The sequence below is a fragment of the Rattus norvegicus genome, chromosome 13, assembly GCF_021556685.1.
Source record: "Rattus norvegicus strain SHRSP/BbbUtx chromosome 13, alternate assembly SHRSP_T2T, whole genome shotgun sequence".
Taxonomy (NCBI): domain Eukaryota; kingdom Metazoa; phylum Chordata; class Mammalia; order Rodentia; family Muridae; genus Rattus; species Rattus norvegicus.
In genome coordinates this window covers 27997624-28069712 of record NC_141546.1, presented here as the reverse complement: position 1 = coordinate 28069712, position 72089 = coordinate 27997624, and positions in this window count along the sequence as shown.

The window sequence follows — 72089 nt, the reverse complement described above, 5'->3', positions numbered from 1 at the left end:
TATTGTGATATTGTGTGTTTTGTTCTTTCATGTCATAACTTAATTGAGTTCAAGAGAGTGTGAGGTAGAAGGACACAGTGGGTCTGTCACAGAATAGGGATGTGTATGCCCGGCAAGGTGGAAACCAGACAAGAGAGCTGTGAGAGCCAGGTAGCCTGACGTAGTGCCCTGTTGGAATGGCTCTTGGACTGCAGATCAGAAAGTACTTCAGGGCATCATGAAGCCTCTGACACAAATTAATGCTAGTTCAAATGAACCACTGGAGCCAGGTCTAGCAGGAACAAGACCTTAAGAAGCAGTTCCACCAATTTTTATTTTTACTTCCACAGACCCATATTTGTCACCTTTCCGGAAGCTCAAGTCCAAATAGATCAAGGCCCTCATCATAAAACCAGAGGCACACAATCTAATAGAAGAGAAAGTGAAAAGGGCTTTAAACTCATTGGTGTATTGGATTATTATAGAAATAAAGGAATTCACATCTGTAATCTTACCCAAAGATATGTGAAATTCTGCAGGTGGAGTTCAAACACTTCTAGAAAACTTGAGAGAATGAGAAGCTCTCCCAATGAAGGGAGTCCTCAAGCATATACAGTTTTCCTACAATAGTATAGTACTAACACAATGGATATATTTGTCCTTAAGTAGCAAAGTTTTCTCACAACAGTACTGTACTGACTCATAATGATGAGGACAAAAGAACAAAATTAAAGATCTAAAGAAGAGTAAGTGAAACTTCAGTAAGTCATCATTTGACAAAGATGTCTAGAACATATGCTAGAGAGAATAAATCCAGTTCAACAAATGTTGCTGTGATTTCAACATTCAGAAGAAAAATATTAAACCTAACACCTTGTAAAAAAATAGGATAGTGAAGTAATTCCTAAACAGAATGCCAATGGCTCAAGGATCAACAATTGACAAATCAGACCTTGTGAAACTGAAAATCTTGTGCAAGTTAAAACACGTGATCAGTAAGCACCCACACATTGGGAAAAAAATCACTAACCACACATCTGATAAAGGTATAATATCCAAAATATATTAAGAGTGCAAGAAGTTGATCTCTAAGAAGCAAAGAAACACAATCAAATATGGGATAAAGAAGTAAACAATTCACAACAGAGAAATCCTGAATGGCTGAGAACTACTTAAAGAAATGTTCAAAGTCCTTAGTTATCAGAGATATGAAAACGAACAAAACCCTGAGGTTCTATCTTACAACAATCAGAATGACTAAGTTCAAAATCTCAGGTGCTGCATATGTTGGCTAGAATGTGGAGGAGGAAGAGTTCTCCATTGATTGTGGGATTGCAAACTGGTACAGAAACTCGGTAGATCAATCTGGAGGTTCCAGTGAAAATTGGATATGTGTTTACCTGAAGATATATTTCTACCACTCAGGGGCATAAATCCTAAAGATGCCCTACCATACCACAAGTACCCAGGATCCTCTATTTCCATAACAACCTTATTTTTTCTATTATTTTTGACATTTTTTCTTTTATTGGATAATTTTTACTTACATTTCAAATGTTATCACCTTTCCTGGTCTCCTCTCATGAAGCCCCATATCTCCCCTTGTTTCTATGAGGGTGCCCCCCACTATTCCACCCACTCTGTCTTACCTCCATGGCCTGACATCCCCCCCACACTGGGGCATTGAGCCTTGACAGGATGAAGAGCTTCTCCTTCCATAGATGCCTGACAAGGCCATCCTCTTCTACATATGCTGCTAGAGCCTTAGGTTCATGCCTGTGTACTCTTGGGATGATGGTTTAATCTCTGTGAGTTCTGGGTTGTCTGGTTGATTAATATTGCTCCTGATATTGAACTACCTGAGGAACCAGCTATAGCTCTCTTGGGCATATACCCAAAAGATTCCCCAACATATAACAAAGACATGTGCTCCACTATGTTCATAGCAGCCTTATTTATAATAGCCAGAAGCTGGAAAGAACCCATATGCCCTGCAACAGAGGAATGAATACAGAAAATGTGGTACATCTACACAATGGAATATTGCTCAGCTATCAAAAACAATGACTTTAGGAAATTTATAGGCAAATGGATGGAACTGGAAAATATCATCCTAAGAGAGGTAACTCAAAACATAGAAAAACACACATGGTATGCATTCATTGTAAAGTGGCTATTAGCCCAAATGCTTGAATTACCCTAGATGCACAGAACACATGAAACTCAAGACGGATGACCAAAATGTGAATGCTTCATTCCTTCTTTAAAAGGGGAAGAAGAATACCCTTGGCAGGCAATAGGGAGGCAAAGTTTTGAACGGAGACAGAAGGAACACCCATTCAGAACCTGCCACACATGTGGCCCATAAATATACAGCCACCAAACTAGATAAGATGGATGAAGCAAAGAAGTGCAGGCCATAAGGAACCGGATATAGATCTCTCCTGACAGACACACCCAGAATACATCAAATACATAGGCGAATGCCAGCAGCAATCCACTGAACTGAGAACGGGACCCCCGCTGAAGAAATCAGAGAAAGGTCTTGAAGAGCTTGAAGGGGCTCGAGACCTCATATGAACAACAATGCCAACCAACCAGAGCTTCCAGGGACAAAGCCACTACCCAAAGACTATACATGGACTGACCCTGGACTCCAACCTCATAGGTAGCAATGAAAAGCCTAGTAAGAGCACCAGTGGAAGGGAATGCCCTTTGTCTTGCCAAGACTGAACCCCCGTGAACGTGACTGTTGCGGGGAGGGTGGTAATGGGGCGAGGATTGGGAGGGGAAGCCCATATATAAGGGGAAGGGTTGGGGTAAGGGGGATGTTTGCCCGGAAATCGGGAAGGGGAATAACAATTGAAATGTAAATAAGAAATACTCAATTTAATAAAGATAAAAAAAATGTTGTTCCTGATCTTATGGAATTGCATATCCCTTCAGCTCTTTCAGTCCTTTCTCTCACTATTCCATTGGAGACTCTGTTCTCAGTTCAGAAACTGGAAATAACCCAGATGTCCCAGAAAGGAAGACTAGTTACAGAAAATAGCATTTATTTACAGGATGGAATTCTGTTCAGGTACTAAGAACAAGAAAATTATGAGTTTTGCAGACAAATAGATGGAAATAGAAAATTTTGTCCAGAGTGAGTTAACTCAAACCTAAAAAGACATGCATGCTATTAGCCCCAAAAGTACAGAATCACAGGATAAAGTCCACAGAACTCAAGAAGGTTACCAAGCAAAAGGTTCCATGTGAGGGTGCTTCAATTCCATTTGAGAGGGATAAGTAAATAAACATAGAGGGAGAGAGGTATCTGAGTGGGTATGCAGAGTCAGAAGGAAAAGGGGAACAAGATCAGGTATGTGGGGGCAGGTGTAAGAGACATGAGAAAAGCTCTGACTGCCAGGAGTCCCTTTGTGAGGGAAGGTGCCGGAGCTCTCAAGAAAGTACCAGAAGTCTGGTAGGTGAGAGATTCGCAGGACTCACAGAAAGGGACCTCACCTGAAATGTTGAGTCCACCTCCAGTAGACAAAAAGGGCACCAAGTAGGGGGATGGGATTGTCATCCCAAAGTCAAAACTTCAGAACTAGTATTGTTCTTGTCTAAGAATTTTAGGGACAAAAATGGAGAAGTGATAGAGGGAAAGTGGTCCACTGACTGGTCCAACCTGGGATCCATCTCAAGGGAGACTCCAAGGCCTGAGAGTATTACTGTTGCTACAGTGTGCCTACAGATTGGAACTTGTTTTAAAGAGAAAAGTGTAATGGCTAGAGAAGCTTAGTAAGGTGAAATTGATTAAAAATAACTTTTATAGGTTCCCTTTTTTCAGTTATTATAAAATCAGCTTACAGCCAACATCAATATATTGTTAGAGATAGACTCTGTTTTTTAGTTCAGTCTGTTTTTTTAATTTCTTCCAAGTACTAACTTTAAGGACATATACAGAAAATTATATACTGTATCACCTCATAATTTTGAGTTTCCTTAGGAATATTGAGCAATGCAGACCTCTCAATATTTAAGTAAATAAAGTGAATGTCAGCTAATATGTTTTTCTTCGATAATGTTGACATATCCGTAGTTTTAATTTTTATTATGAAATTACAGGTAAAGACATAATTCTTCTTTATATCAAGTTTTGATTAATATCTCATTTTTTACTGGATCTCAGACATTCTATGAGTTAGCACATGACACGCTGTTGTGTCAAGCACATTTTATTACTGCTGCCTAATTTTGCAAATGCAAGTAGCTGAGATAAGTGTTCCATTAAAAATGTGAATGCTCAGTGCTAGCTATATTTATTTTATGAGTGCTTTGGGGCAAAATTGTAAGATTCCTTCAAACATAGGTGCTTGTATTAGATGTTGGTATATTACAGTAATAGATCAAAAATATATTTACATACATATGCGATTTCATCTAAGCCAGCTTTCCATGTTTTAAAACTCATTATGCTTTCATTATAAAAGTTTATATCCTTTTAAAAATCTTAAAAATACGTTTTTTAATATTATTTCCTTTTTGTTTAAAGATACATTGTTTTGAGGTAATAAAATAATTTCATTTAATATTTTGAAGATTCCTTGAGGACACAAATCAAATATGTATTTGTTTTTCTCATTACTTCTGTGTTACAAGTCTAAATAAATAGAAATATAAATGAAAAGTAAAAGCAAAGCAAAACAGAACAAAAATAACAATAAATGAATAAGAGGAAGGATAGCAGGAAGAGGGGAAAGAGGTGGTGGAGGAGGATGAGGATAAGAAATAAATGAAGAAAGAGACAAAGAAGCAGTAGCAGCAACTTAATGAATATTATTCAAATTGGTCAAGCCTCTAGCAATTTGGGAAATGCAAATCAAAACAACACCAAGATTTTATTTTACCCCAGTGAGAATGGCAAATAAAGGTTGTTAAACAGCATCCCTTATGTGAAAATTTAACTTCTAAGATTCAAATATTCTTAGTTTTATTTTGGTTTTTCAGTTCTGGTAGCCAATATAAGAATAGAGTTTGGAAGTTTTATATACTGTTAATGTTGTCATCCTACATGATATACTATATAAAGTTTACACAAAGAATTTTAAATAAAGCTGGATATAATTTTGCCTGGAAAAATAATCAACACATCACTTGACCAAAAACCTATTAAAACTGGTGCATCCATTGTGGAAAATCATTATAAAAAATTCCCAACCAGGAAAAATAAATCTCATATGTTTAATATCTACCACTTCTTGGTCTATGACCAAATATTTTGGACTTCTACTCTACAGATTATATATATCATATTTATTGCCAAATTGAAAGTTTAATGTGAGAATCCTCATTCACTAAAAACCACCAAATCACCTCATAATATCTCCTTTTTTATGGATTACTTTTAAATAGGCTCCTCAACAGATTAGTATATGTTCTCAAGTGAACAAAATGCCTGATACTAAGTGGGAAATTATGAAGAATCTTGGCTTCGTCTGCAGTTCGATTTTGTGACTTTATGATTTGAGGCCCAACATTTCTTTTGATAGTTGTAGAATTCATTTTATTTACAGATCAGTTGCTACATTTTCAAACGTACCTGTCCCTCTCAGTTATTACTCTGAGTAAAATAATATGCTACAAGGCAAAAATATTGAGAATAAAACATAATGCTGAGGAAAAACACTTAAGTCATCTCCTCATTCTGGTGAAGTAAGGAACATTTCTAGCCAGAGTCCTGACTACTCTACAGAGTCTTGCTCAGCCATCTTCATTGTCATTCTACTCGCAATATCTAGATCATAGAGAAACAATCTGGTATACCACTGAAAAATAGATTTGAAAAATGCAGAAGACAGTTACTATGAATAATACTGAAACACTATGAATAATATTGAGCTATAAAGAAGAATAAAATCATGAACTTTGCAGGTGAATAGATAGAACTAGAAGAGATCATAACAAGTTAGGTGCCATAAGACCTTACAAATACATACAAACATCACATCACATTACATCACATCTTTTCTCTTTCTGGAGGATTCTAGCCCCAAATCTTTAGATGCCAGGAGTATAAAAAAAATGTACTAGATCACCACCTACAACGGTCTGTACTAAATACAAAAGCCAGGGATGTAAACCAGAACTATTTCTAGTAGAAGAATTTAGGAGGAACGGAGAGAGGAACAGCAGAAGATTATATATTATATATTTAAATAGCTTTAAAGATGTAGGTAGCCAAGTGTATGAAAAGAACAATTAGGACTATGGAGTCAAAGGAAGGAGGGGGAAAACATAATTATAATATAATTTGTACAGTCTACTTTTTATGAGAGATATTTTTGTTTTTTTTATTTTAATTGGTTATTTTATTTATTTACATTTCAAATGTTATCCCGCTTCCCAGTTTCCCCTGCACAAAACCCCTATGCTCTCCCCCCTCATCCCCCCTCTATGAATGTGCTCCCCTACCTGCCCACCCACTCCTGCCTCAGTTACTTAGCAATTATCTACCCTGGGAGCCCCCACATGGCCAAGGTCCTCCCGTTCCAGTGATACCTCATAACGAAATCCTCTGCTATACATCCAGCTGGATCCAACCACCCACATGTGTACTCTTTGGCTGGTGGATTAGTTCTTAGGTGCTTTGGCGGGTCTGGTTGGTTGATATTGCTCTTTCTATGGGGTTGCAAACCCCTTCAACTTCTTTAGCCTTTGCCCTAACTTCTTCATTTTGGTCCCAATGCTTAGTCTTATATTTGGCAGTGTGATATATATCAGGCTCTGGAAGAGTCTTTCAGGGGACAGCTTTACCAAACTCCTGTCAAAAAATTCTTCTGGTCATCAGCGATAAAATATGGTTTGGTATCTGAAGATGGGATGAATCACTATGTGGGACAGTCTCTGGATGGCCTTTCCTTTAGTCTCTAGTCCACTCTCAGTCCTTACATTTCATGTATCCTGTAATCCTGGGTGTGTTAGAGCACCTGGGAGTTGAGCTTCAGCTGGGTGTTGTAAGAGTGGGTAGTAAGCCAGTGCTCCAGGTCTATCTTGGGCACCAGTTCAAACCAGAAGGAAACTGTGAAGAATAAGAATTATTTAAAGATCACTATTTAAAAAAAACATATAAGTAGCTTACTATCCAATTAAACATCCCTTTGCCTTGATATGTCAATGTATTAACTGAATTTTTGAAAAAGTGTCAGACTTGCCACCACTCTGCCAGCTTACACCAGATCTGCAGTCCCAAGAACATGTAGCTAAGACTGATAACCTTCCCCTTTCTTTGCATACTAAGTCTCCTGGGGCACAGCCAGCCGCTTTAAGAGGTTATTCTATCCCCCCACTCAACTGTACAGGAAAATACACTTAAACGGGTAAAGGAAATACGTGAAAATGAAACCATGTAAGACCTGAAAGTGGAAATAGAAGGAAAAAAGAAAATACAAACTGAGGAAAATCTGGAGATGGAAAACCTGTAGAAGAAAATAGGAACCACAGAGACAAGCATCACCAGCTGACTAAAGGAGATGGAAGACAGGATTTCAGGTGTAGAAAATATAATAGAAGACACTGATACACCAGTCAAAGAAAAGATTAAATCTAAAAAATTCCAAACATAAAACATTCAGGAAATCTAGCGTACCGTGAAAAGACCTAATCTAAGAATAATAGAAGAAGGTGAAGGGATTTTGCTCCAAATACCAGAAAATATTATCAACAACATAATACAAGAAAACCTTCACAACCTAAAGAAAAAGTAGCATATAAAAATACAGAAGTTTCTATAGAAGATCAATTACACTGGATTAAAAAAATAAAATTCTCCCACACCGTAGTCATCACAACACAAAACCTACAGAACAAAGAAAAATAGTAAAATAGCAAGGGAAAAATTCCAAGTAACATAAAAAGGCAATCCTATCATAATTATACCCAACTTCTCAAAGAAAATCTAATAGTAATAAGAGCCTGGACAGATATATTGCAATCTATTATAAGAAAGAGAGAGAGAAAGAGAGAGAGAGAGAGAGAGAGAGAGAGAGAGAGAGCGATTACTAGACTCAACAAAACTTGCACCAGAAAAAAAAATCAAACAAACAAACAAACAAACAAAAAAAGAACAATTCAAAGAATCTAGGAAATCAAGAGGCTTTTATTTGAGAAAATAAACAAGATATAAAAACCCTTAGTCAAACTAACCCAAAAACAGAAATTCAATATCCAAATTAACAAAATAAGAAATGAAAGGGAAGCATAACTAGAGAAAATTAAAAAAAATTCAAAGAAAAATTATATCTTAGATGCAAACCCTCTAATCCACAAAATTTGAAAAATCTTAATGAAGTAGATGCGTTTCTATACAAATAGAAATAACCACAGTTAATGAAGAATGGGCAAATTATTTAAACAACCCTATAACACATAAAGAGTTAGAAGCAGTCAATAAAATTCCCCTGGATAAGATACACAGGATCACATGGATTTTGTGCAGAATTCTACCAGACCATTAAAGAGGAATTCACACCAATATTCCTCAACTTATTGCAAAAATAGAAAGAACCCTTTTAAACACATTCTCTGTATTCACTGTCACCCTCACACCTAAAACCACAAACACTCAACAAAGAAAGAGAATTACAGATTGAGTTTTCTTATGATCATTGAAATAAAAACAATAAAATACCCCAACAGAATCCAGTAGCACATCAAACACATCATCCTGATCAAGTTGCTTTTTTGTTTTTTTTTTTTCATCTTTATTAAATTGGGTATTTCTTATTTACATTTCAATTGTTATTCCCTTTCCCAGTTTCCAGGCCAATGTTCCCCTAACTCCACCAACTCCCCTTCTCGGCTGGTGTTCCCCTCCCCATCCTCCCCCCATTACCACCCTCCCCCCAACAATCACGTTCACTGGGGGTTGAGGTTTAGAAGGAACAAGGGCTTCCCCTTCCACTGGTGCCCTTACTAGGCTATTCATTGCTACCTATGAGGTTGGAGTCCAGGGTCAGTCCATGTATAGACTTTGGGGAGTGGCTTAATCCCTGGAAGCTCTGGTTGGTTGGCATTGTTGTTCATATAGGGTCTCAAGCCCCTTCATGTCTTTCTGGCCTTTCTCTGATTCCTTCAACAGGGGTCCCATTCTCAGTTCAGTGGTTTGCTGCTGGCATTCACCTATGTATTTGCCATATTCTGGCTGTGTCTCTCAGGAAAGATCTATATCCGGGCCTGTCAGCCTACACTTCTTTGCTTCATCCATCTTATCTAGTTTGGTGGCTGTATACATATAGGTCACATGTGGGGCACATTCTGAATGGGTGTTCGTTCTGCCTCTGTTCTAAACTTTGCCTCCATATTCCCTCCTAAAGACATACTTGTTCCCCTTTAAAAAAGGAGTGAAACATTCACATTTCTGTCATCCTTCTTGAGTTTCATTTGTTCTGTGCATCTAGGGCAATTCAAGCATTTGGGCTAATAGCCACTTATCAATGAGTGAATACCATGTGTGTTTTTCTGGGATTGGGTTACCTCACTCAGGATCATGTTTTCCAGTTCCATCCATTTACCTATGAATTTCATAAAGTCATTGTTTTTGACAGATGAGTAATATTCAATTGTATAGATGTACCATATTTTCTATATCCATTCCTCTGTTGAAGGGCATCTGGGTTATTTCCAGCTTCTGGCTATTATAAATAAGGCTACTATGAACATAGTGGAACATGTTTCTTTGTCATATGTTGGGGCATCTTTTGGGTATATGCCCAAGAGAGCTATAGCTGGGTCCTCAGGTAGTTCAATGTCCAATTTTCTGAAGAACCTCCAGACTGATTTCCAGAATGGTTGTACCAGTCTGCAATCCCACTAACAATGGAGGAGTGTTCCTCTTTCTCCACATCCTCGCCAGCATCTGCTGTCACCTGAGTTTTTGATCTTAGTCATTCGGACTGGTGTGAGGTGGAATCTCAGGTTGGTTTAATTTGCATTTCCCTTATGACTAAAGATGTTTAACATTTCTTGAGGTGTTTCTCAGCCATTCATCATTACTCAGGTCTGAATTCTTTGTTTAGCTGTTAAACCCATTTTTAATAGAGTTATTTGTCTCCCTGCAGTCTAACTTTATGAGTTCTTTGTATATTATTGATATTAGCCCTCTATGAGTTGCAAGATTGATAAAGATCTTTTCCCAGTCCATTGGTTGCCTTTTTGTCCTAACAACAGTGTCCTTTGCCTTACAGAAGCTTTGCAGTTTTTTGAGATCCCATTTGTCTTTGGTGTTTTGCTCAGGAAATTTTCTCCAGTGCCCATGTGTTCGAGATTCTTACCCACTTTTTCTACTATTAGTTTGAGTGTATCTGGTTTGATATGGAGGTCCTTGATCCACTTGGACTTAAGTTTTGTACAGGGTGATAAGAATGGATTGATCTGCATTCTTCTACATGCTGACCTCCAGTTGAACCAGCATCATTTGCTGAAAAAGCTATCTTTTTTCCATTGGATGGTTTTGGCTCCTTTGTCAACATTCAAGTGACCATAGCTGTTTGAGTTTATTTCTGGATCTTTAATTCTATTCAACTGGTCTGTCGTTCTTTGGACCAATACCATACAGTTTTTATCACTATCGCTCTGTAATATGGCTTGAGTTCAGGGATAGTGATTCCCCCAGAAGTCTTTTTACTGTTGAGGATAGTTTTAGCTCTCTGGGGTTTTTTGTTATTCCAGATGAATTTGCAAATATTTGTGTGTAACTCTATGAAGAATTGGGTTGGAATTCTGATGAGGATTCATTGAACCTGTAGATTGCTTTTGGTAAAATGCCCATTTTTACGATATTAACCCTGTCAGTCCATGAGCATAGGAAATCTTTCCATCTTCTGATATCTTCTTCAATTTCTTTCTTCAGAAGCTTGAAGTTCTTGTCATACAGACATTTCACTTGCTTGGTTAAAGTCATGCCGAGGTATTGTATATTATTTGGGAATAGTATGAAGGGTGTCGTTTCCCTAATGTCTTTCTTGGCTTGTTTCTCTTTTGTGTAGAGGAAGGCAACTGATATATTTGAGTTAATTTTATACCCAGCCACTTTGCTGAAGGTATTTATCAGGTTTAGTAGTTCTCTGGTGGAAATTTGGGATCACTTAAGTATATAAACATAATGTCTGCAAATAGTCATATTTTGACTTCTTCCTTTCCAATCTGTATCCCTTTGATCTCCTTTTGTTGTCTGATTGCTCTGGCTAGTACTTTGATAACTATATTGAATAAGTAGGAGTAGAGTGCGCAGCTTTTTCTAGTTCCTGATTTTAGTGGGATTGCTTCAAGTTTCTCTCCATTTAGTTTAATAATAGCTACTGGTTTGCTGTTTGTGGCTTTTACTATGTTTAAGTATGTGTCTTCAATTCCTGTTCTTTCCAGGACTTTTATCATGAAGGGGTGTTGAATTTAGTCAAATGCTTCCTCAGCATCTAATGAAATAATCATGTTATTTTATCTTTCATTTTGTTTATATAGTGGATTACATTGATGGTTTTTCTTTTATTAAACCATCCCTGCATCTTGGAGTGAAGCCTACTTGATTGATCGTGATGGATGATTGTTTTGATGTGCTCTTGGATTTGGTTTGCAAGAATTTTATTGAGTATCTTTTCATCGATATTCATAAGGGAAATAGTTCTGAAGTTTTCTTTCTTTGGTGGGTCTTTGTGTGGTTTAGGTATGAGAGTAATTGTGGGTTCAAAGAAGGAATTTGGTAGTGCTCCATCTATTACAATTTTGTGGAATAGTTTGGATAGTATTGGTATGAGGTCTTCTGTGAAGGTCTGATAGAATTCTGCACTGAACCCATATGAAACTGGGCTCTTTTTGATTGATAGACTTTTAATAACTGCTTCTATTTCTTTAGGAGTTATGCGGTTGTTTAAATGGGTTTATGTTCCTGATTTAACTTCCGTACCTGGTATCTGTCTAGGAAATTGTCCATTTCCTCCAGGTTTTCATGTTTTGTTGTATATAGGCTTTTGTAGTAGGAGCTGATGATTTTTAGAATTTCCTCTGATTCTTGTGTTAGGTCTCACTTTTCATTTATGATTTTGTTAATTTGAACACACTATCTGTGTTCTCTGGTTAGTCTGGTTAGAGTTTTATCTATCTTGTTAATCTTCTCAATGAACCATCTTTTGGTTGTGTTGATTCTTTGTGTAGTCCTTTTTGTTTCTATTTGGTTGATTTCAGCTCTGAGTTTGATTATTTCCTGCCTTTTACTCCTCCTGGGTGTATTTACTTCTTTTTGTTCTAGCGCTTTAGGTATGCTGTCAAGCTGCTAATTTATGCTCCCTCATGTTTCTTTGTGCAGGTACTCATAGCTATGAGTTTTCCTCTTAGCACAGCTTTCATTGTGCCCCATAGGTTTGGTTATGTTGTACCTTCATTTCCATTAAATTCTAAGAAGCTTTAATTTCTTTATTTCTTTCTTTACCAGGTTATCATTGAGTAGTGCATTGTTCAACTGTTTTGTATCCCTGTGCGTTCTTTCCTTATTGTTATTGAAGAGAAGCTTTAGTGTGTTTTGTTCTGATAGGACACACCGGATTATTTCTATCTTTCTGTATGTGTTGAGGCCTGTTTTGTGCCCAATTATATGGTCAATTTTGGAGAAAGCACCATGAGGTGGTGAGAAGAAGGTATATCCTTTTGTTTTAGGATAGAATGTTCTATAAATATTTGTTAAGTCCATTTGTTTCAAAACTTCCGTTAGTCTGTCTATGTCTCTGTTTAATTTCTGTATTCCTGATCTATTCATTGATGAAAGTGCAGTGTGGAAATCTCCTACTATCATTGTTTGAGGTGTAATGTGTGCTTTGAGTTTTAGTAAGGTTTCTTTTATGTATGTGTGTGACCTTGCATTTGGAACATAGACATTTAGGATTGAGAGTTCATTTTTGTTGAATTTTTTCCTTTGAAGAATATGAAGGGTTCTTCCTTATCTTTTTTGATGACTTTTGGTTGAAAATCGATTTTGTTCAATGTTAGAATTGCTCCTCTAGCTTTCTTCTTCAGACCATTTGCTTGGAAATTTGTTTTCCAGCCTTTCATTCTGAGGTAGTGTCTGTCTTTGTCTCTGTCTTTGTGTTTCTTATAGGCAGCAAAATGCTGGGTCCTCATTATATATCCAGTTTGTTAATCTGTGTCTTTACATTGGGGAATTGAGTCCATTGATGTTGAGTGATATTAAGCAATAGTAATTGATGCTTCCTGTTATCTTCGTATTTGGAGGTGAGATTATGTTTGTGTGATTGTCTTCTCTTTGTTTTGTTGCAAAATGATTAGTTTCTTACTTTTTCTAGGGTGTTGCTTGCCTCCTTGTATTGGGATTTACCATTTATTATCCTTTGCAGGGTTGTATTTGTAGAAAGATATTGGGTAAATTTGATTTTGTCATGGCATATCTTGGTTTCTCCATCTATGTTAATTGAGAGTTTTGCTGGATACAGTAACCTGAGCTGCCATTTGTGTTCTCTTCGAGTCTGTATGACACCTGTCCAAGATCTTATGGCTTTCATAATCTCTGATGAGAAGTCTGGTGTAATTGTGATAGCTCTGCCTTTATATGTTACTTGACTTTTTTCCCTTACTGCTTTCAACATTCTTTCTTCATTTTGTGCATTTGGTGTTTTGACTATTATGTGATGGGAGGAGTTTCTTGTCTGTTCCAATCTATTTGGAATTCTGTAGGCTTCTTGTATGTTTATGGGCTTCTCTTTCTTTAGGTTAGGTAAGTTTTCTTCTATGATTTTGTTGACGATATTTACTGGTCCTTTGGTTTGAGAGACTTTACTCTCTTTTACACCTATTGTCCTCAGGTTTGATCTTCTAATTGTGTTCTGGATTTCCTGTATGTTTTGGGCCAATAGCTTTTCCCATTTTACATTATCTTTGACAGTTGTGTCAATGATTTCTATGGAATCTTCTGCTTCTTAGGTTCTCTTTCTATTTCTTGTATTCTGTTGTTGGTGCTTGTATCCACGACTCCTTGTCTCTTCCTTTGGTTTTCTATATCCAAGGTTGTCTCCCTTTGTGCTTTCTTTATTGCTTATATTTCCATTTTTAATTCCTTCACTTGTTTGATTCTGTTTTCCCGGAATTCTTTCAGGGAGTTTTGTGTTTCCTCTCTAAGGGCTTCTACATGTTTACTTGTGCTTTCCTGCATTTCTCTAAGCAAGTTCTTTATGTCTTTCATGAAGTCCTCCATCATCATGATAAAATGTAATTTTAAATCTAGATCTTGCTTTTCTGTTGTGTTTGGATATTCAGTGTTTGCTTTTGTGTTTGAATTGGGCTCTGATGATGCTGTGTACTTTTGATTTCTGTTGTTGGGGTTTCCTTTGCTTGCCTCTCACAATCAGGTTGTCTCTGGTGACACTTTTTTTGCTATTTCTGACAGTGGCTTGACCTTCCTATGGGTCTGTGTGTCAGTAGGACTGTAGACCTGTTTTCCTATTTTCTTTCATCCAGTTATGGGAACAGAGTCTTCTGCTTTCAGACATGTAGTCATTCCTGTCCACTGGCTTTCAGCTGTCCCTGTAGGTGGGAACCAGAAGGTTCTGCCCCTACTTCTCCTGTGACCCTGTTGCCATGGGACCCATATAGCGCTAGGACTTTTCCTCTCAAGTCAGAAATGTGGGCAGAAAGGAGTCTCATCTGTTTTCCCTGGCATGCATGCCCCTTTGAAGGACTAGCACTCCCTCCCATGGGATTTGTGTGCAGGGAGCTGTTTGACCAGGTCCTTTCAAATCTGGGCACAGTCTGGACCACATGGATCCTGCAGCTTGACTGCTGCAATCTTCCTGTGTTCATAAGCACTATACAGTTTCCTCTTCAGCCAAGGATGTGGGCAAATGTGGGCAGAAGTGGCTGTCTCTCCTGCCCTGCAGTCTCAGGAAACAGGTTGCTGTGGGTCAGGATCAGCAAGGTTCGGGTGCCAGCTTGATCAAGTTTCTTTTATCCTATGGATGCAGGGTTGGTTTAATATATGAAAATTTACCAATGCAATATTCCAGATAAACAGTCTCAGATAAAAAAAAATCATATGATTATTTCATTAGATGTTAAAAAAATGTTGGGTAAAATCCAACATCCCTTCATGTTGAAGGCAGTAGAGAAATCAAAGATACAGAGTATATTACTAAACATAATAATAGGAAGATACCTTAAACCAATAGCCTACAACAAATTAAATGGAGAGAGTTATAAAGCAATTCTACTAAAATTAGGGACAAGGATGCCAATTCTCTCCCCATCTATTTAACATAATACTTGAAGTTATAGCCAGAACAAACAATAAACAATTAAAGAAGACCAAGCATATTAATAATTGGAAAGAAGTAAAAGTCTTGCTATTTGAAGATTATATGATCAATAGATAGATAGATAGATAGATAGAAAGATACATAGATAGTAGATAGATAGATAGAAAGATAGATAGATAGATTTATTGATTGATAGATAGATAGTTATCCAAAAGATTATACCAGAGAACTCCAACAATTATTGAGCAAAGTGGATGAATGAAAATTAACTCAAAGTAATCAGTTTCCCTCCCTTATACATATGATTAACAGGCTGAGAAAGAAATTGGGAAATCAATAGCCTTTACAATAGCCATTGAATAATAAAAAAAAAATATCTTGACTTAACTCTAACCATGCAAATAAATGATTTATATGGCAAGAATTTAAAGTACCTGAAAAAACTAACAGTTTAGAAGATATCAGAATATGGAAAGCTCTCCAATACTCATGGAAAGTTAGTATTAAAATAGTTAATTGAACACCTTACGAAAAGCAATCTACAGATTCAAATAACTTATCATTAAAAATTCCATATCAATGTTTATAGAGATTGAGAGAGCAATTATCAACGTAATATGGAAAAGAAAAATTCAGGATAGCCAAAACAATCCTGAATATGTCTTCTTTCTGAAAAAAATCACCATCCCTGACCTCAAACTGTATACAGAATAATGATGATAAAAACTACATGCTATTGGTACAGAAACAGACACTGTTATCAATGGAATCAGATGAAAGACCCAGAAGAAAACCCAACCACCTAGGGATACTTGCTGTTTGATAAAGAATTCAAAATCAAGCAATGAAAAATGAAAGCATCTGCAACAAATGGTGTTGAATCTAACTGAATGTGTATATGCAGAGTAATGAAAATAGAACCTTATTCATCACACTGCACAAAACTCAATTTCAAGTAGATCAACGACCTTAAAATAAAACTGGATACATTAAATGTAATAGAGAAATTAGGAAATATCCTTGAACACACAGGTACAGAAGAAAATTTGCTAAACAGAACACCAATAGCTCAGGTTCTAAAAATTGATAAATGGGACCTCATGAAACTGTAAAATTCTCTAAGACATAGGAAACCATCAATAGAGCAAAATGGCAGCCTTCAGATTAGGAAAGATTCATTGACACCTGATCCTTGACAGAGGACTAATATGGAAATTTTATAATGAACTCAAGAAGTTAGACAGTAACAACACAATTATCTCAATTTAAAAACAAATACAGAGCTAAGTAAAAAACGAAGAAGAAAAAGAATTCTTCACAAATGAATCTCAAATGGCTGAGAAGTACTTAAAGATATGTTCGAATTACTTAGTAATTAGGGAAATGTAAATCAAAACAACACTGCGGTTCTATTTTAAACCCATCAAAATGGCTGAGAAAAAAAAAAAAAAACCTCAAGATATGGCACATTCACAAGGATTTCGATCAAGAACACTCCTTTATTGCTGATGAGTGTCTAAACTTGTACAACCTCTTTGGAACTACTTAGACGATTTCTCAGAAAACTTGAAATAGTTCTACCTCAAGAGCTATGGAATCCTAGGCATATACCCCAAAATGCTCCAATATCCCACAAAGACACTTGCTCAGCTATGTTCAAAGTAGATTTACTTGTAATAGTCAGCAGCAGGAAACAATCTAAATGTCTCTCAGTTGGTGAATGGAAAAAGGAAATTGCTACATCTACTCAATTAAATACTATTCAGCTATTAAAAACAAAAATATGAATTGTTCATGCAAATGGACGGAACTTGAGAATATCTTTCTGGGAAAAGGGTGGTCATACATAAATCAATGGGCTTGACATTAATTGTGGCTCACAATATTAGGGATATGGAACCTGAAGGGGCTACTTCTTATAGCCAGAAAAGAATTCTAGTAGCATGATAGAGACAGTAACCCACCCAGAAAAGTTTAACCCCAAATCTATCCTGTCTACAAGAAATACATGCATGCAGGATAGGTTTTAAAAAGGAAAGATTGAAAGCTCTATTGAAATACTAGCATAGGTTAACAATATAGGAATACTGTGTATAGGCCAGTCTTTAGTTTAAATTGTAAGAACTCTTTAATTTTGCTTGAAAATTTGACTGAATCATTTAAAACCTATCCCATGTCCTATTTTCTATATATAGAATCCCCAGCATATTATAGATTTCACAGATGTCAAATCAATATTGTCACTAATTTGTACATAATCTACCTAAGGAATATAATTAAAAATCCTTTCCTGTATGGACATACATTTGGGGATTAGTCCACACAGACCGTGTTCTAATAATTGCATGACTGAGGGAGAAAATAAAACAACTAAGGACAAATGAAAAAATTTCAAGTTATTTTATGTAGTGGAATTATCAAGAAATTGTTGCTCTTTTGTTCAATAATAGATGGTAGATGATTAGCAACATCCAGATTTTTTATGTTGTAGAAATTAAATATCTAGTTAAATTGTACATTGCTTCTGTTTACATAAGTTATCCATAATGTAAATCCATTTAGATAACAATAATCTATCAATGGCAATGATAAGAAAAGAGAGGAATGTATGTCAAAATGTTTAGGAAATAAAACACTATACCTGGACCAGATGAACTGTCACCAATGAATAAACCAAATAGAAACTTGAACTGACTTCCAAAGACTCCTAAAAATGCTTTCAGAAGAAGAAAAGTAATTACTAGATGATATAATATACAAATTTTTTAATGCAGTTTTATTTGCCACTGGTCAGCCCTCCTGGGTTTTCTTTCTTGTTTGTTCCTCTTGAGGCAGTGTTGGGTAAAGGGAGAGAACATGTGTGGTGGTGGTGGGGTAAGACTAAGTCTTAGGAGAAATGTTGAGTTGCTGTATAAAAATAAAACATTTTCCTATCTCAACTCTGAATCACTTTTCAAGAGTAGCTGACCTTAAGGCAAGAAACTCTTCAGTACTTCATTCTAAAACAGCAGGAGATTAAGTAAAGTAGCTTTTGTTCTATCCCTGTAGGAAGAGAACAGTTCTAACTTTCAGCCTGCTAGTTGAAGTTGAAGGAAAAAAAAGAGGCAATTTGAAAGCGATTTTAGAATTTATTTGTAAGTTGTAAAAAGTTTCTTATTGAATCTCTCTAAGAAAAAGGGGGAAAGGGGCATGTAAAGAAAAGGGGATATTAGATCTAGGAAAAAGAGCATAAGCAGAATATTGAAAAGCAGAACAAAAAGTGCTAGGAGGGGACAAGGAGAATAATGTTAAGAAAAAATTAAACAACTTCCAGCTTTTAGCATGATTCTCTACCTCACGGATCCCTACCCGCAGCCCACTGTGGGAGAGATAGCTCACCACCCAGACAGGTGGGCACTCCTGAAACTGCAGAGCGGAAAAGACCACCAACACTGGCCACCCCTGCCCACATCCCTGACCCAAGAGGAAACTATATATGGCCTCTGGGTTCCTGTAGATAAGGACACAGGAGTAGCAGGTCCCCTGCATCTGAGACACCGCCAGGAACCTGAAGGGATTGACTGGATAAACAGTTCTCTGCACCCAAATCCCATGGGAGGGAGAGCTAAACCTTCAGAGAGTCAGACAGGCCAGGAAAACCAGAAGAGACTACACTCTTCCCACATCTCTGTCTCCAGAGGAAATCACCAAACGCCATCTGGGACCCTGGCGCATGGGGGATCCCAGAAAGGGTGGCGCAGGTCCTCCTGGTGGCTGCCCTCGTGGAGGGCTCATAAGCAACACCCCATGAGCAAACTTGAGCCTCAGGACCACAGGTAAGACCAACTTTTCTGCTCCAAGTGACCTGCCTGGTGAACTCAGGACACAGGCCCACAGGAACAGCTGAAGACCTGTAGATAGGAAAAACTACACGCCCGAAAGCAGAACACTCTGTTCCCATAACTGGCTGAAAGAAAACAGGAAAAAAGGTCTACAGCACTCCTGACACACAGGCTTATAGGACAGTCTAGCCACTGTCAGAAATAGCAGAACAAAGTAACACTAGAGATAATCTGATGGCGAGAGGCAAGCACAGGAACCCAAGCATCAGAAACCAAGACAACATGGCATCATTGGAGCCCAATTCTCCCACGAAAGCAAATACAGAATATCCAAACACACCAGAAAAGCAAGATCTAGATTGAAAATCATATTTGATCATGATGCTGGAGGACTTCAAGAAAGACATGAAGAACTCCCTTAGAGAAACGCAAGAAAAAATGTAACAAGGATAATTACTAAGAAATTTGGAAAAAGGAGATGTTTTCATCTCTTTGTCTTCAGTACTTAAAATGTTTTTTAGAATACATGATTACAGAGAAAATATCCATTACAGGTTTCCACATAAATTTTCATCATAAATAAGAATTTACAACAGACAATGTGAACATGCATATCTATGATGAGTAATTATGTGCCTAAGCATTCATCACCTGTCACTACTTCACAGGTTCCTGGAGGTTTGTCTTAATCAGGGTTTGTATTCCTGCACAAAACATCGTGATCAAGGAGCAAGTTGGGGAAGAAAGGGTTTACTACACTTTTTCATTGCTATTCATCAGGAAAGGAAATCAGGATTGGAAATCAATACTGTCGGGAAGCAGGAGTTGATGCAGAAGTCATGGAGGGATGTTACATACTGGCATGCTTCCCCTGAATTTTTCAGCCTCCTTTCTTAAAGAAGCCAAGACTACCAGCTCAGGGATAGCACCACCCAAAATGGGCAGGGCCTTCCCTGCTTGATCACCAGTTGAGAAATGTCTTATAGCTGGATTTCATGGAGGCATTATGTTTACTGAGGTTCCTTTCTCTGTGATGTTTCCAGTTTGTGTCAAGTTGAAACACATAACATCCAGTACAAGGGTTAAAATACATACCTAAGTTATTAATGAAATTGTGTATATGTAAATCCAGCCAATGTTTTATCCTCTGTCCTAGAACCCATAATAAATCATTAATTTCCTTTCTATAACCTAAAAGGATTTACAACCTTTTGTTTTATGCTATGAGTAGCAGAATATCCATTTACTATCTCAAAATCAATTTATTGGTGATAGGAGACATGCAGAGTTCTTGATGCAGTGCTCATGATCAGAGAGAACCCCATAGCAAGTCCACTATAAAAGACCTTAATAAATATTGATAGCATTTTAGGAATTATTATGCATCATCATCAAAAATTAAGAAGTCATCCTTTTGTCCATATAACATCAATACAAAACAATAAATTTTTATTGTCCTGCAGTAATGTCCTCAAAAGGGTGGGCAATACCTATTGATTATTATATATTTAATAATAACAGGAAAGACATTCATAGCAGGTATCTTTTCTAAAATAATTTTCTCCTGGACCTTACCTATTGTAGCAAATCTCTCACTTTTTAATCCAAGGCAGGGCATCTCAGGAGTATCACCTGCTGGTTATTACCTTGTCCTATGTCAGCTCCTGACATTTAGTTTTATGTAATTGCCTGTTAGAATCACCTTCACTGTGTCCAATAGATTGTGGTATGTTATGTTTCATTACCCATCAATACAATATAACATTAAATTTTATTCTTGATTTCCATCTTGACTCAATTTTTACTTAACAGTGCGTTGCTTACCTTCTATTATCTCATGGATATTTGGTATTTTCTTCCTGTAAATATCCAGCTTTTATGACAGATGGTCAGATAGGATTAGGAAGGATGTTATTTCCTTTTCCTATATCTGTTGAGACTTGCTGTGGGCATAGTTTATTTTCAAAACCAACTTTAGCTCTCTTAAGTTCTTCAACCTCCCTTCTGCTCCACCAAACAGAGGTAGAGGAAAAAGAAGGTTCATCCAAAAAGGGTTTTATAATCCTGTTTAGAAGTAGTTGCTTGAGGCATCTCTACTATTCTTGACAGGATACCAGCAGTTCAGATCAAGAGCAAATATCAAACATGAAGCAGAAAGGATGGCACATTCCAGGAGTTAAGCAACAGTGGCCAGAATCATCTCTAATACCATAAAAATATCTTTTGTCTTTCTACAAATCGAAGACTAACAAAGACTAGTGAATGCCAATGAAGAGCAGTAAACCATTGTACTATGTAACAAAGCAAGAGAATCTTCTCACTGTTTATTGGTTTCCAAATATATTCAACTAAACCACACATGACCTCTCAAGTGTATATTTTCAGCAAAACATCACATATCTTCTCAAAAGACCACTTCCAAAAAAACATCATGTACCCAACTGATATGTTAAATAAACCAGAAATTTCCACTCTCCTATTCCCCTTTCTGTTTTTTCTGTCTCTAACATTAGCAATCTACACACAATAGAATTATCTATGGGAGCCAGAAAATCCGAACTTTAGATCACATTTTAAATAGGTTGCTTAAGTATACCATATTAAATAATAGTCAAAGTAAGCAACCTTAAATTTGGATCAAGATATGATAAACAAAACAACCTTAAATTTCGACAATAAAAGAACAAGCAAACAAAACAATGTTAAATTTTTGTCAAGATATATTATATCTATCCAATCTACAATATGTAGGTCTAGTTTTTGTTTTGTTATTATTATTTCCTTTATTTTTCCCCCAATATTGCATAGGGGAGAGAGATCCATGATTTAAAATTTCTTTTATTTTCTCCCTGACCATCTATTTTAAATAACAACCAACTACTCTAGATGATAACAAACATGACACATCAAAAGACCAAAAATATCAATCCTACCTTTTGGGAATAGAGGAGTCATGCTTTTAAAATTGATTATCTGGAAACAAAGATATCTTTTAGGTAAACTATGAAAATTCAGATACTGATAAATATCTGAAACTTGCTGTATCTTTATTTTCTGTCCAGTCTCTGTTGTTTTTGTGCAGTCTCTATATTTTTCAGTCTCTGTGTTGTCTCTCCAGTCTCTGTGTTGTCCAGTCTCTGGGTGATTAATCTTTTGGGTTGTCCCTTTTGCAATTGATTTGCATGCCCATTTTGGAAAAATCAGTAAGTGAGGCAGTCTGTGACAGTGAATCACCTAGGTCATTTCTTTGAAGAAGACATTTATGTCTAGCTGATACAATTTCCCTGGTCAGATCTATTCCTTATCCACTTTTTTGGCATCCATATTTTTTCATTCCCTGTAGATACATAAACATATCTATGCCTCCATTTCAAAGCCAGTATAGGTTTTATGTCAACACATCCTTATAGTATATTTGTTGGCCTAAGGTCTCAGTTGTTGGTCAAATGTGCCACAGTAGAACAACAAGATCAACAAGATGCCAAACCTTCATTTATTCAAGAAGTAGAGGGGTACAGCCTCTCACAGAAAACTGACACCCAACTAACATACTTCACTTAATCTTTAATAGCATATGTTCCATAAGTTAATTGGTGCTGGAAAAGGTTCTAGCTACCCAAGTTATATTGCCTTTGCTGCTTATGTAAAGAGACAACCCATACAAATCTCAGTTCCTTTTGACTATGGCAATAATCAAAAGTAAGAACTACCGTTTTCCCAGGAATGTCTAAGGACTAAGATTAATGTAGCTTCAAGCTGTCATGTAGTACCAAGTGCAGACCTTCCAGACAGACATTTCTTCAAGGTATAAACAGTCTAAGAACAATTACTCAGTCTCTATTGATTGACATAAATATAGCATAGGCTTTGGAGAAACATTTCACTCAAAGCAAGACATATTTATTTTAATGCCAAACATGAAGGTTTTTCTGTACATATTACTACAGTGTCTTTCAGCTGCTGTTTTTACTTTTTCACCAATATTAAGAAACATAGAGACAACAAAGGATTATTTAGTTTGTTCCCTTTTTCCCTCTTTTTTTGTTTTGTTTAATAAGCATCTATATTAACATATAATTGCCTCTTTCTTCAATTTTTTGACTGGTGGGGTTTTGTAATACACAAGTAATATGTATTGTATTGTAATATACAAGAATTGCCTTATCTTACTGGATACATATATTGAAACAGGATCAGTCTTATTTTGGACAATTATCCCCATAATTGCCATTATTTTTAATGAGTGTGCATTTGCACAATCATCATTTCAGAAATTATAGCCATTACCTATTGAATCTCAGAGTATGTGTCAATATTATGTTGTTATACATTTTCCCCTAAATTCTGAAAAATAATAAGCATCTATCTACTTGATATGTCTTTTGGTGTCCTTAGAATTACTCTTAACAGGTAGTTAACAGTAAGGAGTTTGGTTGTATAGACAACACATAGGAAAAAAATTAGATACTTGCCAAGTGATAGGAAATATTTTACTTCAAATGATTCTGATTAACATGATATTTCTCATGAATTTTGATGTTTCTAACACATTTCCTATTACTAATTGGTCAATTTATTCATTTTTTATGCAATTGGACCTGAAAAAACAGTATGGGACCAAACAAGAATATTATATAATGGATAATTACTACCTCTGTTGGTGTGTTGAAACAGCATAAATAGCAAACTTAATTCAGATTTATCAGGAAATATTTAGCAGTGTCTATATGCAAAACAACTTTCAGCTTATGAAGTATCAGTAATTATATTAAAGAATTCAGTATAAGCTAATAGTAGTATAAAGATTGCATACAATTCTTATTTTTAACTCATGTACATGGACTTTTATTCATTTGACTAGGTGTGCTCTATGTGTGTTCAGTGATCTGATTACTCTTACATTTAGTATGTTCATTTTCAAATTCAAGATCTGATATTGCTTTTATTACAATGAACCCAATCTCTGTACAAAATCAGTAAAGGCTTCTGCAGGAACCTCTATTACTTTAGTAAATGCAGTAGATTTTACCCCTGGTTTCTCAATCATATACTAAATTCTTAAAGCTGCAACAAATCATTGTTCAATTATAAAACCATCTGTTTAGTTTTGTTATTGTAGGTCAGCATAATCCCTTTCACCAAGCATTTAGTCTTTTTCCACTTACTATATTATGCTGTTCTATTTTGTGACTTTGTACCTCTAATATGGAAAGCAGTGTAATTGTTGACCAGTTTTTAGTACAGCTGACACAAATCCCTTGTAATCTTTCTAACACAAGAGAATTTAGTAAATGTTCCAAATGTTCAGCTTTCCCCCAAATCCTTTTCAAAATGGTGTATGTGAAAATTATGAAGCAAAACCAGAAAACTTTTGGGAGCAAGGCAGGTTACCCTGAAGTAGTACCTGCTATATTGTTGACCTCCTTAAACAGTATTGCCAACCCATCAATACTTACAGATTTCTCTAACTGGAGTTATCTGGTATGCCTAGGATACATTGGGAGCCACTTGTATAGTTACATTTTTTTAAACTAGCTTTATTTAGTTTTCTTAAAAACTTCCCTTCTGATCCAACAACCAGAGGTTGGGGGGAAAGAACGATAATAGGAAAAGAGATTGTGAACCTGCTTAGAAATAGTTCATTGAGGGCAATTCCAATCTTCACTGTTAGAATACTTGCACTCCAGTTCAGTTGCAGACACTAACATGAACATGGATAAGTAGTAGTGTATAACCAAGCAGGAACAGCAAGGCCAACCAAATCAGAACAAGTGGCCAGAATCAGTCAGTATATCACGAAGAATTCCTTGTGAAGATCAATGAAGAACAACAAAGAAAATAGTAAACTAGTCAAGAATTGCATAGGAAAACAATGCAAGACTGTCATCCTACTGCTTCTGGTGTTTCCATTATAGTCTTTCAAAATATCATGCACACTCTCAAGTATCTGTATTTGGGAAAATGTCACATGCCCTCTGAAAATACAGCTTTCAGGAAAAAAAAAATGACACACAGATGAGTGTTAAAGAAACCAGAATTTTCAACATTGACTTGCTTTGTGTCCCAATATGTATTCAATTTTGACAAAAAGAATGTTCTTTTATAAAGGAAAGCTGTAGATAACTTTTAGATCCCTTTTTTATTATCTTATTTAATTGTAAAATTTTGTTAATTTTTGGCTATATGACCTATTTATTGGCAATAGTGGGTTCTGGAGCTTATACATGGTAACTGTGCTAAAAAATTAATATTAAGTTTAATAGTTTTCTTTTTATAAAATGGGGTGTTCCCAAATTTACTGCATGTTTGTTTAGAATTGTAATATTACCTTGGTGGAATTTTAGAATCAAATTTTGTGACTTACATTAAGACTATATGTTCTCCATGTATTCTTGTATGTAATTAACCTTTGTTTCAGCCTTATTTTTTTTATCTGCCTCCTGTAAATTTGGATTAATGTATAGAAATTACTTTAATTAACTTGTTTTTAATCATTTTTTACTTTCGTCTTAAAATGTGATGGATAGTTTTTTATGGATATGGTTTTTCATGCTGCTATCTGAGATATTTTGGGATATGTTAGGGCTTATATAACCTCCTTTAATTTTCTTGAGCTGTTAGAATGAATTTTGGAATGTCAAATGCTATTCTTTTTTTTAATTGCATTTTTTTTTAAATTTTCATTTCAAATATATCCCTTTTCTGATTATGAGTTCATAAAAACCCTATCTCATCATCCTCTCCTATTTCTATGAGGGTGTTCCCCCATCAACACAAGCATTCCTTCCCGCCTCCCTGATTGTAAATTCCCTAGTGGGCATCAAAACTTGAAAGGACCAAGGGTTTCTCATCCTTTTTGTGCCCATCAAAGCCATCCTGTGCTACAGATGCATCTGGAGTCACGGCTTTGTCCATGTGTAGTATTTGGATGGTGGTTTAGTTACTGGGTTCTGGTTGGTTGATATTGTTCTTCTTATGGGGTTGCAAACACCTTCAGGTCCTTCATTCCTTTCCTTAACTCTTCCAAGATGGACCCAATTCTCAGTTCAATGGTTGAGTGTGATCATCTGCCTCTGTATTTGTCATGGCTGTCAGAGCCTCTCAGGTGACAGCTATATCCGTCTCCTGTCAGCATGCACTTCTTGTCATCAAAAATAATGTCTACGTTTGGTGGCTGTATGTCTATGAATTCCCGGGTGTAGTAGCCTCTGTCTCCATATTTCTACTAGTGAAAATTTTTGTTCCCCCTCCTAAGGACTGAACCATGCACACTCTGGTCGTCCTTCTTGAGATTCATGTAGTCTGTGGATTGTATCTTGGGTAATACAGGCTTTTGGGTTAACATCCATTTATCAGTGAGGTCACAACATGTGTGGATCTTTTGTGATAGGGTTACTTCACTCAGGATATTTTCTATTTCCATCAGTTTACCTATGAATTTCATGAAGTCATTGTTTTTGACAGCTGAGTATTACTGCATTATATAACTGTACCAATTTTTTATATCAATTCCTCTGTTGATGAACATCAAGATTTTTCATGCTTCAAGTTTTTATAAATAAGGCTGCTATGAATATAGTGGTGCATGTGTCCTTCTTCTATGTTGGAGCATTTTTTGGATATATGTCCAGGAGTGGTATAGCTAGGCCCTGAAATAGCACTATATCCAATTATCTAAAGAACATCCATACTGATTACCAGAGTGGTTGTACCAGCTGACAATATCACCTACAATTAAGGAGTTTCTCCACATCCTCTCCAGCACCTGTTGTCTCCTGAGTATTTTATCTTAGCCATTCTGACAGTGTGAGGTGGAATCTCAGGGTTATTTTGATTTGCATTTCCCTGATGACTAAGTCTGTTGAACTTTTTTAGTAGCTTTCCAGCCATTCAAAATTCCTCAGTTGACAATATTTTCTTTAGCTCTATACTCCATTTCCTGTTTCAATTTAACTATTTATTAGCACTTTTGTTTTCTTTTTTTCTTTCTTTCTTTATTTTAATGGATATTTTAAATTTACATTTCAAATGTTAACCCATATCCCATCTCCCTCCCCTTCTTGTATGAGGTTGTTCCTGCATACCTCAACACATGCCTTCCTAAAACCCCAACCTGATATTCTCCTACATTGGGGGTTCAGTTTTAGCAGGACCAAGGGCTTATTCTACACTTGGTTCCCAAGAAGGCCATCCTCTACTACATATGCAGCTGAATCCATGGGTATGTCCATGTGTAGGTTTTGGGTAGTGGTTTAGTACTTGGGAGCTTTGGTTGGTTGGTATTGTTGTTCTTATGGGGTTGCAAACCCCTTCAGTTCTTTTAATCCTTTCTCTAATTCCTTCAGTGAGGACCCCATTCTCAGTTCAATTGTTTCCTCCTAGCATTTGCCTCTATATTCGTCATGCTCTAGCTGAATCTCATTTTATTGGAAAATTGGGTCTATTGATGTTGCGAGATATTAGGGATCAATGACTGTTTATTGTTACAGGTGGAATTATTTTTGTGTGTCTATCTTCTTTTGAATTAGTTGAAAAATGATTTCCTTCTTGCTTTTTCTAGGATGTAGTTTTCTTTCTTGTGTTAAAATTTTCCATCTATTATCTTTTTTAGGGCTGGATTTGTGGAAAGATATTTTACAAATATGGTTTTGTCATGAAATATCTTGTTTGTCCATTTACGTTAATTGACAGTTTTGCTGGATACAGGACTCTGGGCTGGCATTTGTCTTCTCTTAAGCTCTGTATGGCATCCATCCAAGGTCTTCTAGCTTTCAAGTCTCTGTTAAGAACTCTGGTATTATTCTGATATGTCTAACATTATATTTTGCTTGATGATTTACCTTTATTGCTTTTAATATTTCTTTTTGTGCATTTAGTGTTTTTTATTATTATTTGAAAGGAAGAATTTCTTTTATGGTCCAATCTATTGGAGTTCTGTTGTCTTCTTGTATATATATATGGGCATCTCTTTCTTTAGGTTAGGGAATTTTTTGTTGTTGCTCTTTTGTTTGTTTTTTGACTAATTTTGTTGAAGATATTTACTAGCACTTTAATTTGGAAATCTTTGCTCTCCTATACACTTACTATCCTTTGCTTTGAACTGTTCATTTTGCCCTGCATTTCCTGAATGTTTTGGGTTAGGAGTTTTTAATGTTTTACATTTTCTTTAACAGTTGGGTCAATATTTTCTATGGTGCTTTCTGTCCCTGAGTTCCTCTCTTCTTTATCTTGTATTCTGTTGGTGACATTTGTGTCTAGGACTCCTGATCTCTTTCCTATGTTTTCTATTTCCAGGTTTATGTTCCTTTGTCATAACTTTACTGGTTCTATTTCCAGTTTTAGATCTTAGATGACTTTGTTCAATTACTGCACCTGTTTGCTTAATTTTTGTGTGTCCTTTTAAAGGGTTTCTACATTTTTAATTGTGTTCTCCTGTCTTTATTTTCTTTTCTTTTTTTATTGAATATATTTCTTTATTTACATTTCAAATATTATTCCATTTCCTGCTTTCCTGTCCATAAGCCACCTATCTCTTCCCCTCCCCCAAGAGAGTGTCCAAATGATCTACTCCGCCCTACTGCGCACAGACATTCCCCTGCACTTGGGGACAAACCCTGGCATGACTAAGGGCTTCCCCTTTCAACCAGGCGAGTCTCTGTTACATGTGCGGTTGGAGCCCTGGGTCAGTTCATGTAGTCTTTGGATAGCGGTTTAGTCCCTGGAAGACCTGTTTGCTTGGCATTGTTGTTCTTGTAGGGTTGCATGCCAGTTTACCTCTTTCAATACTTCCTCAAATTCTCCTAAAGGTGGTCCCAATTTCAATTCAGTGGTTTGTTGCTAGCATTAACCTCTGTATTTGACATATTCTGGTTGTGCTTCTCAGGAAAGATCTATATCCGGTCCCTTTCAAAATGTACTTTTTAGTTTCATCAATCTTTTTTTTTTTTTTGCAAGATGTTCTAGCAAATATTCTTTTTTTTTTCTTTTTTTTTATTAACTTGAATATTTCTTATATACATTTCGAGTGTTATTCCCTTTCCTGGTATCCGGGCAAACATCCCCCTCCCCCCTCCCCTTCCTTATGGGTGTTCCCCTCCCAACCCTCCCCCCATTGCCGCCCTCCCCCCATAGTCTAGTTCACTGGGGGTTCAGTCTTAGCAGGACCCAGGGCATCCCCTTCCACTGGTGCTCTTACTAGGATATTCATTGCTACCTATGGGGTCAGAATCCAGGGTCAGTCCATGTATAGTCTTTAGGTAGTGGCTTAGTCCCTGGAAGCTCTGGTTGCTTGGCATTGTTGTACATATGGGGTCTCGAGCCCCTTCAGGCTCTTCCAGTTCTTTCTCTGATTCCTTCAATGGGGGTCCTATTCTCAGTTCTGTGGTTTGCTGCTGGCATTCGCCTCTTTATTTGCTATATTCTGGCTGTGGCTCTCAGGAGCGATCTACATCCGGCTCCTGTCGGTCTGCACTTCTTTGCTTCATCCATCTTGTCGAATTGGGTGGCTGTATATGTATGGGCCACATGTGGGGCAGGCTCTGAATGGGTATTCCTTCAGTTTCTGTTTTAATCTTTGCCTCTCTCTTCCCTGCCAAGGGTATTCTTGTTCCCCTTTTAAAGAAGGAGTGAAGCATTCACATTTTGAGCATCCATCTTGAGTTTCCTTTGTTCTAGGCATCTAGGGTTATTCAAGCATTTGGGCTAATAGCCACTTATCAATGAGTGCATACCATGTATGTCTTTCTGTGATTGCGTTAGCTCACTCAAGATGATGTTTTCCAGTTCCAACCATTTGCCTATGAATTTCATAAAGTCATTGTTTTTGATAGCTGAGTAATATTCCATTGTGTCGATCTACCACATTTTCTGTATCTATTCCTCTGTTGAAGGGCATCTGGGTTCTTTCAAGCTTCTGGCTATTATAAATAAGGCTGCAATGAACATAGTGGAGCACGTGTCTCTTTTATATGTTGGGGAATCTTTTGGGTATATGCCCAAGAGAGGTATAGCTGGATCCTCAGGCAGTTCAATGTCCAATTTTCTGAGGATCCTCCAGACTGATTTCCAGAATGGTTGTACCAGTTTGCAATCCCACCAAAAATGGAGGAGTGTTCCTCTTTCTCCACATCCTCGCCAGCATGTGCTGTCACCTGAGTTTTTGATCTTAGCCATTCTCACTGGAGTGAGGTGAAATCTCAGGGTTGCTTTGATTTGCATTTCCCTTATGACTAAAGATGTTGAACATTTCTTTAGGTGTTTCTCAGCCATTCGGCATTCCTCAGCTGTGAATTCTTTGTTTAGCTCTGAACCCCATTTTTTAATAGGTTTATTTGTTTCCCTGCGGTCTAACTTCTTGAGTTCTTTGTATATTTTGGATATAAGGCCTCTATCTGTTGTAGGATTGGTAAAGATCTTTTCCCAATCTGTTGGTTGCCGTTTTGTCCTAACCACAGTGTCCTTTGCCTTACAGAAGCTTTGCAGTTTTATGAGATCCCATTTGTCGATTCTTGATCTTAGAGCGTAAGCCATTGGTGTTTTGTTTAGGAAATTTTTTCCAGTGCCCATGTGTTCCAGATGCTTCCCTAGTTTTTCTTCTATTAAATTGAGTGGGTCTGGTTTGATGTGGAGGTCCTTGATCCACTTGGACTTAAGCTTTGTACAGGGTGATAAGCATGGATCGATCTGCATTCTTCTACATGTTGCCCTCCAGTTGAACCACCACCATTTGCTGAAAATGCTATCTTTTTTCCATTTGATGGTTTTGGCTCCTTTGTCAAAAATCAAGTGACCATAGGTGTGTGGGTTCATTTCTGGGTCTTCAATTCTATTCCATTGGTAAATCTGTCTGTCTCTGTACCAATACCATGCAGTTTTTATCACTACTGCTCTGTAATACTGCTTGAGTTCAGGGAGAGTGATTCCCCCTGAAGTCCTTTTATTGTTGAGTATAGCTTTAGCTATCCTGGGTTTTTTGTTATTCCAGATGAATTTGCAAATTGTTCTGTCTAACTCTTTGAAGAATTGGATTGGTGTTTTGATTGGGATTGCATTGAATCTGTAAATTGCTTTTGGTAAAATGGCCATTTTTACTATATTAATCCTGCCAATCCATGAGCATGGGAGATCTTTCCATCTTCTGAGGTCTCCTTCAATTTCCTTCTTCAATATCTTGAAGTTCTTATTGTACAGATCTTTTACTTGCTTGGTTAAAGTCACAATGAGGTACTTTATATTATTTGGGTCTATTATGAAGGGTGTCGTTTCCCTAATTTCTTTCTCGGCTTGTTTCTCTTTTGTATAGAGGAAGGCAACTGATTTATTTGAGTTAATTTTATACCCAGCCACTTTGCTGAAGTTGTTTATCAGCTTTAGTAGTTCTCTGGTGGAACTTTTGGGATCACTTAAGTACACTATCTTATAATCTGCAAATAGTGATATTCTGAATTCTTCTTTTCAGATCTGTATCCTCTTGACCTCCTTTTGTTGTCTGACTGCTCTGGCTAGAACTTCAAGAACTATATTGAATAAGTAGGGAGAGAGAGGGCAGCCTTGTCTAGTCCCTGATTTTAGTGGGATTGCTTCAAGTTTCTCTCCATTGAGTTTAATGTTAGCAACTGGTTTGCTGTATATGGCTTTTACTATGGTCAGGTATGGGCCTTGAATTCCTATTCTTTCCAGGACTTTTATCATGAAGGGGTGTTGAATTTTGTCAAATGCTTTCTCATCGTCTAATGAAATGATCATGTGGTTTTGTTCTTTCAATTTGTTTATATAATGGATCACGTTGATAGTTTTCCGTATATTAAACCATCCCTGCATGCCTGGGTTGACGCCTACTTGGTCATGGTGGATGATTGTTTTGATGTGCTCTTGGATTCGGTTTGCCAGAATTTTGTTGATTATTTTTGCGTCGATATTCATAAGGGAAATTGGTCTGGAGTTCTCTTTCTTTGTTGTGTCTTTGTGTGGTTTAGGTATAAGTGTAATTATGGCTTCGTAGAAGTTATTCGGTAGTGATCCATCTGTTTCAATTTTGTGGAATAGTTTGGATAATATTGGTATGAGGTCTTCTATGAAGGTTTGATAGAACTCTGCACTAAACCCGTCTGGACCTGGGCTCTTTTTGGTTGGGAGACCTTTAATGACTGCTTCTATTTCCTTAGGAGTTATGGGGTTGTTTAACAGGTTAATCTCTTCCTGATTTAACTTCGGTACCTGGTATCTGTCTAGGAAATTGTCCATTTCCTGAAGATTTTCAAGTTTTGTTGAATATAGGTTTTTATAGTAAGATCTGATGATTTTTTGAATTTCCTCTGAATCTGTAGTTATGACTCCCTTTTCATTTCTGATTTTGTTAATTTGGACGCACTCTCTGTGTCCTCTCGTTAGTCTGGCTAAGGGTTTATCTATCTTGTTGATTTTCTCAAAGAACCAACTTTTGGTTCTGTTGATTCTTTCTATGGTCCTTTTTGTTTCTACTTGGTTGATTTCAGCTCTGAGTTTGATTATTTCTTGCCTTCTACTCCTCCTCGTGTATTTGCTTCTTTTTGTTCTAGAGCTTTTAGGTGTGCTCTCAAGCTGCTGACATTTGCTCTTTCCTGTTTCTTTCTGCAGGCACTCAGGTCTATGAGTTTTCCTCTTAGCACAGCTTTCATTGTGTCCCATAAGTTTGGGTACGTTGTACCTTCATTTTCATTAAATTCTAAGAAGTCTTTAATTTCTTTCTTTATTTCTTCCTTGACCAGGTTATCATTGAGTAGAGCATTGTTCAATTTCCAAGTATATGTGGGCCTTCTTCCTTGATTGTTATTGAAGACCAGTTTTAGGCCGTGGTGGTCCGATAGCACGCATGGGATTATTTCTATCTATCTGTACCTGTTGAGGCCCGTTTTTTGACCAATTATATGGTCAATTTTGGAGAAAGTAACATGAGGAGCTGAGAAGAAGGTATATCCTTTTGCTTTAGGATAGAATGTTCTATAAATATCCGTTAAGTCCATTTGGCTCATGACTTCTCTTAGTCTGTCTACATCTCTGTTTAATTTCTGTTTCCATGATCTGTCCATTGATGAGAGTGTGATGTTGAAATCTCCCACTATTATTGTGTGAGGTGCAATGTGTGTTTTGAGCTTTAGTAAGGTTTCTTTTACATATGTAGGAGCCCTTGTATTTGGGGCATAGATATTTAGGATTGAGAGTTCATCTTGGTGGATTTTTCCTTTGATGAATATGAAGTGTCCTTCCTTATCTTTTTTGATGACTTTTAGTTGGAAATTGATTTTATTTGATATTAGAATGGCTACTCCAGCTTGCTTCTTCTGACCATTTGCTTGGAAAATTGTTTTCCAGCCTTCCTCTCTGAGGTAATGTTTGTCTTTGTCTCTGAGGTGTGTTTCCTGTAGGCAGCAGAATATAGGGTCCTCGTTGAGTATCCAGTTTTTTAATCTATGTCTTTTTATTGGGGAGTTGAGGCCATTGATGTTGAGAGATATTAAGGAATAGTGATTATTGCTTCCTGTTATATTCATATTTGGATGTGAGGTTATGATTGTGTGCTTTCATTCTCTTTGTTTTGTTGCCAAGACGATTAGTTTCTTGCTTCTTCTAGGGTATAGCTTGCCTCCTTATGTTGGGCTTTACCATTTATTATCCTTTGTAGTGCTGGATTTGTAGAAAGAGATTGTGTAAATTTGGTTTTGTCATGGAATATCTTGGTTTCTCCATCAATGTTAATTGAGAGTTTTGCTGGATACAGTAACCTGGGCTGGCATTTGTGTTCTCTTAGGGTCTGTATGACATCAGTCCAGGATCTTCTGGCCTTCATAGTTTCTGGCGAGAAGTCTGGTGTGATTCTGATAGGTCTGCCTTTATATGTTACTTGACATTTTTCCCTTACTGCTTTTAATATTCTTTGTTTATTTTGTGCGTTTGGTGTTTTGACTATTATGTGACGGGAGGTGTTTCTTTTCTGGTCCAATCTATTTGGAGTTCTGTAGGCTTCTTGTATGCCTATGGGTATCTCTTTTTTTAGGTTAGGGAAGTTTTCTTCTATGATTTTGTTGAAGATATTTACTGGTCCTTTGAGCTGGGAGTCTTCATTCTCTTCTATACCTATTATCCTTAGATTTGATCTTCTCATTGAGTCCTGGATTTCCTGTATGTTTTGGACCAGTAGCTTTTTCGCTTTACATTATCTTTGACAGTTGAGTCAATGATTTCTATGGAATCTTCTGCTCCTGAGATTCTCTCTTCCATCTCTTGTATTCTGTTGGTGAAGCTTGTATCTACAGCTCCTTGTCTCTTCTTTTGGTTTTCTATATCCAGGGTTGTTTCCATGTGTTCTTTCTTGATTGCTTCTATTTCCATTTTTAATTCCTTCAACTGTTTGATTGTGTTTTCCTGGAATTCTTTCAGGGATTTTTGTGACTCCTATCTATCTGCTTCTACTTGTTTATTTACGATTTCCTGATATTCTTTCAGGGATTTTTGTGTCTCCTCTCTATGGGCTTCTACTTGTTTATTTATATTTTCCTGGAATTCTTTCAGGCATTTTTGCGATTCCTCTCTGTAGGCTTCTACTTGTTTATTAATGTTTTCCTCTGTTTCCCTAAGGGAGTTCTTCACGTCTTTCTTGAAGTCCTCCAGCATCATGATCAAATATGATTTTGAAACTAGATCTTGCTTTTCTGGTGTGTTTGGATATTCCATGTTTGTTTTGGTGGGAGAATTGGGCTCCGATGATGCCATGTAGTCTTGGTTTCTGTTGCTTGGGTTCCTGCGCTTGCCTCTCGCCATCAATTTATCTCTAGTGTTACTTTGTTCTGCTATTTCTGACAGTGGCTTGACTGTCCTATAAGCCTGTGTGTCAGGAGTGCTGTAGACCTGTTTTCCTCTCTTTCAGTCAGTTATGGGGACACAGTGTTCTGCTTTCGGGCGTGTAGTTTTTCCTCTCTATAGGTCTTCAGCTGTTCCTGTGGGCCTGTGTCTTGAGTTCACCAGGCAGCTTTCTTGCAGCAGAAAAGTTGGTCTTACCTGTGGTCCTGAGGCTCAAGTTCGCTCGTGGGGTGCTGCCCACGGGCTCTCTGCAGCGGCAGCAACCAGGAAGATATGCGCCGCCCTTTCCAGGAGCTTCAGTGCACCAGGGTTCCAGATGGCCTTTGGTGTTTTCCTCTGGCGTCCGAGATGTATGTACAGAGAGCAGTCTCTTCTGGTTTCCCAGGCTTGTCTGCCTCTCTGAAGGTTTAGCTCTCCCTCCCATGGGATTTGGATGCAGAGAACTGTTTATCCGTTCTGTTTCCTTCAGGTTCCGGCGGTGTCTCAGGCAGGGGTCCTGCCGTTCCTGGGCCCTACCCCACGGGAGCCCAGAGGCCTTATACAGTTTCCTCTTGGGCCAGGGATGTGGGCAGGGTTGGGCAGTTTTGGTGGTCTCTTCCGCTCTGCAGCCTCAGGAGTGCCCACCTGACCAGGCGGTGAGGTCTCTTTCCCACTGTAGTTTCATCAATCTTATCTAGTTTTAGTGGCTCTCTATATATGGGCCACATGTGGGGCAGGCTCTAAATGGCTCTTCTATCAGTCTCTGCTCTAAACTTTGCCTCCATATCCCCTGCTATGGATATTTTGGCTCGCCCTTTTAAGGAGTAAGGCCACATTTTTGATCATCCTTCTTCTTGAGCTTCACGTGGTCTGTGGATTGCATCTCAGGTAATTTGAGCTTTTGGGCTAACAACCATTTATCAATGAGTGCATACCATGTGTGTTTTTCTGTGATTGGGTTACCTCACCCAGGATGATATTTTCTAGTTCAATACATCTGCCTATGAATTTCATGTCATTGTATCGAGACCTGGGTAGTATACCATTGTGTAGATGTACCACATTTTCTGTTTCCATTCCTCTGTAGAAGGGCATTTACAGAGAACCCTCTGAAGTGGGTTCTTTCCAGCTTATGTATATTATAAATAAGTCTGCTATGAACCTAGTGGAACACATGTCTTTGTTGTATGTTGGAAAATCTTTTGGGTATATGCCGAGGAGTGGTATAGCTGGGTACTCAGGTAGTGGAATGTCCAGTATTCTAAGGAACTTCCAGACTGATTTCCAGAGTGGTTGTACCAGTGTTCAATCCCACCATCAATGGAGGAGTGTTCCTCTTTCTCAACATCCTCACCAGCATCTGCTATCACCTCAGTTTTTTATCTTGGCCATTCTGACTAGTGTGAGGTGGAATCTCAGGGTTGTTTGATTTGCATTTCCCTGATGACTAAGGAGGTTGAAAATTTCTTGAGGTGCTCCTCAGCCATTTGATATTCCTCTATAGAACATTTTTAATAGGTTATTGGCTCTCTGGATCTAACTTGTTGGATTCTTTGTAATACTTTGGACATTAGCACTCTATCAGATGTAGGATGCCTAAAGACCTTTTTCCAATCTGTTGGTTGCTGTTTTGTCCTAATGACAGTGTCCTTTGCATTACAGAAGCTTTGCAGTTTTATGAGGTCCCATTTATCAAGTCTTGACTTTAGAGCATAAGTCATTCGTGTTTCGTTCAGGAAATTTCCCCCAGTGTCCATGTGTTTGAGACACTTCCCCATTTTATTTTTCTATGAGAATGGGTGTATCTGGTTTGATGTGCAGATCCTTGATCAACTTAGACTGAAACGTTGTAGAGGGTGATGAGGATGGATCAATTTGCATTCTTCTACATACTGACCTCCAGTTGAACAAGCACCATTTGCTGAAAATGCTATTATTTTTCCATTAGATGGTTTTAGCTCCGTTGTAAAAGATCAATTGATCATAGGAGTGTGGGTTCATTTTTGGGTCTTCAATTCTGTTTCAGTGATCTATCGGCCTATCTCTGTACATCTACCACATAGTTTTTATGAAGATTGCTCTGTAATACTGCATGAGGTCAGGGATGGTGATCTCTCAAGAAGTTCTTTTATTGTTGAGTATAGTTTTCACTATACAGGAGTTTTTGCTATTCCAAATGAATTTGCAAATTTCTCTTTCTATCTCTGTACAGAATTGAGTAGGAATTTAATGGGAATTGCATTGAATCTGTAGATTGATTTGGCAAAATGACCACTTTTACTACATTAATCTTGCCAATTCAAGAGTATGGAAGATCTATCCATCTTCTGAGATCTTCTTTAATTTCTTTCTTCAGAGACTTGAAGTTCTTGTCATACAGGTCTTTTGTTTGCTTGCTTAAAGTCACACAAGGATATTTTTTATTATTTGGGACTATTGTGAAGGGTGTCACTTCCCAAATTTTTTTCTCATCCTGTTTATCCTTTGAATAGATGAAGGCTACTGATTTGTTTGATTTAATTCCATACACTGACCCTTTGCTGAAGTAGTTTATCAGGTTTAGTAGTTCTCTGGTGGTGTTATTAGGGACATTTAAATATACTACCATATCATCTGCAAGCAGTGATATTTTGACATCCTCCCTTACCATTTGTTTCCATTCAACCTCCTTTCATTGTCTGATTGATCTGGCTAGTAATTCGAGTAGTATACTGAAAAAATAGGGAAACAGTAGGGAGCGTTCTCTAGTAACTGATGTTAGTGGGATTGCTTCAAATTTCCTTCCATTTAGTTTGATGTTAGCTACTGGTTTGCTATATATGGCTTTTACATTGTTTAGGTATGAGTCTTGAATTCCTGATCTTTCCAGGGCTTATATCATGAAGGGGTGTTGATTTTTGTCCAATGCTTACTCAGCATCTAATGAAATGATCATGTTGTTTTGACTTTTTGGGTTTGCTTATGTAGTAGAAAATTTTGATGGATTTCCTTATATTAAACCATCCCTGCATCCCTGGGATAAAGCCTACTTAATCATGATCGATGATCGTTTTGGTGTGTTCTTGGAATCAGTTTGCAAGAATTTTATTGACTATTTTTGCATTCCTATTCATAAGGGAAAATGATCTGAACTCCTCTTTCTTTGTGTGGTCTTTGAGTGGTATAGGTATAAGGGTAATTGTGACTTCCTAGAAGGAATTTGGTAGTGTTCTGTATGTTTCTGTTTTGTGGAATAGTTTGGACAGTATTAGTGTGAGGTCTCCCATGAAGGTCTGATAGTATTCTGCACTAAATCCATCTGGTACTGGGCTCTTTTTTTTAGGAGACTTTTATAAATGCTTCTGTTTCCTTAGGAGTTATGGGGTTGTTTCGATGGTTTATTTGTTCCTGATTTAACATTGGTACCTGGTATTCATCTAGAAAATTGTCTATTTCCTTCAGAATTGCCAATTTGGTTGAATATAGTTTTTTGTAATAGGATCTGATGATTTTTTTAAATTTCTTCAGATTCTGTTGTTATGTCTCCCTTTTCTTTTCTGAGTTTGTTAATTTGGATACACTCTCTGCCCTCTGGTTAGTCTGCCTAAGGACTTATCTCTATTCTTAATTTTCTCAAAGAACCTGGTTTTGTTGATTCTTTGTGTAGTACTTTATGTTTCTACTTGGTTGATTCTAGCCCTCAGTTTGATTATATTCTGTCTTCTACTACTCTTGGGTGTATTTGATTCTTTTTGTTCTAGAATTTTTAGGTGTGCTCTCAGGCTGCTGATGTATGCTCTCTCCTGTTTCTTTTAGCAGACAATCAGAGTTTTGAGTTTTCTTCTTAGCCCTGCTTTCATTTTGTCCCATAAGTTTGGGTATGTTGTATCTTCATTTTCATTAAATTCTAAGAACTTGATAATTTCTTTCTTAATTCTTCCTTGATCAAGTTGTCATTGAGTAGACCATTATTCAACTTCCATGTATATGTAGGCGTTTATTCCTTATTGTTGTTAATGAAGATAAGCCTTAGTTGTGGTTATCTGATAGGACGCATGGGATTATTTCTATCTTCTTGTACCTGTTGTGGAGTGTTTCATGACCAATTATATGCTCAGTTTTAGATAAGGTACCATTAGAGAAGCTACAACGACATGCTGAGAAGAAGGTATATACTTTTGTTTTTTGGATGGAACATTCTACAAATATCTGTTAATTCCATTTGGTTAATAACTTCTGTTAGTTTTTCTAGGTTTCTGTTTAATTTCTGTTTTCACGATCTGTCCATTGGTGAGAGTGGGGTGTTGAAATCTCCTACTATTATTGTGTGAGGTACAATATATGATTTGAAGTTTAGTAAGGTTTCTTTAGTGAATTTAGGTTCCTTTACATTTAGAGCACAGATATTTAGGATTGAAAGTTCATCTTGGTGGATTTTTCCTTTGTGAATATGAAATGTCCTTCCTTATATTTTTTGATGACTTTTGGTTGGAAGTCAATTTTATTAAAATTTAGAAAGGCAACTCCAGTTTGTTTCTTCAGACCATTTGCTTTCTTTGTCGCTGAGGTGTTTCCTATATGCAGAAAATGCTGTGTCCTCTTTACATATCCACTCTGTTATTCTATGTCTTTTTATGGGAGAATTGAGTACGTTGATCTTGAGAGATATTAAGGAATAATGGTTATTACTTCCTGTTATTTTTGTTGTTAGAGGTGGAATTAACATTTGTGTTTCTCTCTTTGGGTTTCATTGGAAGGAGATTCCATTCTTACTTTTTCTTTTTTTTTTCTTTTTTTTTTATTAACTTGAGTATTTCTTATATACATTTCGAGTGTTATTCCCTTTCCCGGTTTCCGGGCAAACATCCCCCTCCCACCTCCCCTTCCTTATGGGTGTTCCCCTCCTAACCCTCCCCCCATCGCCGCCCTCCCCCAACAGACTAGTTCACTGGGGGTTCAGTCTTAGCAGGACCCAGGGCTTCCCCTTCCACTGGTGCTCTTACTAGGATATTCATTGCTACCTATGGGGTCAGAGTCCAGGGTCAGTCCATGTATAGTCTTAAGTAGTGGCTTAGTCCCTGGAAGCGCTGGTTGCTTGGCATTGTTGTACTTTTGGGGTCTCGAGCCCCTTCAAGCTCTTCCAGTTCTTTCTCTGATTCCTTCAATAGGGGACCTATTCTCAGTTGAGTGGTTTGCTGCTGGCATTCGCCTCTGTATTTGCTGTATTCTGGCTGTGTCTCTCAGGAGCGATCTACATCCGGCTCCTGTCGGTCTGCACTTCTTTGCTTCATCCATCTTGTCTAATTGGGTGGCTGTATATGTATGGGCCACATGTGGGGCAGGCTCTGAATGGGTGTTCCTTCAGTCTCTGTTTTAATCTTTGCCTCTCCCTTCCCTGCCAAGGGTATTCTTTTTCCTCATTTAAAGAAGGAGTGAAGCATTCACATTTTGATCATCCGTCTTGAGTTTCGTTTGTTCTAGGGATCTAGGATTATTCAAGCATTTGGGCTAATAGCCACTTATCAATGAGTGCATACCATGTATGTCTTTCTGTGATTGGGTTAGCTCACTCAGGGTGATATTTTCCAGTTCCAACCATTTGCCTACGAATTTCATAAACTCGTTGTTTTTGATAGCTGAGTAATATTCCATTGTGTAGATGTACCACATTTTCTGTATCCATTCCTCTGTTGAAGGGCATCTGGGTTCTTTCCAGTTTCTGGCTATTATAAATAAGGCTGCGATGAACATAGTGGAGCATGTGTCTCTTTTATATGTTGAGGCATCTTTTGGGTATATGCCCAAGAGAGGTAGAGCTGGATCCTCAGGCAGTTCAATGTCCAATTTTCTGAGAAACCTCCAGACTGATTTCCAGAATGGTTTTACCAGTCTGCAATCCCACCAACAATGGAGGTGTGTTCCTCTTTCTCCACATCCTCGCCAGCATCTGCTGTCACCTGAGTTTTTGATCTTAGCCATTCTCACTGGTGTGAGGTGAAATCTCAGGGTTGTTTTGATTTGCATTTCCCTTATGTCTAAAGATGTTGAACATTTCTTTAGGTGTTTCTCAGCCATTCGGCATTACTCAGCTGTGAATTCTTTGTTAAGCTCTGAACCCCATTTTTTAATAGGGTTATTTTTTTCCCTGCGGTCTAACTTCTTGAGTTCTTTGTATATTTTGGATATAAGGCCTCTATCTGTTGTAGGATTGGTAAAGATCTTTTCCCAATCTGTTGGTTGCCGTTTTGTCCTAACCACAGTGTCCTTTGCATTACAGAAGCTTTGCAGTTTTATGAGATCCCATTTGTCGATTCTTGATCTTAGAGCGTAAGCCATTGGTGTTTTGTTCAGGAAATTTTTTCCAGTGCCCATGTGTTCCAGATGCTTCCCTAGTTTTTCTTCTATTAGTTTGAGTGTGTCTGGTTTGATGTGGAGGAGGTCCTTGATCCACTTGGACTTAAGCTTTGTACAGGGTGATAAGCATGGATCGATCTGCATTCTTCTACATGTTGCCCTCCAGTTGAACCAGCACCATTTGCTGAAAATGCTATCTTTTTTCCCTTGAATGGTTTTGGCTCCTTTGTCAAAAATCAAGTGACCATAGGTGTGTGGGTTCATTTCTGGGTCTTCAATTCTATTCCATTGGTCTATCTGTCTGTCTCTGTACCAATACCATGCAGTTTTTATCACTATTGCTCTGTAATACTGCTTGAGTTCAGGGATAGTGATTCCCCCTGAAGTCCTTTTATTGTTGAGGATAGCTTTAGCTATCCTGGGTTTTTTGTTATTCCAGATGAATTTGCAAATTGTTCTGTCTAACTCTTTGAAGAATTGGATTGGTATTTTGATGGGGATTGCATTGAATCTGTAGATTGCTTTTGGTAAAATGGCCATTTTTACTATATTAATCCTGCCAATCCATGAGCATGGGAGATCTTTCCATCTTCTGAGGTCTTCTTCAATTTCTTTCCTCAGTGTCTTGAAGTTCTTATTGTACAGATCTTTTACTTGCTTGGTTAAAGTCACACCGAGGTACTTTATATTATTTGGGTCTATTATGAAGGGTGTCGTTTCCCTAATTTCTTTCTCGGCTTGTTTCTCTTTTGTATAGAGGAAGGCAACTGATTTATTTGAGTTAATTTTATACCCAGCCACTTTGCTGAAGTTGTTTATCAGCTTTAGTAGTTCTCTGGTGGAACTTTTGGGATCACTTAAATGTACTACCATGTCATCTGCAAATAGTGATATTTTGACCTCTTCTTTTCCGATCTTTATCCCTTTGATCTCCTTTTGTTGTCTGATTGCTCTGGCTAGAACTTCAAGAACTATATTGAATAAGTAGGGAGAGAGTTGGCAGCCTTGTCTAGTCCCTGATTTTAGTGGGATTGCTTCAAGTTTCTCTCCATATAGTTTAATGTTAGCAACTGGTTTGCTGTATATGGCTTTTACTATGTTTAGGTATGGGCCTTGAATTCCTATTCTTTCCAGGACTTTTATCATGAAAGGGTGTTGAATTTTGTCAAATGCTTTCTCAGCATCTAATGAAATGATCATGTGGTTCTGTTCTTTCAGTTTTTTTATATAATGGATCACGTTGATGGTTTTCCGTATAGTAAACCATCCCTGCATGCCTGGGATGAAGCCTACTTGATCATGGTGGATGATTGTTTTGATGTGCTCTTGAATTCGGTTTGCCAGAATTTTATTGAGTATTTTTGCGTCGATATTCATAAGGGAAATTGGTCTGAAGTTCTCTTTCTTTGTTGTGTCTTTGTGTGGTTTAGGTATAAGAGTAATTGTGGCTTCGTAGAAGGAATTCGGTAGGGCTCCATCTGTTTCAATTTTGTGGAATAGTTTGGATAATATTGGTATGAGGTCTTCTATGAAGGTTTGATAGAATTCTGCACTAAACCCGTCTGGACCTGGGCTCTTTTTGGTTGGGAGACCGTTAATGACTGCTTCTATTTCCTTAGGAGTTATGGGGTTGTTTAACTGGTTTATCTGTTCCTGATTTAACTTCGATACCTTGTATCTGTCTAGGAAATTGTCCATTTCCTGAAGATTTTCAAATTTTGTTGAATATAGGTTTTTATAGTAAGATCTGATGATTTTTTGAATTTCCTCTGAATCTGTAGTTATGTCTCCCTTTTCATTTCTGATTTTGTTAATTTGGACGCACTCTCTGTGTCCTCTCGTTAGTCTGGCTAAGGGTTTATCTATCTTGTTGATTTTCTCAATGAACCAACTTTTGGTTCTGTTGATTCTTTCTATGGTCCTTTTTGTTTCTACTTGGTTGATTTCAGCTCTGAGTTTGATTATTTCCTGCCCTCTACTCCTCCTGGGTATATTTGCTTCTTTTTGTTCTAGAGCTTTTAGGTGTGCTGTCAAGCTGCTGACATATGTTCTTTCATGTTTCTTTCTGCAGGCACTCAGTGCTATGAGTTTTTCTCTTAGCACAGCTTTCATTGTGTCCCATAAGTTTGAGTATGTTGTATCTTCATTTTCATTAAATTCTAAAAAGTTTTTAATTTCTTTCTTTATTTCTTCCTTGACCAGGTTATCATTGTGTAGAGCATTGTTCAATTTCCACGTATATGTGGGCATTCTTCCCTTATTGTTATTGAAGACCAGTTTTAGACCGTGGTGGTCCGATAGCACGCATGGGATTATTTCTATCTTTCTGTACCTGTTGAGGCCTGTTTTTTGACCAATTATATGGTCAATTTTGGAGAAAGTACCATGAGGAGGTGAGAAGAAGGTATATCCTTTTGCTTTAGGATAGAATGTTCTATAAATATCCGTTAAGTCCATTTGGCTCATGACTTCTCTTAGTCTGTCGACATCACTGTTTAATTTCTGTTTCCATGATCTGTCCATTGATGAGAGTGGGGTGTTGAAACCTCCCACTATTATTGTGTGAGGTGCAATGTGTGTTTTGAGCTTTAGTAAGGTTTCTTTTACGTATGTAGGTGCCCTTCTATTTGGGGCATAGATATTTAGGATTGAGAGTTCATCTTGGTGGATTTTTCCTTTGATGAATATGAAGTGTCCTTCCTTATCTTTTGATGACTTTTAGTTGGAAATTGATTTTATTTGATATTAGAATGGCTACTCCAGCTTGCTTCTTCTGACCATTTGCTTGGAAAGTTGTTTTCCAGCCTTTCACTCTGAGGTAGTGTCTGTCTTTGTCTCTGAGGTGTGTTTCCTGTAGGCAGCAGAATACAGGGTCCTCATTGCGTATCCAGTTTGTTAATCTATGTCTTTTTATTGGGGAGTTGAGGCCATTGATATTGAGAGATATTAAGGAATAGTGATTATTGTTTCCCTTTATATTCATATTTGGATGTGAGGTTATGTTTGTGTGCTTTCATTCTCTTTTTTTTGTTGCCAAGACGATTAGTTTCTTGCTTCTTCTAGGGTATAGCTTGCCTCCTTATGTTGGGCTTTACCATTTATTATCCTTTGTAGTGCTGGATTTGTAGAAAGAGATTGTGTAAATTTGGTTTTGTCATGGAATATCTTGGTTTCTCCATCAATGTTAATTGAGAGTTTTGCTGGATACAGTAACCTGGGCTGGCATTTGTGTTCTCTTAGGGTCTGTATGACATCAGTCCAGGATCTTCTGGCCTATATAGTTTCTGGCAAGAAGTCTGGTGTGATTCTGATAGGTCTCCCTTTATATGTTACTTGACCTTTTTCCCTTACTGCTTTTAATATTCTTTCTTTATTTTGTGCGTTTGGTGTTTTGACTATTATGTGACGGGAGGTGTTTCTTTTCTGGTCCAATCTATTTGGAGTTCTGTAGGCTTCTTGTATGCCTATGGGTATCTCTTTTTTTAGGTTAGGGAAGTTTTCTTCTATGATTTTGTTGAAGATATTTACTGGTCCTTTGAGCTGGGAGTCTTCACTCTCTTCTATACCTATTATCCTTAGGTTTGATCTTCTCATTGAGTCCTGGATTTTCTGTATGTTTTGGACAGTAGCTTTTTCTGCTTTACATTATCTTTGACAGTTGAGTCAATGATTTCTATGGAAACTTCTGCTCCTGAGATTCTCTCTTCCATCTCTTGTATTCTGTTGGTGAAGCTTGTATCTACAGCTCCTTGTCTCTTCTTTTGGTTTTCTATATCCAGGGTTGTTTCCATGTGTTCTTTTTTGATTGCTTCTATTTCCATTTTTAATTCCTTCAACTGTTTGATTGTGTTTTCCTGGAATTCTTTCAGGGATTTTTGTGATTCCTCTCTGTAGGCTTCTACTTGTTTATTAATGTTTCCTGTGTTTCCCTAAGTGTGTTCATGTCTTTCTTGAAGTCCTCCAGCATCATGATCAAATATGATTTTGAAACTAGATCTTGCTTTTCTGGTGTGTTTGGATATTCCATGTTTGTTTTGGTGGGAGAATTGGGCTCCGATGATGCCATGTAGTCTTGGTTTCTGTTGCTTGGGTTCCTGCGCTTGCCTCTCACCATCAGATTATCTCTAGTGTTACTTTGTTCTGCTATTTCTGACAGTGGCTAGACTGTCCTATAAGCCTGTGTGTCAGGAGTGCTGTAGACCTGTTTTCCTCTCTTTCAGTCAGTTATGGGGACAGTGTGTTCTGCTTTCGGGCGTGTAGTTTTTCCTCTCTACAGGTCTTCAGCTGTTCCTGTGGGCCTGTGTCTTGAGTTCACCAGGCAGCTTTCTTGCAGCAGAAAATTTGGTCTTACCTGTGGTCCCGAGGCTCAGGTTCGCTCGTGGGGTGCTGCCCAGGGGCTCCCTGCAGCGGCAGCAACCAGGAAGACCTGTGCTGCCCCTTCCGGGAGCTTCAGTGCACCATGGTTCCAGATGGTCTTTGGCTTTTTCCTCTGGCGTCCGAGATGTGTGTGCAGGGAGCAGTCTCTTCTGGTTTCCCAGGCTTGTCTGCCTCTCTGAAGGTTTAGCTCTCCCTCCCACGGGATTTGGGTGCAGAGAACTGTTTATCCGGTCTGTTTCTTTTAGGTTCCGGCAGTGTCTCAGGCAGGTGTCCTGCCGCTCCTGGGCCCTTACTTTTCTATTACATAGTTTCTCTCTTGTGTTGGATTTTCTACTATTCTTTGTAGGCCTAGATTTGTAGAAAGATATTATGTAAATTTGGTTTAGTCATGGAATATCTTGGTTTCTCCCTCTATGTTAATTGTGAGTTTTGCTGGATATAGTAGCCTGGGCTGGTCTTTCTGTTCTCTTAAGTTCTGTATGACATATGTCCTGGATCTTCTGGCTTTCATAGTCACTGGTGCGATGTTCCGCGCTACGTCTCGCCAGCAGGAACGACGCGGCACACACAGGATCCTACTGCAGAAAAGCTTTAATGCATCTTGATAGGGAGAGCATAAGCTTACAATGCGGAGACGGAGAGTGAGGAATAACCATCCCTTATATAGGAAACTATCCTCGCCTAGGACGTGTCACTCTCTGACTGGTCGCTGCCAATTATGCCAGATGACTTACCAAAACATACGTGTCCCTTTGAGTAGGGAAGTTACCAGGCGCCTGCGTATTGCCCTTTTTACTAGGTGCCTTCTGCCGGATGCCGGTGCCATCTTGTAATGGAGTTTGTGAGGACAGCTCCTCACATCTCCGTGAGGACAGCTCCTCGGACAGCTCCTCACACCTTCCCCTTTTCTGTTTTTTTAAGCAAACAGGACACCCAGATATAGGAGGGTGAAGACAGAGGTCATATCCTCGTACAAAGTTGGCGAACCTGTACAAGAGAGATACCTTAGGCTGTTGTTGGGACCCAGGGCACTCCCGACCCGTCGCACTGCCATTTTTCGAGGGAGGGAAAACTGGGGCAGAAACCCTCATGTAATATGACATGCCTTCCAGGGAGCGTATTTGGTAGAACTTCCCTGTGCTATGCTAAGCTCGTCACCCCTCATGGGCTGTTCAAGCCGGACACTCTAATCCTGTGCAATGAACCGAGGTTCTAGGAGTGCAAGAGCTGTCCAGCCGGCGACCTGTTGCTTGAGCATGGTCAACCAGATATTGGCTGACGCTCCTTGTTCAAGGGCTACAAGCACCTGGGCGATCACTACTTTGTCCTTTCTTGTTTGAGATCTCAATTTGCAAAGCAACCAGAAGAGTAACACTAATCCACAGCAGAGGATCACTCCAAAAAGTCCCACTCCCACCCATTCCTTGAAATAAGAGACTGCTGAGGTGATCCAGGACGACAATCCCTCCGTCAAAGACAAGTCCAGTCGGGTAGAATTTACTTGAATGATGGTCGCTCTCAGCTCCCGAAGTGTCTGTTCAAACTCCGAGGTCCAATTCTATAACAGATGCTGTGAAAGACTCTTAGACAGATTAGCAGCACAGGTAAATTTGTCATATTATATGGAGGTGACACAAAGGCCAGGGAGTTTTTGCTCACAGCCAAGCTGGGCCAGTTGCCATAGAATGTCTAATTGCTCTCGGACCAGATCTATACGTTGGTTGACAAGCATAAGGCCTCCCTATGTCTGAGTATTGGCCGAGGCCTGTCTGTCCGAGCCACAGAGATTGGGGCCGATAAATCATTGATAGTTTGGGTTGTCTGTACTGAATTTGACAAGGCCAATGCCGAGGCAGTAACCGAGGCAGCGACTGCTGTCGTAGCAATAATGCCAGCAACAATTGCAGAAGTACCAAAATCTCTTTTTCCTCTAAATAAGGTCATGGTCCCTGGGACATCAACAGGGATCGGGACAAAGCGAGGCATGCGGGTAACTACTGCGATATTTTATATGAGTAGCTGTCCAGACAGAGGCAGCAGGTTTGATGTTCCCCGACCAGGAAAATGGCAACCGTCCCTTTTCGCCCTTTCCTCCAAGTAGCATCGCCATGGGCATAAGATCAGTGCAGCTACCATTAACGCAATGTAAGGCCACCACCATAGAGAACTGTGGCGTTAGCCACAATATCCTCCACACCATTTCCCCATGTGGCCTCCCTTAACCAAGCAGAAGATTGATTATATAACATAATGCAAGGGAGATCAAAAGATGTTTTGTTGAATATGCCAAAACAAAGGCTGCCCTTAAGGGGAATAGTCCTATTTTCTTTTAGTCGTTCAACCTGTGGATCCTTAGGTAAATAGGCCAACCCTAAATCCCTGTTAGTGGTACATCACCGGCATCGGGGGTGGAAAGGTTGACATTATTCCCCATCGTAGCTCGCCCTGCACCGTTGCTGGCATCCATGGAAGAAGAGTGAGGAGGTGCAGGAGTCCCAGTCCCTTCTTGATCACTTGCTGTGATGCTCTGAGTAAGTCGTCCTGGGCTCCATATGGGATTTTCATTGTCCTGTGGAAAAACACAGACAGCTCCCCTGGATCTTATTAAAACAGGATCTGGGCCTTTCCATTCATTTGTTAATACATCCTTCCATTTGACTAATTCTTTTGTCCTCTTGGGCTCTGAGCAATGTCGCTCAGCTGCTGTTTGTCCAGCTTCATCAAGATTTAAAAAATTTAAGGTAAAAAGGGCCAGAGCAGTGGCCACTCAGGGTGTTGGGGGGAGTTCTATCATAATTCCCCTTCTTTGTTTTATTAAATATGATTTGAGCGTCCGATGAGCACGCTCTATGATTCCCTGTCCTTGAGGGTTGTAGGGCAGGCCCGTGAGGTGGGTAACCTGCATCTGAGCACAAAACTGACGGAATTTTTGAGATGTGTAGGCGGGGCCATTGTCAGTTTTTACACATTTTGGCTTTCCCCAAGCACTCCATGCTTCAAGGCAGTGCTGAATGACATGTGTTGTTTTTTCTCCTGTAAGTGGGGTGGCATGTAGAATGCCAGAACATGTGTCTATAGATACATGCACATACTGTAATTTTCCAAAAGTAGAATTATGAGTAACATCCATTTGCCAGATTTGCAATGGCTGTATTCCTCTCGGGTTGACCCCGATTGTAGGAACTGGGAGGAACTGGCAGCACTGTTGGCATTGGGTGACTATATCACGTGCCTCTTTTCTAGTTATAGAGAAGCGGTGGCGTAAAGTTTCTGAGGTGACATGGAAATTGCCATGAAAGGCTTTAGCGGCCTCTAAAGGAGAGGCCAGGGCCACAGCTATCACTTTTGTGGCTTTGTCAGCCAAATCATTCTCTGAACTCATTGGGCCAGGAAGTCCAGAATGGGCCCGTATATGAGTAATGTATACAGGGAATCTTCTATTTAATAGGATAATTTGGATTTTTCGGAAAATATCTGCCACCTTACTAGTGGTTTTAATTATACCAGCGGTTTCAAGAATACTAACAGCACTAGCTCGGCCTCCTCCTCTGAGTCTAAGGTTTTATTTTCAGAGCTTTCAGAACTGTCGTGGTTCATCGCTTCTAGCTCTTTCACAGGGTATAGGCTGGCTCCCCCTCCTGGTTTATGTGTAGAGGAGGAAGTGCTGGAAGCTGAAAATTTCAACGCTCCCTTGTCTGTGGACTTACCGGGAGGGCACTTTTACTTTCTTAGGACTTCTTTTTTCTTGCGCGCGCCCAACCTCTCACTACGTTCGGTTTCTGACAGACTTTCCCGGATTACCTCGAGAGTGGCCTGTCCTTCTACTACTGCTGCCTTACACGTTTCATCCTTTAAACAATTCTTAACCAGCTTCCATACAGCTTTGTTCCCTAGGCGCAGATCCTCTTCCGCCAATTTTCTGTCAAGGTCTTTTTCAAGTTTGTTTCATGAGGCAATCGTAAACGAGCCTGAACAGGCAAACCAAGGCGCCACCCTCTCCACCTCCTTCACAAAGTTTTTAAGTGTTCCTCCTCCAATTTTGATGTTCCTCTGCTTTAACACTGTTTCCAAGGCCATGACCACAGACTGTGAGGATCCCATGATGGGCCAGGAACGCCGGCGGCTTATCTACGTCCGTCTGACAAGGCGTGAGGTGAAAGGGTAGAGACGGACATGCTGCTCTCTTATGTACGGGAGTCTCACACGCGCCTCCCTGGACGGTGCCGCTTATCTACGTCGGCCTTATCGCGTCCTTGTTCCTCAACAGTCAAAATCGAAGGTAAAAGGGAGCTGCGCGAAGCTCACTTATATACGAGAGACTGAAACGCGCCTTCATCTGTTGTGATCGTCCTTTTAACAGCGAAAACGGTGAAAACAGAACATAAAGAGTAGGGTGGCTCCCAGGACAAATACTATAGCTTCAACAAATCCTTCCCAAGGCGGTGACAACCCCAGACCAAAGTCCAAGAGAGGGCTGCCTCTCCGAACGTATCTACCTGCAGTTCTGAATCCTCCTTGTCGCCAAGGGATCTCCGAAGGTGCTGACGATGGCGAGGTCTTTCCCGGGTTTTTGGCACCAGATGTCCCGCGCTACGTCTCGCCAGCAGGAATGATGCGGCACACACAGGATCCTACTGCAGAAAAGCTTTAATGCGTCTTGAGAGGGAGAGCATAAGCTTACAGTGCGGAGACAGAGAGTGAGGAATAACCATCCCTTATATAGGAAACTATCCTCGCCTAGGACGTGTCACTCTCTGACTGGTCGCTGCCAATTATGCCAGATGACGTACCAAAACGTACGTGTCCCTTTGAGTAGGGAAGTTACCAGGCACCTGCGTATTGCCCTTTTTACTAGGTGCGTTCTGCCGGATGCCGGTGCCATCTTGTAATGGAGTTTGTGAGGACAGCTTCTCACATCTCTGTGAGGACAGCTCCTCGGACAGCTCCTCACAGTGCGAAGTCTGGTGTCATTCTTATAGGTCTGCCTGTTTATGTCACTTGCCCATTTTCCTTTACTTCTTTTAATATTGTTTCTTTGTTTTGTGCATGTGGTGTTTTGACTATTATGTGATGGGAAGAATTTCTCTTCTTGTCCAATTTATTTGGAGTTCTTTAGGCTTCTTGTATGTTTATACACATTTCTTCTTTTAGGTCAGGGAAATTTTTTTGTATAATTTTTTTTGCATATATTTACTGGCCCTTTAAGTTGGGAGTCTTCACTATCCTCTATATCTATTATTCTTAGGTTTGATTTCATTGCATCCTGGATTTCCTGGAAGTTTTAGGCTAGAAGCTTTTTGTGTTTTACATTATCTTTGATGGTTGTGTCGATGTTTTCTATTGACACAACCAACAAAGATAATTCTTTCAGGGAATTTTGTGTTTTCTCTTTAAAAGCCCCTACTTGTTTACTTGTGTTGTCCTGCATTTCTTAATGGGAGTTATTTATGTTCTTCTTAAAGTCCTCCATCATTATAATAAAATGTGATTTCAAATCTAAATCTTGTTTTTCTTGTGTGTTTGGATATCCAATATTTTCTTTCCTGGGGGAACTGGGTTTTGATTATGCCAAGTAGTCTTGATTTCTTTTACTTAGGTTCCTGTGCTTGCCTCTCGCCATTTGTTTGTCTCTGGTGTTAACTTGTCTTGCTGTTTCTGAGAGAGGCTTGACCCTCCTGTAGGCCTCTGTGCCAGCACTCCTGTAGAACTGTTTTCCTGTTTTCTTTCAGCCATTTCTGGGAATAGGTCCTCTGCTCTCAGGTATATAGGCACTCCTTGTGACTGTATTTCACCTCTTGATGCAGGCAGGAATTAGATGCTTCCTGCTGTAACTGCTTTTAATTCCTTGCAACCAGGACGCACAGCTGGCATTAGGTGATTCCCTCTTGGGTCAGGAATGTGGGCAGAAAGTTTTCTCCTCTGATTTCTTGGGAGTATCTGCACTTCTGATGGTCCAGCTCTCTCCCTGATGGGTATTTGGGTATTTGGATGCAGGGAGCTGTTTGACAAATTCACTTCAGTTCAGTACTTTGTGCATAGAGCAGTACTGCAGGTATCGTTGGGTGACTGTTCCTGTATTCCTGTGTCCAGAGGCACTATGCTGTTTTCCCTTGGACCAGGGATTCACATCCCACAGAGGGGGCCAGAGTGGCATTCTGTTCTGAGGTCTCAGGATGGTCTGCACTTTTGGGTGTTCAGCTCTCTTCCTCTCAGAATTTGGGTCTCTCCTGTCTTTCTTTAAGGGAATTGTTTATGTCTTTCTTAAAGTCCTCTAACCTCATCATGAGTTTTGATTTTCTTGCTTTTCTGGTGTGTTGGGTTATGCAGGGCTTGCTGTGGTCTGGAACCTGGGCTCTAATGATGTCATGTGACCTTGTTTTCTGTTGCTTAGTTTCTTGCCCTTTTCCTTTGTCATCTGCTTATCTCTGGTGTCAGCTGATTTTTCTGTCTATGTCATGCCTTTACCCTCCTATAATCCTGTGTGTCACACTACCTGGGGACCAACTCTCTCCCCATGGGATCTGGGTACAGAGAACTGTGGCACAGATTCACCACCAGGCACAGGGTAAACCAGAAGGTTCCTGCCCCATACTGCTCCTCAATTCCTGTGTCCAGAAGGCTCCGTGAGGGTTCCTCTTGTGCCAGGAATGTGAGCAGAATTGATGGTCTCACCTATGCTCTCATAAGTGTCAGCACATGGAAAGACCTGATCTAACCTGTGGGATCTGGGTACAGAGAGTTGTAGCACGGGTCAGGCAGCAACTGGAGGGATCCTCTCCCAGACTGCTCCTCAGATCCTGTGCCCTGGTGTCTTGAGGCAGGTTCCCCTTAGTCCAGGAATATGCGCAGAAATAGTGATTTTTACCTGTGCACTCAGGGTTGTCAGCACTTCTGGAAGACCAGCTTTCTCCAAGAAGGATCTGGGGATAGAATGCTGTTTCACAGGGTCAGCTCTTGGCTCAGGCAGAAACTGGAATTATCCTGTTATAGACTGCTCCTGGGTTTCTGTTTTCCAAGAGCTCAAATGCTATTCTTATGAGATAAGTTTTATATGTGATCTTGATATTTTTTTTGTTGTTATTTTTGTTTCTTGGGTTTTTTTTGTTTGTGATTTTGTTTGTTTTTGTGGTTATTTTCTTTCAGCCTTTCCTATCTTTTCTTTCATCTGTACTTTTAAGAGTTGGAAAATATTGCTTCTTTGATAATGACTATTAAGTGTACTGTATGCTGGTGGTACCTGTATAGACACATCTTTCTTTAAATTAGGAAAGTTTTCTTCTGTGACTTTGTTAAAAAATTTTTTTTCTGTATCTTTGACCTGCGTTTCTTCTCCTTTTCTACATTTATTATTCATAAGGAAGTTTCATCTTTCCAAGAAAAAGAGAGAGGATAAAAAATTTTAAAAACAATGTTTGAAATGAAAATTTTACAATGGAATCTCAGAGAATTAAAAGACCCTTGAAGACATAGTTTGAGTAAACCATATTTACATGTTTGTTGTAGCCAACAATTGTCTAATGTCACTTAATACTCACACATTAGAAAGGCAATATATTCTGATTTTAGAAATTTTAGAAAAAATCTTAGAAAGCATTTCAATGAAAGAAAGGCCATGGTATTTTCCATGGTATACACTACCACCAGTGCCCTTTAATATCACCTGTAAACTGATATACAAACCAGCAATTCAAATCAATGTAGGGATAAATAGATCATGGATAACATATCCCATATAGGAATAGCTAAATCAGAACTACTGAATATTTGGCTCAGGTAACACTGACAATGAAGGAATAGAAATATTTCATAGCCAGAATTTAAGGAAGGCATCTGTGAAACAAGAATATACATATAAGCAATGTACATGAAAGTGGAACATGTCAAGCTGCCCAATCTTTACAAAAAGAACTAGAGGCCCTTAATGATTGCTGAATGATGAAAAATTAGCTTCTTCAGTGGATGGGACTCCTCTAATTGCTATCAAATACAAAAATACTGATTCCTACATCCATATACTTAGACAAAAACACAACTAGATTCAGTGGGTTGATTTTATATATTTTGCATACTTATTCATATATATTATATTTTATAAATTAGTAGTATTTTCTTTGAGTACATATACATATGCATATATGCATATGAATAATTGAAGAAATACTATTAATTTCAGAGTAGTGACATAGAAGTAGTTGGGAGGAGTGTCTAGAAGGAAGAAAAGGAAAAGGGGATGTGATACTACTATATTTTAATTACAATATATATCATATAAAGTAAGAATAGATCTATCCCAAGAATCAGAGTTCTCTAAATATTATTACAGAAAAATATGCTCATTCTGCTATATTCATAACAACTAAAAATCAGAAGCATCTATTGATAAATGGACAATGAAGATAAGATCCCCTTATACCCCTGAATATTATTCAGCACTGAAGAAAAAGACATTGCCAAAATTTCAGTTAAATTGTAGAGGTAGAAATTATCTTCATCGATAAAGTAACCCAAATCAAGAGAGACAAATGTTTCAGTCTTTGTTTTATAAACAGATGCTAGCTTTGAAGCTTTAAATAGGACTTTTTATTTAGATGGCCCACATGTTCTAGGTAGTATCTGTGGGACAAGGAAGGAGGAGGGTCTTATGAGTAAGGAAACTTAAAATACAAGTCTACAGGGGAAAAAAAGAATAGCTTAGAATACAACCTTTAAAAACAGAAAAGGAATCACAGTCCTGGTTAGAGGAGCTAACCCAGGAAGCTTAGCTTATACCAAGGGTTTTTTAAAAGTAATATAGAGTCATAGCATTTTAGAATCTTTCAAAAACATAAAAAATATTTAAATGCTTTTGTCATATAATGTGGGAAATAACCCTCCAACTAATCAACATATCATACCAAATAATATAGTTATACGAATGATATAAATCTTATTGAGTTGTTTGTCAACAGTTTCTACTGATTAGTTTTATAATAACAGGACATTACTAGAACCATTTTGAAAGTGTAAAGAACAATTGAGCAAATAATCTCATTCTAGGTGATAGGCAAGTCAATGGAATATTTTGTTAATTGATGTGGAAAGAGCAAGTTTATTAAAATTGTTGGTATATCTAAAAACATGGTCTGAATGGTATAAGAGTGAAGGCTAAACAAGCCATGGTGAGTAAATCTAAATGGAATATTTATTTATGATATTTTCATGAGGCAATGCTTTTAGTATCCAGTCCTTATTTTTTTCTGGCATATACTGTGATGAAACTTTTTGCCTAAATTTTCGAAGATGATACAAACTTGATTTTGGTCATGTAGTTTTATCAAAATAATAGAAAGATTAAGACAGGTCACATAAATTTCCTGTAATGGGCAAGTCCGTACAATTTGATATCCTAATGCCAAAAATTCAATAGTTGAAAATATAGCATTAAACATAAAGAAATAAATCTGATGGTCACCAGAAATGAACCCACGCACCTATGGTCACTTGATTTTTGACAAAGGAGCCAAAAGCATCAAATGGAAAAAAGATAGCATTTTCAGAAAATGGTGCTGATTCAACTGGAGGTCAACATGTAGAAGAATGCAGATCGATCCTTGCTTATCACACTGTACAAAGCTTACTTCCAAGTGGATCATGTACCTCCACATGAAAGCAGATACACTCAAACTAATAGAAGAAAAAGTGGGAAGCATCCCGAACACATGGGCAATGGAGAAAATTTCCTGAGCAAAACACCAATGGCTTATGCTCCAAGATCAAGAATCGACAAATGGGATCTCATAAAACTGCAAAACTTCTGTAAGGCAAAGGACACTGTGGTTAGGACAAAACGGCAACCAACCGATTGGGAAAAGATCTTTACCAATCCTACAACAGATATCCAAAATATACAAAGAACTCAAGAAGTTAGACTGCAGGGAGACAAATAACCCTATTTAAAAATGGGGTACAGAGCTAAAAAAAGAATTCACAGCTGAGGAATGCCAAATGACTGAGAAACCCCTAAAGAATTTTTCAACATCTTTAGTCATAAGGGAAATGTAAATCAAAACAACCTTGTGATTTCACCTCACACCAGTGAGAATGGATAAGATCAAAAACACAGGTGACAGCAGATGCTGGCGAGGATGCAGAGAAAGAGGAACACTCCCCTATTGTTGGTGGGATTGAAGACTGGTACAACCATTCTGGAAATAAGTCTGGAGGTTCCTCAGAAAATTGGACATTGAACTTCCTGAGGACAAAGCTACAACTCTCTGGGGCATATACCCAAAATATGCCCCACCATATAAAAAAGACACGTGCTCCACTATGTTCATATCAGCCTTATTTATAATAGCCATAAGCTGGAAAGAACCCAGATGCCCTTCAACAGAGGAATGGATACAGAAAATGTGGTATATCTACACAATTAAATATTACTCAGCTATCAAAAAAAATAACTTTATGAAATTCATAGGCAAATGTGTGGAACTGGAAAATATCATCCTGAGGGACGTAACCCAATCACAGAAAAACACACATAGTATGCGTTCATTGATAATTGGCTATTAGCCCAAATGATTGAATTACCCTAGATGCACAGGACACATGAAACTCAAGAAGGATGACCAAAATGTGAGTGCCTCACTCCTTCTTTAAAAGGGGAACAAGAATACAGTTGGCAGGCAATAGGGAGGCAAAGTTTAAAACAGAGGCAGAAGGAACACCCATTCAGAGCTTGCCCCACATTTGGCCCATACATATACAGCCACCCATTTAGACAAGATGGATGAAGAAAAGAAGTGCAGGCCGACAGGAACTGGATGAAGATCTCTCCTGAGAGACACAGCCAAAATACAGCAAATACATAAGCGAATGCCAGCAGCAAACCACTGAACTGAGAACGGGACCCATGTTGAATGAATCAGAGAAAGGACTGGAAGAGTTTGAAGGGCCTGAAGATCCCATGTGAACAACAATGCCAACCAAACAGAGCTTCCAGAGAATAAGCCACTACCCAAAGACTATACCTGGACTGACCCTGGACTCTAACTTCATAGGTAGCAATGAATAACCTAGTAAGAGCACCAGTCGAAGGGGAAGCCCTTGGTCCTGCAAACACTGAGCCCCCAGTGAACGTGATTTTTGAGGAGAGGGCGGTAATGGGGGGGAGATGCGGAGGGGAACATCCATACAGAAGGGGAGGGGGAGGGATTAGGGTGATGTTGGCCCGGAAACTAGGAACAAGAATAACATTCGAAATGTAAATAAGAAATACTCAAGTTAATAAAGAAAAAAACGGAAAAAAAATCTGGTGGTCATTTAGCTTCACCACTTTTGATTAACATTCACAGTGCTAGAAGGTACTACAAGTGCTACCGAAGTAGAAAATTCATCATTAGTTTCACCGAGCTATAAATTTTGTAATTTACAAAAGTCACCTGATTTCAAGAGTCGCTAGTTCAATAGTATACAAATGTTTGAGAGTAACCAAACACATTAATATAATTAAGGGCCACTTCATGAGATGCAATTAGTTCTTGACACTGTTAACAAAGCCAATATCCTTAAACAGCATAGTTTATGGTTCCTTGAAAAAACCTTCTGCTGTCATTTAATTGCCACAGTAACAAATACACTCCTAACACCATTCTGCTACAATTATAGATTATTTCATCATTCAGACCTTATCACAGATACTTTTTTTCAGTAGGTATACATATAGAGACCTAGAGTCAGAAAATATGGAGACAATATGTGAATCAGCCATAAATGGAATGTCTTTACGAAATGTTCCCCTAAAATCTCAGGCTTCTATACAAAGCAGAAGAAGAAGGTTATAAGTTATATGATGGATCACTACTATGAAAAAGCATCTCCCAGAAAAAAAGTAGGTTTTATGCATCTGAAAACTCCCAAAGACAGTAACATCATGCACAATACATGCACAAATGTAAGGTAGTCTAAATCTTAGCATGAAGTTGTTGTGAAAACAAACAAACAAACAGACAAACAAACATTATTTGAGGGTTCCTACTCTACCTCAGATCATTTAGTTTACAAATAAATAAAGTTAGAAGCACCATGGTGCAGGTGGATCATGAACCATGGCCACGAGTCCCAGCATGTTGGAGTAGGATTGGTCCATGTTGAATGTGGGACATGGTATGCTGGTTTAATTGGCAGGGAAATAGAGAAAATAGAATAGAGAGATGATATCTGCCCATTTCTAGTCCTATAAGACTTATAAGTAAAAAGGATTTATGACTTTTATTTGGGAACTAAGCTATGTATGTTGGAGTAGAAACCCCAAAATATTTTTCCAACATGTACTATAAACAGTAAGAACAAAGTCCCACCATTAAAGGTAAAGGTATTTGTTAAATGGTACCTGCTAAGGAAGGGATAATAAGTTTTCTCCAGTCCTGTGACATTGGTATACCTAACACAGGGCAAGATGAGGAATAGTTGACCAGTACTAATTGAACTTCATGTTTGTTTGTTTGTTTGTTTTTCCTGTGTTTCCTTTTTGTTATGGTTTAATGGTTTTAGATATAGATATAGATATAGATGATATAGATATAGATATAGATATAGATATAGGTATAGGTATAGGTAAAGGTATAGGTATAGGTATAGGTATAGGTATAGGTATAGGTATAGGTATAGGTATAGGTATAGGTATAGGTATAGGTATAGGTATGGATAGAGAGAGTACTTCTATTTGGCTTTTTACATTATTTTCCTTTGAGGAACATTCAGAAGGAATAGGGGACAGAAAAGAATACAATTACATTATATTGCACAAAAGTTTAATTATTAAAAAAATACCCTATATATTAAAATGAACACTATGAAGAGATAAACCTAAGTGTAAATGCATAGAAGCCGTCTGAATACTACTCCACTCTTGTACATCTTGTTTATCACTTCCATTTCACGTATAAAAAATTGTAGAATATCTCTGCACTATAATGTCAGGAGAGTCTAGTAATGGAGTAGGGAACAGGTATCACAAGACTCAGTGAGGAATGTTTCTCAAAGTGAGTTCTTTCGTTTCCCACCAGTGAATGCTAAGAGAAAAGTTCAAAGAAATGTTACATTTCCTTTTGTAAAAGTAAAAAAATAATGTGCATGAGCAGCCACTGACTTTCCTTTGTTCAAGTTTGAAAGCTTTACCTCAAGTCATTTAAATTACACTGTCAGGCTTTCAAATGTTACCAGGATCACTGTACACAGCCTCCTGTGTTTATACTTATTCCAGGAAGCAGCCTGGAACACGTTGTAAGTCTGGGACAAGATGTAGATCTTTCCTGAGAGACATAGCCAGAATACAGCTAATACATAGGCGAATGCCAGCAGCAAACCACTAAACCGAGATTGGGACCCCCGTTGAAGTAATCAGATAAAGGACTGGAAGAGTTTGAAGGGGCTGGGGACCCCATATGAACAACAATGTCAAGCAACCAGAGCTTCCAGGGACTAAGTCACTACCCAAAAACTATATATGGACTGACCCTGGGCTCCAACCTCATAGGTAGCAATGAATAGCCTAGTAAGAGTACCAGTGGAAGGGGAAGCCCTTTGTCCTGCCAAGACTGAACACCTAGTGAACGTGATTGTTGTGGGGAGGGTGGTAATGTGAGGAGGATGGGAAGCGGAACACCCATATAGAAGGGGAGATGGGTTAGGGTGATGTTGGCCCAGAAACCGGAAAGGGGAATAGCAATCGAAATGTAAATAAGAAATACTCAAGATAATAAAGATAAAAAAATTGAGGAGAAAAAAATGAAATTAAGGGTAAGAAAGTTATTAGTACAATTGAAACTAAATCCACATGCAATGTAAACATGGTGAAATATCATGGATGTTGCATGAATTGTATTTTTATCCTCAAATATAATGCTGTTACAGAATAATGTAATTTTCAAACTGATATATTACTGTTAAAAGAAACATATCTTTAGTCTGGAGAAATGTCTCAGTGGTTAAGAAAACTGACCATTCTTCTTGAAGTTTGACATTGGTCTTAGTATCAACATTGTTGCTTAGAGCTATCTAGAACTCCAGTTCCAGGGAAATTGACACCCTCTTCAACATCCACGAGAACCAGACATTAAGGTAGTAAACACACACACACACACACACACACACACACACACACACACACACTCACACACACACACACACACACACACACACAATACTGAAATAATTTAAAGAATTCAAAAAAGAAACAATCATAAAGTGGATATAGTGGCACAATATAAGTTGCCAATTTTTCAAAGAAAAATTATACAGATATATATGGACACTCATATCATTAGTGTAAAATAAAAAGAAAATAGATGAGAGGAATGTCATAGTCTGAAAGAAGAAATAGAATTATTATATGTTGCCTTAGTGCAATATTAAAAGCACAATTAATACATAGTTTATTTCTTTTGTATATAGAAAACTTGAAATACAAACATGTTACATAAAAATAGGAATTATTTAATTAATGAGCACATATACTTTTCTGAATACTAACTTATCTTAATTGTTTAAATCATATATGAAAGTGACTTTTTAAGTCAGAATATATGAATTTGTAATATACTTGTGGTAAATAAAAAAATGCCTGTTTATAAATGTTAAGCAAAAAAGTTTTAATCCTGAAATACAGATATAGAATTTTTAAAACATAATCTTAAAAACATTCTATTTCATTAAAAATAGATTTACAATTAAAGTAGTATATATTATTTACTGTAAATATTTTCTTAAAATATAAACCCATTAAAAAATTACAGTTAGTAGACATTGATTTTTTTATAAATTTCAGTTTGGGGCCTAATATTTATGCAAATTTATTGAGTTAATTTAAATGATTATTAACTTCACAATGTACAGCATACCAAGTTAAAATTTCAACAATTAAATGAGTGCATGAACTGTCCATTATAGTCATTACTTTCGCTAGGGTATTCATCAACATATCCAAACTATTCTTCACACTTTTGGGGGAGGACAAATGATTCTAGGGCATACCATTCTATATATAGGTCTTATTTGTACATTTATTTTGAATAATTTTCTTAACCTTATAGTAAAGTAGTTCTAAGTAGAAAAAAGCAAAACAATTGTAGCATAAAAGAAGCATTCTTTGCCATTTTGGTTTCAGAGCAGTGGTGTTTGAAGTCAATCTGTATTCACGTTCATACTCTGTTGCTTCTTTTGGAGTCATGGATATTATAATAAAGCAGTAAGATCCATGGGGCCTTCACATTTACATTTAAGGATATAGCCACAGTGCCATTATTTATGTCCTGCTATATTCACTACAAACTTAGCTTGTAATATGTCAAGAGACTCATGAGAAGTGTCCTTGAACTTCTTTGAATAGGGCCCAATGGCATTCAAAATGGTACTGTCCACATTAAAATGTAAATGAGCTCTCTGTAACTTCAAACCAAGACCATTTTACACAGGTGTTTAAATATAACAAGACCTTAAAACGCATCCTTCAGGAATATCCCTTGTACTAGAGTTGCTGAATTGCATCCATGATAATGCTTTCTATACACTTGCTTTTATGGCTCTTGTGTGATATTTATTGCACTCAATAAACTATTCTGCTAAATCACATAACTGGAGTTACTTAGGTTTTCAGTTGCAGTGATGAAACACCACAACCAAAAAGCAAGTTGTGGGTGGGGGAGTTATCCAGCTTACACTTCCATAACACTGTATATCATTGAAGAAATTAGGACAGGGAAAACAAAGAAGAAAGTAGGAGGCAGGAGCTGAGGCAGAGGACATTAAGGGGCTGCTATCTAATGGCTTGCTACTCCTGACTTTCTAAGCATGCATTCTTATAGAACCAAGGACCAGCAAAGCAAAGAGAGGACCAGGAAACCAAGGACAGCACCACCTGCAATTGACTGGGGACTCCCCCACTGACACTAATTTAGAAAATGTTTTATATCTGGATTTCATGAACACATTTCTTCAACTGTGGCTTCTTTCTGATATCTTTAGCTTGCATCAAGGTGATACAAAAACTTTCAGTACAAAAAAATTGAATCAAAACCCCAATGAATGTTTCATAAAAGAATAGAAATATACTTTACTGATTTTTGTTTGATATTTGATAAACCATTTAAATAATTATGATAGTAATGCATAAAATAGATATTTAATGCAATTTAACAATTTACACTTATGAAAATGGTTACTCTGTGATGTTTATATCTTTATAAAAGCAAGTTCTTTCCACACATTCTTGATATAAGAAAGATTGACTTCCTTTTCATATATCACATTTAACACAGTCACACTTTTTTATATCGCCTTTTATTTTAAATGCCAGTGAAGGAAAAAATTTATAGAAACTGCCTTTATGTTCTGAATTCATCACCTTCTGCTTGAGAAAACTATAGTTTTTGAAAACATGTTCATAAATGAAAGCTGAAACATAAAAACAAAGAAAATACTCTTTTTAAGCTTTCAATAAAATATATTTACAGACAATATTACAGATATATTCAATTTTGTTGATAATATAAATTCTGCAATTAAAAAATAAGAACTAAAATATATGAAATGTGTTTCCAATGAATCATGTAATACAGTATATACCTAAATATTATCCATCTAGTAACCTACCTCTGAATCTGTATATGTATTTCCTTTCTTTCAATAGTGTCCTGGTAATTTTTTAAAGAAAAAGTAAATAAAACATTGCTTACTATTTCTTAATAAGGTGCATGTAGGAGGAGAGTGACTAAAGCTATGTGGATGGGAAGATTTAAATATGCTTATAATTTTTATTAATATAACACTGATATTTAGTTTCTTATTTTATTAAACTTTGGACGTTTTTCCTTTCACTACTTGAAATAAAAGCTCTAGTGTGGTATTCCCAGAACTCAGATATGGTAATGTTGTACAATTGGCTCTAATCAAAACTACCTTTGAGAATCAAACATCATTTCCTAATGTTGTTCAATATCCTTTCTCCCCTGCCCCTGCATCATACTGTCCCATGGTAAATGACCTTTGAGTAAAAAATTCTTTCTTGCTGATTCCTAAAGTTTTCAGTTATTACTATGAAACTATTAAAAATAATTTTGGCTACAAGAAAACATTTGCCTTCTCTACATACTTACTTAATATTATTGTCCTTTGGATTCTGAATAATGTTTTCTACTTGAGGTCTAATCTACATATGTATGTGTGTACATAGATAGAGATATAATATATATTTGTGTATATACACACATATGTCACTTTCTAATGATAAACAAAGATATAGTGAGTATAAACTTAATGATTAGAGAAAGACACGAACAAAGTTCAGCGGAGTTTACCCTAAAGATCTGGAGAGAAAGTAACAATTCTATTTATACTAATAAGGTATAAAGTAAATAATGATAAGTTTATAAAATAGTAATTAAATATATAATTAAAATTTGAAAATATAGGCATTAGAGCATCATACATTATTTATATTTAATCATATAATTACCACCATGGCATTTGCAGAAGCTTTGTTTGATATATTGGAAAATTGATGCATTGTAAAATTTCGAAGTATTAGAAGAAAGATAAGGAAGTAGATATTACAACCCTCACAGATATGAATTAACCTACTATCTCCAATAAAAATGTTTCTAACCATAAATATTCTTCATTTTTCCAAGCTAAGCACTTCTGAGTAAAGAGCAAATGCTGTAAATGACAGTTTTGGTGAGTTTCTGGAATCAATGACTGTTCTTCAGACTTGTACTTATCACTTACCTGGTATTTGTGTCCATCAGTACTTTTAGGAGTATTAATGAGAGATATGGTTTTTAGAAATGGTATCAAAAAATCTAGGACACATATTTGGATGATATAGTTAATGTAACATATTATTTTTATTATACAAAAATTCTCATTAAGCCAGAACTGTGATAAAATTACATAGCTCAAAAAGGAGAACACATATTGAAGACAACACTGTTCTGAAATGGCTTGATATTTTCTCTCCAATATATATCCTATCTTGTTACCCATGCTTTTCCTCTGCTTTTTTTTTTTCTGTAAGTTCAGTGCATTGACACATTTCCATTTATCTTACTGGGAGCCTGATAATGTTCCTACTTTATTATTAATTGTTTCTTCAAATGTCCATTTGGCTTATTTAACTCTAATACCCTAGTAATCACTGTCTATTGGACACTTCAAATTTAGAAGCCCAGTGAATGAAAGAACTATTTCTGTGGGTTATATTTATTATCATACTAATATATTATACAATGCTTGGCAAGTAATAGATATCATAGAAAGGAATGACTGAATGTATGCATAAATGTTAGTGTCTTGTACTTTATCCACTATGCTTAAATGTGTAACTCTTCATTTACATTGAATCTCCTTGAACAGCAATATCTCTGTATATCAAGGAAGCTACATTCGTTTTCTATGTCAAACATTTGCCCAACATACTGCTGAATGAGTATTCAATATATAGCCTTCTCATTCCCTATTCCATTTAATGTTAAGAACATTGTTTAACCTGACGACATAGAAATAGTTTATGTCTAAGCTCAAAGATTATCTATAGTCCCATGAAGAACCATTTGGTATTTTTTTCCTAATGGGGAATGACAATATTATAATTAAACAAGTAACTATTTTATTTTTATTTAATACATTCTATAAAAAGTCAACCTTCCTTACCTAGTATACACCTCTCCTATAATTCTGTGCTCAGTTGTATGTTATTACTTCATTTTCATTTTATTTTATTCACAGTATTTCTTTTATGGCCAGTTCTATTTTAAACAACTTTAAATTGTCAGTGGAAGAGAGCAGGGAGCAATAGAATATGCCTCATAGTTCCTAGCATCCACTAAGCACCAAGAAAATGTTCCCATTTTTGTCTTTTTCTGTCCTCAGTGTTTGCTACTCCAACAACTCACGTTCAAAGGACTTTTCCATTTTGTTTCTACACTTTTCCACATAAAGATGGAAATTGATTACTTCTTTATGCACCTGCCCATTTCTAAAACCATAATTTGTAATAGGAAAAGGTTGTAAGGAAAAGGTTGTATGTGCATATATATATATATATATATATATATATATGTATGTATGTATGTGTATATATATATATGTATGTATATATATATATATATGTATATATTTCTAAGAAAAATAATAGTAACATGATTAATTTTGCCAGGAAGTCAATTTTGCAAGAACTTTAAAGTCAAAGACATAGATATTCACAGTGCCTTGAATTATAATAATCTATAGTGTATTTCTGCTCATGGAGTCCTTAGCCAATTAAAACTTTTAATATACTTTAGTAGCTTCAGAATCTGTATTTTCAACTATTATCCACAATATTATTGACCTCCAGGTAGTTTTACCTATATCCAACTCTTTTCATCTTCATCACAGAATTTATTAAAGTAACCTTATGGCAATGCCACAAATGCTCTAATTCACTATAGTACTGGATAGACTTCCCCAAATGCTTATGGATAAAAGGATTGATGAGATATGGGATACTGGAGAAGGTATTAAATTTGAAATAATGCATTTCTTAAGAAACTCATTTGTTCAAAATTTGGTGTGCTATTGGAACATTGTAGAAAACAAAGGGTAGGATTTATTGAAAAGTGAAAGGTCATTATGAGTGAACCTTTGTGGACATATAGTGTTCTAAGACCCATAGTGAACGTTCAACTCATTCTGTCTCTCCTGGATACCTGACATAAGCCTCAATACTCAACCATAAGCTCTATAACATATCCTGCCTCACCCCAAAACCAGGGACTATAATCTCCAATGAATATGCACTAATAAATCAGAAGCCAAAGTAAATCATGTTTGCTTTCAACAGAAATATCTTCTAGAAACAAATAGGTTAAAATTGTAGTCACAATAAAAGAAATAACAACAATGAAAAAAAGAAAGAAAGAAAAAACAAACAAAAAACAACAAAACAAAACAAAACAAAACAAAAACAAAAAAACACCAAGCACGTAGAAAGCTCCATGCTTTTGCTACAATATCTACAGTCATAGAACATAATGCTGGCTTTAGAATATTAAAGTCCTGTTTTACCTAAGTTTTTTGATAAATAGTTTTATCTGAAATGAAGGTTATAAACTAAAAGTTCTGTATATGTTTCTTCAATACAATATGATGAATTTAGGCTACATATGCACTTTTCAAGGTAGCCTGAAATATTTTTCAAACAATGTACTGTGTATGGTTTATGGTCCTACTTAATATTCTCTGAACATTATGAAGCCTGAACACATATTTGTTAATCTTGTTCCCCTAATTCTCATTATTCTGCAATGGGTTTCTTTATTTTTCTATATTTCACTATTTTTACACACTTAGTTTTTTAATTCCTGAGCCTTATATGTTTGGTTAAAAGAAACTATGTTGTAGAAAACTAACAGACAGGTATTACATGTATCATTTGAAGATCAACCATGCTTTTACCCATAAATCTCCTAACATTGCTCTGGCCATGGAGTCTTTGTTTAATTGCATCATTGTTTTCTTATTTTTCCTTGCTGAGTAAAATTCCATTGGCAGGAGGCAAAATTTGTGGTTTTCATTTTCTAGCTTGAAATCTTACTTGTTTTACATTTTGAAGTAACTAAAAAAAAAAAATTCGGTAAACTTTCCCATAAAAGAGTCTTTGTGGACATTAGTTTCCCTTTCCTTTGAAAAGAATCCTTGTATCAGAGTATCTGTGATTATGTGTACTTCAATTATTGTGTACATAAATTAGTAAAAAATTAAACTAAACCACAGTATCTATACTGTTAACTAGCCAACCAACCAAATAAATAAATGAATTCAAATAAAGCATCTGAGAATTTAACATTTTATTTGAGGCATACCTTCATGTATGTGCATATATGTTTCATATATACCTATGTGTGTATATAGGTGCATGTATTTGTCAAGTGTGTTCTTTAAAAGAAAATATGTATAGTAGTGAGTCTTCATTTCTTCTACCTCTCTAGTTATTCTATTTAAGAAAATGTTTCTGAACTTAGGAATATTTTAGAAAAAATAATACATATCCTGTTTCCTGATCCTACCTGCTGTTGGGGGTTGGAGGTGACACGGCACAGAGTCAATAACACAGACTCCAGGAGCAGGTGAGAAATACCACAGAAAGCTCTCTGAACACTACTGTAAGCTCCTTTAATGCTCTCGATTCATGCCGCATCTGTCTCAAGAAGCATCTCTTCTAAACAGCAGTTCCCAATTGGATAGCATTGAGTGTACCAGCAATTCATCCTCTCAAGCAGTCCTCAATTAGGTCCTCCTACAGGAGATATCTTTGTGGCTGCACAGGCCCAGCATTTACCTAGAGATGGCCCCACCACTCTGGCTACATATCTACCCTTTTGTTTTTAGATTTTGACAGCCTAGTGGGAGCTGGAGTGCCACTGTCTCGATATTGTTGACTCCACCTTTGAGGATTCCCAGTATCTTGGGCTGTGTCTGCCTTAGATTGTCCTGTCTCCCAGGATCTTACCCATCACTAACTACAAGCCCTTAATGAGATATTACTTTGGAGGCATGTCACACAATGGGGAGATAGGAATGCTTTATATGGTGGTCTCATGGATCTCGGCCAACCATGCTTTGATCATTTTCTTCAGGGGGCAACAAGAATTTTTAGAGCCCTCAGCACTTGGAGTTTTGTCTTATTTATGGAATGCTGCCAGGAGATATGCTGTGTGAGACACTTAAACAAAATAATTGTTAGTATGACATATCCTCCCATCATAGCATAAGTGCCTATCCACAATGGGTCAAACAGCCTCTTGCTATTGTCCCACACTTTGACCAAGATACACTGATCACACTGAGGTTGCCTATGATCTCCCTGAACAGCCCTGAATAGTTAAGGAATTTGTCTAACCAGGTACCTTTATAGAGCCAAATGTTGTCAGTTTCAGTGGCATTATGTACCTGGTATTGGGTTAGGCAGATTTAGTGAAACCTGGAGTCACATGCCAATAAAGCCATGTCCTTAACAAGGGCCAATTTTTCTGCCAGTAATTCAATGTGTTGTAAAATGTGGATCACTTAATAAAGACGTTTATTTAGTATCTCCTATACCTGCAGTGCCTCAGTTAACTTAGAGACTACAGCACTGACAATCTCTGACATAGTGGCTGTCTGGGTTAATGCATCTGTGTTTTTGCCCTGTTAATGACTGTACTGATGGCTGCAATGATGGCAGCTGTAACAACAAAATCCCACTCTCTCCATTGTAGGGGTTTTGTGTCAGGGCCATCAGAATGACTGAATGAAAGCGAGTGGTATTTACTACAGGCATCCAGATAGCAGCTGGTTCCCTCATCAGGAAAGCCATTGTTGAATACCCCATCTAGTAGGTAGTCAGCAGATATTTCTCATAAAACAGTTAAGGCTGTCTCTGATAGTAGAGATAAGCAGAAAGAAAAAGAAGGTTGGACACAGACTGGGATGGCTTCCCAGCCAACCTGGTTGCCCAAGGTTGCATTCACAGGTTTGCAGCTGTCCACTTTTATATTGACTAGTTTAAATGGAAATATGTCCCATTAAAGAAATTTCCACCTTTTATGAGAGGAAGGGTCATAAATCAAGATAGAGTGGCCACATAAATCTCAATTGTTCATAATGGGACCATATTGGAATCTAATGGGATCCATGTTAATATAGACAATAATACTGGAAGCATCTTGGTGGTAAACCTCCATATGCCAAGTGTGAGGTTAGATGATAATATAGGGTGGTCCCCAGTGAATTTTACATCCAGTGCAGGCTGACACTGCTCACAAGGGATAGGAAGTCCCATGAAAGTGGGCATGTGAGGGACCCTTGGACAGTGACACAGGATTGGACTGATATGCTTTGGGGATCCTTTGGGGGTTTGTAATCAGTAGGGGGACACACATTTCCCTGCATAACTTAGTGCTATAAGTTATACTTCCATGAGTGTTCCTTACAGTCATATTGTGTAGTTGAATTCAAGGGCCAATGGAGATGACATTGGTGGTATACCAAAAGATTTCCTCCATGGGACAAATGCCTTCCAATCTTCATGTACTAATGACTAAGTGCATGAAGGGAAAACTCAAACTCATATTTGAAGAGACAAGAACAGGATAGGATGGGAAGTTAACTGCCACAGGCAACAAAATGATGGTGGAGGGGACAGGGGCTCCAAAGCCCAGACCTCGTCAGTCCACCCAAGCTGAAGAAAAATGTATAAACTCAGTATTACATTACATGTCCACATCCTGGGCTTCTTCTGGCTCCTTCATCACCCTTTGGTCCATAGCCTGGAAAACTTATCTTAAGGGTACCCATATTGGTGCCATTGTGTCCTGGGGGGAAAATAAGTATAACCTCGACTGTCAGAAGCTAAGGGTGGTTGGCATTGAGAGGTTATTGGATTCCCTCCATCTAACTAATGGTAGGGGAGTGTCCCTCTGCAAAATTACATATGTTGGTAAGTAAGGCTCAGCCTTTTCTCATCCAAGGAGAAAAAGTTCACATGGAACAGGACCTCCCCCCAAAAAAGATATGAATATCTTTTGGATTCTGAAGAGGTATCTAAAGCAAGTTCTCCCTTCAAGGGGTAAATTGCTCTTTTTGTGGCTGGCCTTGAGGATTATAGGGTATCACAAAGGAGTGTAAATGATCCTTTGTAATGATAGGAAGACTCTGAACTGTTGATATTCATAGCTGTGTCCATTGTCAGTGCTCAAGGCACTCCCATTACCAGCATTGATGATTTTATGGCCTTAATAGCATAAGAGGACTTTTCCCCTGTCATGGCCACTGAGTATACAAAGGCAGAGCAAGTATTCACCACAACATGTACACCTAAGTTTGCCAAAGGCTGGGTAATGAGTGACTTTCATTTGGCAGATTGCATTGGAGAGTAGACCTCTAGGGATAATTCCTGATCTGCCAAGGGGACCCAATGGTGTAAAACTTGTACAAGTTTTACAGGACCTTGTAAGATGTTTACATTGTCACACAAGGAATTTGGGCAAGAGCTTATATAAATTCTGAGGAATATAGATTAAATTGCTGGTGTAACATTTTGGCTTGTTCTAGTAATTCCATGTCTACCAATATATAATAACAGAACAATGTAATCTACCATATAACCATACTAAAAGAAAAATAAGCATGTTTATTTCATTAGATGTTGAAAATGCTTTTCAAACCATCAACTTCCTTTTTGTGTTATAAGTCTTGGAGAGTACTGGAGTACAAATCACAAACCTAAACACAATACAATAAGACAATAACCAACATCAAATTCATTGGAGAGAAACTTCAAGCTATCCAACGAAAATCAGGGACAAGTCAAGTCTGTACACATTCTCCCTACTTCTTCCATACAGTACTTGAATTTATAGCTAGAGCAATGAAACAGTCAGTGTAGATCAAGCAGTTACAAACTGGAAAGAAAGAAGTCAATGTATAGCTACTTACAGATGGTATGATAGTATACATAAATGATCCCAAATATTCTCCTGGAGAACACTTAAAGTTGATAAACAACTCCAGCAAAGTAGCTGGATACAATATTAACTCTAATAAATGAAAGAATTAAACATGTTGATGAAGAAGATATAGAAACAAAACACTTCATAATAGTAACAAATATTATAAAATATCTTGGATTAATTCTAACCAAACAAGGAAAAAACCTGTATGACAAGAACTTTAACTTCCTGGTTTAAAATTGGTTTTGCCATGGAATATCTTGGTTTCTCAATTCATGATCATGGAAATTTTGATGAGTATAGTATTCTGAGCTGACATCTGAGGTCACTTATAGGCTGAAAGACAACTTCCCAGGCACTGTTAATTTCATTGTCTGAGTAGAGAAATCAAATGGAATTATGGTAGGGCTACTTTATATATTACTTTGGTTTTTTACCTTGCAGCTTTTAAATTTTATTTTTTTGGCCCATATATTTAATGTTTTGATTATTATGTGTTAAAAGGTTTTCATTTTGTGGTCCAATCTGTTTTTTGTTCTGTAAGTATCTTACATATTTGTAGACATCACTATATTTAGGTTAGGGAAACTTTCTTATATGATTTTGTTCAAGATGTTTTCTGTGCCTTTGACATGGGAATCTTCTCCTTCTACTGCTGTTATTTTTGTTCCTTTTTTAACCTTAATTATTTTAATTATCTGAAAATAGTGATTTTTTTACTTCTTCTTTTCCAATTTCTATCTGCTTGATATCTTTTTGTTGTATAATTTCTCTGACTAGGACTTCAAGAATTACATAGAATAGGTAGGGAAAGAGTGTGCAGATTTGTCTTGTCCATGATGTTAGTAGGGTTGCTTGAAGTTTCTCTCAATTTAGTTTTATTTTAGCTACTATTTTGCTGCATATAGCTTTTCCTATGTTTAATTATGAACCTTGAGTATCTGATCTTTCCAAGACTTTTATCATGAAGGGGCATTGAATTTTGTCAAATGCCTTCTAACCATCTAATGAATGAGATGATCATGTCATTTTTTTTAAATTTGAGTTTGTTTATATAGTGGTTTACATTGATGGATTTTATATTGAACCATCCTTTCATCCCTGCGATGAAGCCTACTTGATCATGGTGAATGATCATTTTTATATATTCTTGGATTCTGTTTTATTGAATATTTTTACACCGGTATTTATGTGGGAAATAGGACAGAAGTTCTCTATCTTTGTACAGTCTTTGTGTGGTTTAGGTATAAGTGTAATTTCTGCCTCAAAGAACGAATTCGATGCTGTTCATTCTGTTTCTATATTGTATTGTGGAATAATTTGGACAGTATTGGTATTTCGTCTTCTATGAAGAACTGATAGAAATCTGCACTAAACCCATCTGCTCCTGGCATTTTTTTGGATGGGAGAAATTAATGACTGATTTTATTACTTTACGTGTTATGGGACTATTTATATGGTACACCTGGATCCTTATTTATACTTTGATACCTGGTGTCTGTCTAAAAATTGTCTGTTTTATCTACATTTTTCCAGTTTTTTGAGTGTAGCCTATTGTAGTAGGATCTAATCATTTTTTTTAAAATTTCCTCAGTTTCCGTTATTTTGTCTCCTCATTTCTGATTTGGTTAATTTGCTTACTGTCTCTCCGCCCTCTGGTTATTCAGTCTAATGGTTTATATATCTTTTGATTTTCTCAAAGAACCAGCTTTAAGTTTTGTTGATTCTTTGTAGAGTGTTTTTCATTTCCACTTGGTTGACTTCAGCTCTGAGTTTGATTATCTCTTGCATTCAATTCATCTTTCATGAATTTGCTCCATTATGTTCTAGAGCTTTCAGGTGTGCTGGCAAGCTACTAGTGTATTGTCCCTCCAATTTTTTTTTTTTTGGAGGCACTCAGAGCTATGTGTTTTCCTCTTAACAATGCTTTCATTGTGTCCCATAAAGTTTGGTTTATTATGCCT